Here is a 72,089-nt window from a genome sequence, read left to right as displayed (position 1 = left end):
GTATCCCGGGCAGAGGGCTTGAACGCCTCCCACACCGTCAAGGAGTCCGCAGTAAGCAGGGTCGTTTCCCAATATTCCGAGACCCCCTTAGTGCAAGCGCCCAGAACCGTAGGGTCAGACAGCCATTGAGCATTTAGAGGCCACAGCGGAGGGCTGGAGGCAGGCAGAATAGAGAGTTCCACCATCACTGGGGCATGATCCGAAATCCCACGAGGGAGGATGGATGCCCCAGCGATGAGCGGAAGGGTATGAGAGGGAGCAAAAATCAGGTAAATACGAGACATCATTTTAAAGGAATCAGAGTGACACGTATATTGTCTAGTGTCAGGGTGTTTCCAGCGCCACACGTCCACCAAACCATATACCTGAATCCAGTCCAGTAGGGACTGGAAAATACGCCCCTCCCCCCGCAAGTGGTCCATGGCAGGGTCAATGACTGCATTAAAGTCCCGCACATAGAGAACATGACCCATGGGGGAATCCAGAATGAAAGAGGTGACTTTGTGAAGAAGGTCTGCTGAAAATGGAGGAGGGACATATAAGTTAATTAAATTAAGGACAGAACGGCCAATCTGCAGGGACAACAGAACATATCTGCCCTCTGGGTCCCTCCTTACGTGAAGCACCTCTGCTGAGAGGGACCTAGCAACAAGGACAGAGACCCCCCTAGAGTAGGAAGTATGAAAGGCATGGTAAGAATGAGCAAGCCAGGCTCTTTTCAGGGCTAAATGTTTAGGGGCGTAAGATGAGTTTCCTGGAGACAGATAATATTAGTTTGTACTGTTTGAGAAAGGAGAAAACCAGGGACCGCTTGTGAGGAGAGTTCAAACCCCTGATGTTCCAAGAAATAATTTTCAAAGGATTAGACATATTGACTTTAACTTTCGTATGAACTTAGGTGTCCCCCAGCTGTTAAGCCGCAGACACCACCGAGGGGGGGTAGAAGCAACTACACAACAGGGGCGACACAAAGGGAGCACCAGCAAGCGAAAAGTGGCAAAAAAACCCAAACAGGGCAGATCAAAATCAAGAACAAACCCAACCCCCTACACCCCCGCTCTTCCATCCCAACCATAGAGAGCCTAGGATCCCAAATAACAGTTAGCAGTCAAAATCCTTATGATGCGAACATCAACCCAGGAAAGGAAAAAAAACGGGGAGAGCAGGACAAGAAAAAAAAAATCCTGCCACAGGAAAGGGGGAAAAATAAACACAAAGACATCTTCTGCATTGCTCTGTTGGTAGAAAAATAACTGTCATGCCGGCAAGTAGAGTCAACTCGGGTATCCAGAATCCAGCCAGGGGTTCCCCAGCAGCAAGCAGGATGGAAGACATTGATGATCCGTCAGGAGAGCAGTGCCCCAATACAGGAGGAGAACAAACAGGGCAAAGAGAACCCACATCAAGGATGGACCTGCAGAAGAGTTCCCTGAGGCACTTCCGGAAACTGGGGAACAAGGTGCATCGAGAGTCCAGAAACACATAAGAAGGAGAACACAATTAGTGATGCCGAGGTCGTTAAGACCCACCAAAGGTGTCAAACAGCCAGGTTGATGGTTCACCAGGAGTGTTCAAGAATATGGGCTTGTGAGCATGAATAACTTTAAGCTTGGCCGGAAACAGCATGGAATAGGGGATCTCTTGTTCATGGAGTCTAGCCTTGACCGTTGCGAATGTTTGTTATATTTTGTACATCATGTTTAAGCAAAGAAAAGTCAATATGGATAGTTTCAATCCTAGCAGTGAGGGAGGCCTTGCAATCCTGAATGGCTGACATAATTTGCCCCAGGGTAGGCTCAGCAGCAGGCTCACCTTGTACATCCAGCGGTGGGAAGGCATCAGCCTCACAGGCAGTAGAGGAAGGATGAAGATCAGGGAGACAGTGGAGCGTGGATGAGAAAAGATCGTCCTGTGAAGTTGCGACAGGCAGCGGGGCCTTGCAGGCTGAGGAGGAGCGCAGGTCACCGGCGCCATTTTGGCTGAGGAAGCGGTCCATCGTTCCAGCCAAAGTTGTGGCTTTTTGAGGGCCAATTTTTACCATAGCAGGGTGGCAGGGTGTTCCTGAGGTCCCGAGGAGTCGATCGAGGTATGTGCCAGGGCAATCGGTGCAGGATAGTAGGCAGGATGGAAAGAGGAAGCGAGGAGCTCAGAGTTTAGTGTGCTGCTCGGTCCGCCATCAAGTCACGCCCTCCTTCCGGTCTTATTGTGGTTAAATTGTGCAGTCTTCAGGTGGGTCATGTGACCTCATACAGGTCCTCTTGTCCCTGTGATGGTAACGAACAGTTTTTAGTGCCTAACGAAAAAAAAGTGAATTTTCTGGTTTAGCAGCATGTTTCTCGGACAGAATTATTTCACTGAGTGAATTTTATTGCTGCCCAAACTTGCCCACCATTGTCTAGATATGGAAAATCTGCAGGATCAGGAATGACCCGAGAAAAATTAGACGTTGGAGTAAGTGCTTTATCTGCAGAGTCATTGGATTATTACACAAGGATCTGTTGTATGTTACTAATTGCTGTGTGCGGGATCACACCCTGATTAACACTTGCAGGCGTGGTGTTTACATTGTGAAATGTATGGCTTCCAGTTACATTGGTTTGGCAGGAGAACTCTGCGTTGGTGGTAAAAGTGAAGACGTAGAGTTTACAGAAAAAACCCAGTTAAAACTTTTTATCTACCATCATTTAAGCGGGCTTTCCAGAGTACTTACAACTAGAGCTGTCACATGATTATGTGCCATGCAACCTCCTGGTCTGAGAACTACAGATGTCAATGCACAGGACCAGAAAATAATGGCAGCCGGCTCATACCCAGGGCCATTCATCAATGAGGATACCGGTAGGGGCATATGTTTAGTGAGTTGCAAAAGCTGAAGGTCAGGATCAAGAAACAGTTATTTATCTATTTATAAAAAATCCGCACAGCCCTTATGAATAATCGCTGTCAATCGTCTAATACTGGGTTTCTTAACTAGGGTTCCTCCAGAGGTTACTCGGGGTTCCTTGAGCAACGAGCAAATACTGCCTCTTAGATAAGTTCCCAGTGACACCATTGATTTTTTGGCTATCTGTAAGGGGGTAATTCTTCCCAATGACCACAAGTGTAAGGAGCATTCTTCCCACTGATCACCACACTAATGTATCATGAGTTATAAATATAGTAATTTTTAGCAGGGGTTCCCTGAGGCCTAAAGTTATTTCAGGGTTCCTCTGTGTTGAAAAGGTTGAGAAAGGCTGGTCTAATAGGTTTATTTTCTATAAATGTCAGTTCCATCTTGTGGACATAAAGTGGAACTTCACCCCCTTCAACTTTTGAACCTTTTTTTGGGGTGCGGAGGTGGAGCAGGTAAACAAGATAACAACAAGAGAAGGGCGCACCGACTTTGTGCATTACCACTTAAAAGTTTATTAAAATCAAAGAAGGGTAGCGTACAATATACTCACAAACGTAGCATATGAACAAGCATATAGGAAATGTGGCGATTTTGGCTCTGAGGAAGAGGGTCCTCCCTCGAAAAGCGTAAGCCACATCAGGTTTTGAGGACGCCATCACGCTATCCAGCAGTAGAGAAGTGTCCTGGAAGCGAGCAGTGCCCATTTCCTACATGCTTGTTCATATGCTACGTTTGTGAGTATATTGTACGCTACCCTTCTTTGATTTTAATAAACGTTTAAGTGGTAATGCACAAGGTCGGTGCGCCCTTCTCTTGTTGTTTTCTTGTAGTGCCTTTTGGATACCCTTGGTCCTGAGGGGGGCAGCAAGACCACTTCATTTGTGTCATAAAACCGCCTAGAAGATTCACCTTTCCGCATACCACTCGAGCGCAGGAGAGATATTGTTGTGAGGTGGAGCAGGTGCCTGGTTTTATCCGGTATCTGCACCCACTGCCTCCTAGGTGATCCAGGCAGAAGTTTGCCCCCCTTCTCTGCCCGCAGCCTCTTGGGACATGTCATAGGTCCCAGGAGGCTGCAGGACCATTAACAGGGGGGCAGCACAGCTCATTCATGCATAGTAGGGAGCCAGCTGTGAAGCCACAAGGAGTCACAGGCAGCTTCCCACCTTTAACATGCCGGCACCTGAGCCCGAAGATCAATAAAGAACCAGCCCGGGTGAGGACAGTGCTGGATCCCTGGACAGGTAAGTGTTCTTTTATTAAAAGTCATCAGCTACAGTATTTGCAGTGCTTTTTTATTTTTTATTTATGGGGGTGGGGGGAGGTGCTGAAGAACCTCCTATGTTTTGGTTGAGGTATTTCAGGAAAATATCCCATTATGACCACTAGCTGGCACTGACAATCATAGGAAGTAAATGCATCATGGTGGCCATACACTTTTCAACGGATGATCAGTTTCTTTTCTGACAATATCAATAATTAACCTATAGTCAACAACCATGTTTCAAGGATGTACCTTCTTCATCAGAGCCCCAGATGATGAAGAAGGTAGATCCTTCAAAACACGTCAAACAGTTAAGATCTTCCCGTGAGTGGTATGGACCACTTAGCTACGGACGAGTACCTCGATGAGCTGTTTTTATTGACATGTTTGTGAGTACAATTTACGTTGAATTTTATTTATTTTTTTAATAAAAAGTAGTTTTATTGAGAAAGTAAAACACAGAACAAAGAGACATTACAAATAAAGTATTGCCAAGACAGCTATACACAGATAACAGGCAGTCATAGATAGCTTTTTACGTATCCTTGAGTAAGCACAGTGCTAAGAAGAGTGGTAAACCACGTCTGCGTATATAACAAAACAATTACCACCTTGATAACCATTCCGGGTCATATCTTCTACCTTCAGCTTCCAGTGGAAAGCTTATGTTTATGTTCACAAGTTAGGGGAATCAGGCCTAGCCTATGAGCAGTCTGTCCATTACCAGTTCTAGTGGACATAAGCCAGGGATGTCCAACCAGGGACCCCATAAATTATCTATGTTGGTAGATATATTTCTCTAATCTGAGGGTTTCCCCCATATGTTGTAGCCATTCTTTGTGAAAGGGAGGGTCGGTAGATTTCCAGGCTTGGAAGTGTCACTTTCCAGGCTTGGAATAGAGCTCTGGCCACTGCCTCTCGAGTAAGAGCCCGGAAATGTAAGTCATCTAAATTGCCTAAGAGGCAGGGTTTAGGTTCAAGCGGTATGGAAGACTAAAACACCTTGTTAGTAGTGTTTGGCACTGCCACCAGTGCTGTATTTTGGATTAGGCCAACAAGGCCCAGGCCTAGGGCGGCACTTTGCAGGGGGGCAGCAAAATAGCCACTCTCGCCTCCATCTGAGACTCCATTAGCCACTGGTTTCTAGATCTGCCTGGTGTCTATCAATTAGTGATGTCACACCTTCTCCTACCCCCATCTCTCTCTCTCCTACCACCCCCCTCTCCCTCTTCCTCCCCCATCTCCACTCTCTCTCTTTCTCTCACCTCTCCCTCTCTATTCCCCCTCTCTCGCTCTTCCACTCCCTTTCTCTCTCAACCCAGCTCCTTCTCTCTGACCCCTCCATTCTCTCCCTCATCCCCTCCTCTCTCGCTCTCATCCCCCTCCTCTCTCTCTCAACCCCTCTCTCTCATCCCCCTCTCTCTCCCCCAACACCCCCCCTCTCTCTCTCCCCATCACCCTCTCTCTCCCCCAACACCCCCTGTCCCTCTCCCCATCACCCTCTCTCTCCCCCAAAACACCCCCCTCTCTCTCTCCCCATCACCCTTTCTCTCTCTTTCTCCCCCAACAACCCCCTCTCTCTCTCTTCCCAACACCCCTCACCCTCCCTTACCCACCCCCCTCTCTCCCACCCCCTCTCACCCCCCCCCCTCTCGTGAGATCTCATGGGTTCTTGCTGGGACTTGTAGTCCTTCAATTTTGGAGGGAGTCACATCCGTTAAACAGGAAGGGGTGGGGCAAATTTACATAGGAGGGGAAGGGGGGGGGCGCCCAATTTTAGTCTTGCCTAGGGCAGCTCAAAACCAAAATACACCACTGACTGCCACCCAAAAGAGATGTAATTTGGGACATCTCCAAGTTAAGTGGATCAGGTTCCCTTAAACACTTGCCACAAATAGGGAAGTCTAGATCGCCCATGATGTGTAATCTGACTGAGGTGAAATTCGCCTTTAAAAGTACAGTTGCATAAGCCTCTGTTTCACCTTCAGAGAACATTGGGGTACTGCCTGTAGTGCTTCTTCCCATTGGTCATCTATATGAAGGCCTTTATCTCTCTCCCACCTCTCGCCTACCCTCAGGGGAAACGCAGTTAAGAAGTCATTAAGCAACATTGGGTAACATCTAGATATGCATCCCTTTGAAGACACATTTTCAGCCAAGAGACTGCGGCCATTCCACTGCTGAACCCTGCGCCTCCACAGCGTGCTTGAGCTGGACATAATAAAAGAGCATGGAGCTAGGTAAATGAAAATTCATACTTAATTCCTCAAATGAGCATAGGGCTCAATTCTTAACAATATGGTTGAAGTTTTAAGTTGAATTTTAATAAATGTTGTGGGATCATGCACTATCCTGGAGCGCCCTCTTTTGTTTGTGTTTTGTAGTTGCTTTATGACATCCCCGGTTTTTAGAGGGCAGCAAGGCTTGAAACAATATCCCCGTGACGAGGAGTTTGCATCAGCACCAGTACCGGTCTATCACACTTATGCGCAGGAGGCAGGGCCGGTGCTAGACTATTTTGCGCCCTAGGCAAGACCCGCTACTTGCACCCCCCCCCCAAAAAAAAACTGTATGCATTGCCCCCCTTCCTGTACATAATGCCCCCCTCTCTAACCCTACACTCCCCTTCCTGTATGCACTGCCCTCTTTAATCCTACACCCCCTCCTGCACACACTGCCCCCCTTTAACGCTGCACCCCCTCCCTGCACACACTGCCCCCCTTTAACGCTACACCCCCTCCCTGCACACACTGCCCCCTTTAATCCTACACTCCCCTTCCTGTATACACTGCCCCCTTTAATCCTACACCCCCCTTCCTGTATACACTGCCCCCCTTAACGCTACACCCCCTTCCTGCACATAATGCCCCCTCTTTAACCCTACACTCCCCTTCCTGTATGCACTGCCCCCTTTAATCCTACACCCCCTCCCTGCACACACTGCCCCCCTTTAACGCTACACCCCCTCCCTGTACACACTGCCCCCCTTTAACTCTACAACCTCCTCCCTGCACACACTGCCCCCCTTTAATGCTACACCCCCTCCCTGTACACACTGCCCCCTTTAATCCTACACTCCCCTTCCTGTATACACTGCCCCCTTTAATCCTACACCCCCCTTCCTGTATACACTGCCCCCCTTAACGCTACACCCCCTTCCTGCACATAATGCCCCCTCTTTAACCCTACACTCCCCTTCCTGTATGCACTGCCCCCTTTAATCCTACACCCCCTCCCTGCACACACTGCCCCCCTTTAACGCTACACCCCCTCCCTGTACACACTGCCCCCCTTTAACACTACACCCCCTCCCTGCACACACTGCCCCCCTTTAATGCTACACCCCCTCCCTGTACACACTGCCCCCCTTCAACGCTACACCCCCTCCCTGCACACACTGCCCCCCTTTAACGCTACACTCCCTCCCTGTACACACTGCCCCCCTTTAACGCTGCACCCCCTCCCTGCACACACTGCCCCCCTTTAATGCTACACTCCCTCCCTGTACACACTGCCCCCCTTTAACGCTACACTCCCTCCCTGTACACACTGCCCCCCTTTAACGCTACACTCCCTCCCTGTATACACTGCCCCCTTTTACACTCCCTCCCTGTACACACTGCCCCCCTTTAACGCTACACCCCCTCCCTGTACACACTGCCCTCTTTTACCGCTACACCCCCTTCCTGCACAAACTGCCCTCCTTTAATGCTACACCCCCTTCCTGCACACACTGCCCCCCTTTAACCCTACAACCCCTTCCTATACACACTGCCCCCTTTAACCCTACACCCCCCTTCCTATACTTACTGCCCCCCTCCCTTTAACCCTACACCCCCTTCCTGCACATAATGCCCCCCTTTAACGCTACACTCCCCTTCCTGTATACACTGCCCCCCTCCCCCTCTCTAGAGGTGACACCTACCGGGGATGAGGAGGTGACAGGAGAGTAATATGGCACTGGCCATGGCTGCGCCCTAGGTGGCAATGCGCCCTAGGTGGCAATGCGCCCTAGGTGGCTGCCTAGGTCGCCTAGTGGTAGCACAGGCCCTGGCTGGAGGTTTTTTGTTTTAGGAGTAAAACCCTCCCTTACCTTATCCAAAATGAAAACAAAAAAGTTGTTGCTTTAGCTCTCATGCACACAGCCCTTTTGCCCCATAGTGTAGCAAAACGAGTGTGTTTGTTTACCTGCCTGGGTGGCACAGGTACAGAGTACAACCCACAGCCAACACTATCAAAATCAATGACAGGCTGAAATGCGGTCTTCACATCCAGGGCCATATGCCTTCGGGGACGCATGCCACCAATGCCCTGAACATTGGAACATGTACCACTAGGAAAATTGTACAGCATATTATATTACCCACTTGCCGACCAGCCGCTGTAGTTTTACTGCGGTAGGTCAGCTCTAGTACGCAAAATGATGTACCTGTATGTCGCTGTCAGGATCGTCGTGGCAGAGCCTGACGTGCAGAATGATTTCTCACCTGATAGAGAGCCCAGAATGCTACACGAAATTCCAGGAGAAGCACAGGATCTGGCAGAGGAGTTCTGTCCTCCTCTCTGCTGCTGATTGCTAAGAAAGAGGTAGTGGCAGAGACAAGCATCTCTGTGGCTGCACAGAGAAGCACAGGATCTGGCAGAGGAGTTCTGTCCTCCTCTCTGCTGTCGATTGCTGAAACAGGGGTAGTGGCAGAGACAAGCTTCTCCGTGTCTGCACAGAGAAGCACAGGATCTGGCGGAGGAGTTCTGTCCTCCTCTCTGCTGCCAATTGCTGAGATAAGGAGGTGGCAGAGATGAGGGGGGCACAGAAGAGGTGCGAGGGCTACATGAAATTACCTTGCGGGTCGAATTTGGCCTTGTGTTTCACACATGTGCTATAGGGGCAAGGTCTGACATCTAAAATGGCTTTAGTTTTCTTAACACTTTTAATCATTTTTGTCCTGTCATTGTGTCTGGCCAGTCATGCTGTGTGACCAGTCCTGGCAGGATCCTCATGGTACGGACATTAGTGTATAGTACAGATTATAACTTTGAACTATATGCTGAGTTTCAGGAATGTGTCAGTTACAGATTAACTTTCCTCATGCTAATGTCTGTATAGGCAGCTACATGCATCAATCAGCTGAAGGTAGAGCTGGCAACTCCAAAATCCATATGAAAATCCTCATTGCTACATGATAGTAAGTTAAAAAGAGCTAATGCGTTTCAGCACCTAGCCTTGATCACAGCTCAATGCAAAATGAAAGCCAGAACATACACACACTATATTGTCAAAAGTATTGGGACACCTGCCTTTACACGCACATGAACTTTAATGGCATCCCAGTCTAAGTCCGTAGGGTTCAATATTGAGTTGGCCCACCCTTTTCAGCTATAACAGCTTCAACTCTCCAGAAGCGCATTTGTGAGGTCATGCACTGATGTTGGATGAGAAGCCTGGCTCACAGTCTCCACTCTAATTTATCCCAAAGGTGTTCTATCAGGTTAAGGTCAGGACTCTGTGCAGGCCAGTCAAGTTCCTCTACCCCAAACTCGCTTATCCATGTCTTTATGGACCTTGCTTTGTGCACTGGTGTGCAGTCATGCTGAAACAGGAAGGGGCCATCCCCAAACTGTTCCCCAAAAGTTGGGAGCATGAAATTGTCCAAAATGTCTTGGTATGCTGACACCTTAAGAGTTCCCTTCACTGGAACTAAGGGGCCAAGCCCAACCCCTGAAAAACAGCCCCATAGCATAATCCCCCCTCCACCAAATGATTTGGACCAGTGCACAAAACAACATCTCTCAGCGCCATTTTAGGATCATTAAAGGGCCCCGGGCAATGCAGTGCACTGGGGCCCCGTCTACACAATCACCCACGAGAATAAAAATGCAAATTATCGATAAGGTGATATTTATTGGTACAGCAGTGCCAGGCTAATGACAGCTTCCAAGTTCGGTGGCTGGGTCCGGTGAACACACACACACAGACGGGAGTCAGACCCGACTTTCCTGTGTGTGCCTGTTCCCATGGAGGTGGACAGGCATTCCTGCAGTTGTGGGCTCCCCCTCCACGACCCAAGAGGCCTGACAGCAGCGCAGGGCCGACAGGAGCTTGCCACCTGCTACGTTCGGCGGCAGGATGCACACGGGAATCAGGACTAATGCTTGGCTGGGTCGCTGGGCAGGTGGGGCCCCCCTGGGAAGTGGCCTTGACATCTCTGCCTCCACCTTATATCAACAGTTGGCAGCAGGGAGGAGGACAGAACTCGTCCGCCAGATCCTGTGCTTCTCTTTGCAGCCACAGAGAAGCTTGTCTCTGCTAGTACCCCTGTCTCAGCAATCAGCAGCAGAGTGGAGGACAGAACTCTTCCTACAGATCCTGTGCTTCTCTTTGCAGCCACAGAGAAGCTTGTCTCTGCTAGTACCCCTGTCTCAGCAATCAGCAGCAGAGTGGAAGACAGAACTCTTCCTACAGATCCTGTGCCTCTCTGTGAAGCCACAGCACCCCCCCCCCCCCCCACACACACACACACGCAGATTTATTTATCAACTCAGTTTCATCTTTTAGATTTAGCAGGAATTCTGTGAGATATGTTGTGTTTGTTTCTGATAATAATGATTTTATTGTATTTTTTATCAAAATATAGCTTTAATATTTTCTTGGGGGGGGCCCTGTCAGGTAGTCTGTATGGGGCCCCGCAATTTCTATCAGCAGCCCTGGGTATGGGCAAACTCCAGTTGGACCCTTACACCGCTACAGCCTATGCTACCACTTTATGACACCATGGCAGCCCATATAAGGGATCTGTCACCATAGCAACCAGCTGTAACTTCAAACTGGGGACAGGGAAGCCCCAACTTATTGTCGCATTTTTTTTTTTTGGGGGGGGGGGGGGGTGCAAGTAGCTGGCCTTGCCTAGGGTGAAAAATATTCTAGCACCCGCCCTGTAAAGGCCAGATCACCTGGGGAAAACAGAGGGAGGAAAAGTCAAATCAAAGAAAACTAATGCAGTCACCTCATCTAATGATTGGTAAGCTGCAGTATATTACAGTTTTGAGTTTATTACCGCTTTAAATCGGCTGCTGAAAGTGATTAAAAAAAGGTTATGACTTTAATGTTACATTGCTATGATGTTACAATGTTACAATGCTATGATGTTACATTGCTATGATGTTACAACGTCACATTGCTATGCTGTTACAATGCTATGCTGTTACAATGTTAGGATGTTACAATGCTATGAAGTTACAATGCTATGATGTTGCAACAATGTAAGAATGTTACAATGCTATGCTGTTACAATGTTAGGATGTTACAATGCTATGCTGTTACAATGTTACAATGCTATGCTGTTACAATGTTAGGATGTTACAATGCTATGCTGTTACAATGTTACAATGCTATGCTGTTACAATGTTAGGATGTTACAATGTTAGGATGTTACAATTCTATGAAGTTACAATGCTATGCTGTTACAATGCTATGCTGTTACAATGCTATGATGTTACAATGTTAGGATGTTACAATGCTATGATGTTACAATGTTAGGATGTTACAATGTTAGGATGTTACAATGCTATGATGTTACAATGTTAGGATGTTACAATGTTAGGATGTTACAATGCTATGATGTTACAATGTTACAATGCTATGATGTTACAATGTTAGGATGTTATAATGCTATGATGTTACAATGCTATGCTGTTACAATGTTAGGATGTTACAATGCTATGAAGTTACAATGCTATGAAGTTACAATGTTAGGATGTTACAATGTTAGGATGTTACAATGTTACAATGCTAGGAAGTTACAATGCTATGAAGTTACAATGTTAGGATGTTACAATGTTAGGATGTTACAATGTTACAATGCTATGCTGTTACAATGTTACAATGTTGCAATGCTATGCTGTTACAATGTTATGGTTACAATGCTATGAAGTTACAATGTTAGGATGTTACAATGTTACAATGCTATGCTGTTACAATGCTATGCTGTTACAATGTTATGCTGTTACAATGCTATGAAGTTACAATGTTAGGATGTTACAATGTTACAATGCTATGCTGTTACAATGCTATGCTGTTACAATGCTAGGATGTTACAATGCTATGAAGTTACAATGTTAGGATGTTACAATGCTATGCTGTTACAATGCTATGAAGTTACAATGCTATGATGTTACAATGTTAGGATGTTACAATGTTATGAAGTTACAATGCTATGCTGTTACAATGTTATGCTGTTACAATGCTATGATGTTACAATGCTATGAAGTTACAATGTTAGGATGTTACAATGTTACAATGCTATGCTGTTACAATGCTATGCTGTTACAATGCTAGGATGTTACAATGCTATGAAGTTACAATGTTAGGATGTTACAATGCTATGCTGTTACAATGCTATGAAGTTACAATGCTATGCTGTTACAATGTTAGGATGTTACAATGTTATGAAGTTACAATGCTATGCTGTTACAATGCTATGAAGTTACAATGCTATGATGTTACAATGTTAGGATGTTACAATGCTATGAAGTTACAATGCTATGATGTTACAACAATGTAAGAATGTTACCCTGCTACGATGTTACATTATGTTGCAAACTCTACAGCGCCAAGGTAGATGAGCGCACACTCTCTATTGGTCAATCCTAGCTCCGGCCTCCGGCCTCACCCAATAGCGTCTCAGCAGAGGCGGAGTCATCGAATGGGAAGTTGTCCTGTAGTCTTGGTATAAAGTGGCAGCCGCCTCCCGTGCCGTGCAGCCCGGAGCAAAGCAGACATGGCCAAACCTCTGAGCGATCAGGAGAAGAGGAAGCAGATCAGTATCCGGGGGATTGTCGGGGTGGAGAATGTCACTGAGCTGAAGAAAGGCTTCAACCGGCACCTGCACTTCACCCTGGTCAAAGACCGCAATGTCGCCACCACCCGGGACTACTACTTCGCCCTGGCACACACCGTGCGCGACCACCTGGTGGGCAGATGGATCCGGACACAGCAGTACTACTATGAGAAGGACCCCAAGGTACCCTGCTGGGGGGATGGGGGGGATCGGTCACCCCTCCTGTGCACAATGGTCTGATCATGTCATGGTGCGCACATTGCCCGGTGCTGGCTCTGTGCACAGCTGTCCGCTAATAAAGGCATTGTGCATGGGTGGGTGGGGGGAGGATTCTGCAAGGAAAAGTTGTGCACTGATCATGGCTTCCTCCTGGAGCTGTCAGACTTGTCATTTAAAGGGACAGGAAGTGTTCAGTAGAAGGTGGTTTGTAGGCAGCATGAGATCTACACAGGAGGATGGATGATCACTGGAGAGAAAAATGGGGGGGGGGGGGGGGGGGATCGTGATCTTTATTCTAAGCAAAAAAATAGTGTGGTCATTCTATCCCTCTGGAAGATTTAACCCTCTTCCTGACCAGGCCATTTATTGCTATACGGCACTGCATTACTTTAATTGACAATTGCGTGGTTGTTCAGCGCTGTACCCAAATAAAATTTGTCATTTGTCCCCCCCCCCCCCACAGATTGAACTTACTTTTGGTAGTATTTGATTACCATTCCCTTCCGCCATTTTTTTCTGCTATAAAATCTTTGATGTCCATCTCAGGCAGTAGAGGTGTGGGGGGGGGGGGGGGGGTGCAAGCCACAATCTGTGTCTTATGGACACACAGAGCAAGGCTCAGGAGCGAGCATGCACAAGTTTCCCCCATAGTGAGCAGCAAAATACAGGGCAAACCCATTGCTGTGAGCACCAACATTTCTGAGCTATTAGCAGGTGTAAAATAACCTGTATGCACACTGCCACCAGCCCCCCCCCCCCCCTCCTTTTTTTTTTTTTTTTTTTTTTTTTATTAGTGTGGGGTTTTTTTTTTTTTATTTATTAGTGTGGGTATTTAATTGCTTTTACACTTTTTTTTTTTTTTTTTTTTTTTTTTTTTTCTCTTCAGTGGCCCATTATCCCAGCTAGTCCTGTATTTATTTTTTGCAGTCAGACTTTTTATTCTTTATTTTATGTTACATCCTTTTACTACTACATCAAGCTGTCCTGTGTAGACCGTATGCTGGAGATCCAGACCACTGCAAGGTGCAGTTTCTGGATCCCTAGCAGTCCCGGCACACCCACCCAGCACAGTGCTCCAATCTACCACACTACTCTACTCTAAAAGCATGAGCTTTCCTGATTGGAGCACTGCACAGGGGGCGTGTCGACCTCTGCTCTTTTTCAGGACTCCACATTTGGAAATCCAGGGGATCAACATGCCCCCTGTGCAGTGTTCCAATTGGCAAAGTTCCTGCTTATCAGGTAGCATTGTTGATTGAAGCAATGTGTAGGGGGGGGGGGGTCTGACTGCTGGAGTTCAGGAGAGCAGCGGCCCCCATCTCCAGGATGCCGCCAGTACAGGACAGCATGATGTAGTAGTAAACCACATTCAAGTTTAAAGGAGAAGTACAGCCAAATTAACTTTGGGTGTGTTTCTCCTTTAAGCTTGAATAATTATTATTATTATTTATTACTATTATTGATTTCTATAGTGCCAGCAGTTTACGCAGTGCTTTACAATATTGGAGGGAGACAGTACATGTACAATACAAGAGGATTAAGAGGGCCCTGCTCAGAAGAGCTTACAATCTAATCTTGAATGTGATTTACTGTGGATCACAGGAGTGCAGTTCGTTCTGCACGCCTGTTGCCCGTTTTCAGCTGAAGCCTGCTATCGGTTGACCTCACAGTCCAGGCTGGGGGAAAGATCTTGACCATATGGTCTGTATCTGCCCAGAAGCCTGGACTGGCAGCTGGCTCAGCCTCTCAGCGACCGACTGAGAGCCTGAGCCAGCAGCTCCCACCCCCTGCACAGCCCAGCGCTCCAGTGAGTGCATAGGTGTTCGCAGCCTAATGCATTAAGAGTGTGCACACCAAAGCTCAAACACACACTACCGATCACTCACAATGTTCATTCAGAAAGGGAGGGGGCCGGCGATTTATATATTTACTGGCCCCGTTCCCCACTCATCCTAAAACATCCCCACAGCAGCAGACAGCTGGAGAGGAGGGAAGCCGGAGGAGCTGTGGGGGTAATGGGAGGGGAGCCAGGGCAGTAGGGGGAATCTGTGCTGCACAGGGTGATTAGGGTGTGCCTGGGCACAACTGGCACACCTATGAGTGAGTGCTGGAGTGCCAGAGCAGAGAGCCAGTGACTGACAGTCACCGGCTCTCTGCTCACAGAGCACTGAGCGATCAACTGTTTTTGATTGCTTAGTCTTGGAGCCAGTGGGGGACAGATTCAGTGTTGCAATGATGCTGCATCCACCTAGATAAGTATGATTTCTAAAAAAGAAAAAAAAAAAAACCCCATACTACTTTTATTAAAATAAAGGAAGTAACACTTTCATGTCATGCAGCCTGGCTGCAGATCTATGATAAAATGCACCCCTTCAATTGGTGTCATCTGACCTTCATGGCCAGGATCAGCTGTCAGCCAGGCAACTGTCATTTTCAGAAGGAGCCTCTCTGGAGCAGTCTGTCTGTTGATCAGCCAGTGATCACATTTCACTGAGCAGACAATGCATGGTAACACATTTTTGCCTGAGGTTCCACCTCCCCGTCAGTAAAGTACGTGAGTCAGTCCACATCAACAACCCCTCCCATGTCCATCCCCATCCATCCCCATTCCTCCGTCCTAACCTGGATACTAAACTGTCTTTTCTAAAGTATTTCCCTTTTCAGAATGTTCCAAAGATTCTGTCAACAGAATTCCGGTTCAGTGTTACAATAACGCTGTGTTCTGTCTGGACCTTGGAGCGGTTGTGCAACATTAACCCTTTCCTCTGTGTGCTCTGTCTCGCCTGGCAGGCCGATGTGCGCAGTCACCCCATCACCCAGTGCTGCCTCCAGGGCTGTGTGCATTGTCCTAGGCCTGCAGAGGAAGAAAAGACGATTATCTTTAGTTGGCTCATTACTCTGAGCTGCTCTTGGCAAGCTTTTTCTAACTGTTTATTTTGGGCGCGGTTTTTTATTTTTTTGGAACGCACATTGAAAGTGTTCATGTGTAGCCCAAAATAGGCTGTGGTCTAGGGTGGCAGGGATGCTGAAGGCAGCACGCAGATTTTGGGGTATTAAATATAAAGCAGTGTCACTTTCACCAAGCGTGTGGGTTTTTTTTTTTTTGTCAAATCAATCGCTGTCTGGAAGCTTCACCTGCCTTGAATGTTGGATTAACTGCTTTGTAGTTCAGCAGCCTGCACTACATGCGTGAACCGCAGTCTGTTGAATTTTAATAGGCTGCCCAATGCAGCACGCCTCAACGCAACGCCTTTGTAGCATTACCCACACCTAAACATTTGCCTGATTTTCTAAATCTATTCCATCGGTTCTAGGTGTAGGGACTTGATATTCAATTGGCATTTTGGGTCATGTGAGCGTATTTGCGCGCATCAGGCGTAAATTACTGACCAAAAATGCAGATTTTTCTATTTGTTCTTACTGAAGAAAACGCGGCGCTCATTTACGCGGCTGTGTGCATAGGCACATTAAGAATGAATGGGCTCTATTTTAGCTCAGAAAAAAAAAAAAAGCTGTACTGAGCATTTTTTAAGCTGCAGTGTGCAAGAGGCCTTAGAGTAACGCAGTGCCGTATCGCAAAAAACGGCCTGGTCATGAAGGAGGTAAGGTACAAAGTAGATATCTGGCCATGGTGTTGAAATACATAGGCTGCCATCAGGGTCTTCTCTGGGAAATGCTACCCGCCTTGCTCTCATGCTGAGCCATAGTACATTGCTTCATTGAGCTGCAACATTTTTAAACACTGGTCACTTCTTCCTGTGCATTTGTATTTTCAGGTCCTTTGATTTTTTATTTTTAGCAAGACCTAGTTTACACTTGCAGTACAAACAGGTGGGGAACTGCCATAGGTGTGCGCAACCTATTGCATTAGGGTGTGCACCCCAAAGCTCAAACACACATGCCTTTCTCTGCTGCCTCAGCTGCATGGAAAAAAGAATGAATGGGAAGTGCTGTGCTAAGCGGCTTCCTGTTCATTCACAAACTGAAGCATAGTAAACAGTTTACCATGCTTCAGTTATGAATGAACACATTTCGTTTAGAAAAGGAAGGGGCCGGTAAATTGCATATTTACTAGACCTTTTCCCCACTCTCCAAGCCAGGGGGAGAGAAGGGAAGTCGAGCGCAATATGGGGAACCGGCACAGCCCTTAGTAATTAGGGTATTTTTAGGTGTAACTAGGCACACCCCTATACAAGCTTCTTTTTTTTTTTTTTGGCCCAACTTTACAACTACTTTAAAAATGGTTTAAAGAAAGTAACAACACTGCAAGTGAACCTTCAGAATGCTTTTAGGCCCCTTTGATGATCGTGTGACTTGTCCTGCGACTTAGGACAGCAAAATCGCAGTTATACTCCATGATTTCCAAGGAGAAACATTCATATCTGTGCGACTTCAAAGTGGACCCTGCACTACTTTGGTCCGACTTTGCTGTGACTTAAGGTCCATAGACCTCAAAATTACACAGGCATTGCTTCAACTTGGGTGACTTTCAGGTCGTAAAAGGGGCCTTGCCTGTATTTTAAGGAGTTGGTGACAGGGTCTCTTTAAATTAGGTCAGGTCAAATTCAAACATCCGGAGGTCCCTGCAGAGGCTTTGGATGGCTTCCAGAGCTCACCGGGGAGTCCCGAATCCTGGGGTGCTCTTAAACAGATAGAGTTTGGCAAATAAAGATCCATAACGGATGATGGTCTTCTTTAACCACTTTACCGCTGCTCACTGAGCTGCTACTGCGGCAAAGTGGTTCGATAACGTCTGACGACGTAGACCTTTGTCACCAGACATTCCCCTCTCTCGGAGGCTCGCTCCCCCTGTATTCAGTCACAGCGGGAGTCGGGCCAGAGGAGGAGCGGTGGTGATCGCCACCGCTCTTCCCCGATCGTCGGGGAATCGAGTGTGGAGATCCGCCCACTTGTGTAAACAGAGCGGGCGGATCTCCTAAGTGACAGGCAGTGTCAGATTGCAGGGTTCAGCATAGCTGAACCTGCGATCTGTCCCTGTGTCACTCAGTCACCTCCCCCCACACACGTCAGTAAGCACCAGGCATATATTAACCCCTCCCTCTCCAATAAAAATTAACCCCTTCCCTGCTAGTGTCATTTTTACAGTAACAGTGCATATGTATAGCACTGATTACTGTAGTAATGTCAGTGGTACCCCCAAAAGTGTCAAATGTCAGTCAAGGGTCCGCTCTGTCCGCCGCAATGTCACAGTCCTGCAAAAAAAAATCGCAGATCGCCGCCATTACTCGTTAAAAAAAAAAAAAAAAAAAAAAAATGACAAATCTTTCCCTTAGTAAACACAATAACTTTTGCGCAAACCAATCAAAATACGCTTATTGCAATTTTTTTTTACCAAAAATATGCAGCAGAAAACAAATTGGCCTAAAATGATAAATTTTGATTTTTACATTTTTTTTATTTTTTTTGGGGTAATTTCATATATATTATTGTTTTTTCAAAATTGTCGCTTTTTTTTTTTTTTTTTTTTTGTTTATAGCGCAAAAAGTAAAAATCGCACAGGTGATCAAATACCACCAAAAGAAAGCTCTTGTTTGTGGGGAAAAAAAGGACGTAAATTTAGTTTGGGTTCGGCATTGCACAACCACGCAATTGTCAGTTAAATTCGCACAGTGCCGAATCGCAAAAAGTGGCCTGGACGTAAGACAGCAAAAGCCTCCGGTGGTAAAGTGGTTAAGTTCACTAAAACTATTCATCATAGTTGTGGCCATACAAGACTAAAACCATGGAGGACATTTAGTCCAAGCCCTCCACCAGGAGCTGAAGTCCTCATTTGCATAATGGAGCACAATGAGTTTCGGGGCTCCATGGAAGCCATCTAAAGGTTGGTCCCTACATTTCTAGGTTGTTCTCCTTCCTGATATAGACTTGCATGGTGCAAGTGAAGAAAAGGTACACTTTAAACACTGGGCTGGTTATTTGTATTCTGAGCTGCAGCCTCCGTGTCTTTGGGCTTTGTAATCCTGGTCTGTAAAGGGTTAAACCCGCGTCACAAAGAAACCTGTGCCAACTTGCCCGTGTTGTGCTGCGTACTACTAAAAGGCCACCTTGGTGACACAGTAGGTGAGGATTTTGAAATCGCAGCTTTGGCCTTCACAGAGAAACATTGCAACATTGAGTCTGCAGGTTCACTTTTTTCTGTAGGGGAGGGAAGGGTGGAATGTTCTACAAAATGACATGGAAGAGTGAGGAGGGGGAAAGCTGAACATTATTTTTATGTTTAAATGTTTGGTCTCCTGAGCCTAGATCAGCCTTCATCAACCTTTAAAAGAAAGAGGAACCCTTAAAAATGACTCAATGAGTAAAAAATCGAAAAATTAATAATAAATAAATAAATGTTGTGGCACACTGCGTGAATGACACCGCCTCTAAATGACAATTCTTTTCCGTATTGATAATTTAAAACTCATTTGGCTGTACTTCTCCTATGGATCACTGGAGACGGCGGGCTGAGGGTTTGTCACAGATCTGGTCTAGGCTGGGGAAAGATTTGGCACTTTTCCACTGCAATTACCGGCTCTGCTCTACTCGGCCCTGCTTGGCCCGGTTTGCTTTTCCACTGCTGGTACTGCATGGTACGGTGTTGGTACGGTATGGTTTGCTTTTCCACTATAGTACTAAAGTTAAGTGGGTGGGATAACAACGATTCTCTGACCAATCAGTGGCTAGTAGTGACTGCATGCAAAGGATTGTGGGATATGGTACCGGAATGGTACCTCTTTGAACCACAATCGAGGTGGTACTGTTTTTGAGAGCCGTACCGTTCGGTTCCATGCAGTGGAAAAGTGCCAATTTGTGACCATGTGGTCAGGATCCACCTGACAGCTGGGACCGGTGAGCCGCGGAGACCCTAAAGGCCCGTACACACAAGTAGAAATTCGCCCGGGAAGTTTTGTCCGACGACCGATCTGCCGATTTTCGGCTTGTTAGTATGGTGCTTCCGACAACCGACTCCGACTTTTCGGCCGAAAAAATCCTAGTGTGCAGGCTATATAATTTTTGTCGACTGTCAAATCGCCTTCCGATTTTCGTCTCGTTAGTACAGATTTCGATGGGGAAAAATCTTATGCGCAAGACTAAGCATGCTCAGAGATGAAAGAAAGCAATCCAACACATGACATCACTTCTGAAGTAGAATTCTGTCGTGCGGTAAAATTCGTGTGCAGTCTAGGCACATTCCAACCAAGAAACACCACTCTGGACAAAAGACGGACGACCAATCGGCAGAATTTCTTTGTGTGTGTACGAGGCTTAAGTCATCGGTTTTTGATCCCTCAGTTCTCAGTCTTAGAGCCGGCAGGGGCCAGAGGCTGCATCCACCTAGGTGAGTGTCTCTCCTAGGTGGATGCTCACACAAATTAAAATATCATAGCTCTCTTGATATCGAAGGCCGGGAAAAAGTGTAAATTGTAGGGTTCCCTTACATTGGTGGTCAAAAAAATGCCTTATACTATTAGATTGTAAGCTCACGGAAGCAGGGCCCTCCTAACCCACTTGTATCGAATTATATTGTTGCTGTATTTTGTCCCTTTTTTATATTGTAAAGCACTGCGCAAACTGTTGGCGCTATATAAATCCTGTATAATAATTCTTACACAGGCTGTCAGTGAAATGTTTCTTTACCTTGGAAGTCAGTGGAGAAGGGCCCCTTGAGTTTGATGGTCGCTGAGAGTACTTCTACCTTACACTAGAAGTCAAGGGCCCCAATACACATTGAAAAAGATTGTTGCTGTTTGCTGTCAGTGGTTACATACCGGAGTATCATTGTTCATTGCTTAAGAAACCTCTAACAACCCTTAGAGGAACGCTGGTTGAGGAAGGATGGCCTAGATCTGTGATCTCCAAACTGCGGCCTGGGGGCCACATGTGGCCCTTTGCTTTCTTTTATCTGGCTCTTGAGCCACTATTTTATCCACTGATCCCAACAATGGGACATAATTCCTCCCCCACTGACGCCAATCAAGAGACAGTATTCCTCCCATTGACGCCAACAATGGAGCCCAAGGACACCAATGATGGGGCACAATTCCTTCCACTGATACCAATGATGGGGCACAATTCCTTCCACTGATACCAATGATGGGGCACTATTCCTCCCACTGATACCAATGATGGAGCACTATTCCTCCCACTGATGGGGCACTATTCCTCCCACTGATACCAATGATGGGGCACTATTCCTCCCACTGATGCCAATGATGGGGCACTATTCCTCCCACTGATACCAATGATGGGGCACTATTCCTCCCACTGATGCCAATGATGGGGCACTATTCCTCCCACTGATACCAATGATGGGGCACTATTCCTCCCACTGATGCCAATGATGGGGCACTATGCTTCCCACTGACACCAATGATGGGGCACTATGCTTCCCACTGACACCAATGATGGGGCACTATGCTTCCCACTGACACCAATGATGGGGCACTATGCCTCCCACTGACACCAATGATGGGGCACTATGCCTCCCACTGACACCAATGATGGGGCACTATGCCTCCCAATGATGGGGCACTATTCCTTCCACTGATACCAATGATGGGGCACTATTCCTCCTACCGATGATGGGACGTTTTCTACACCAATGGCCACAGTCCGGCTCCCCTTAACTCTAAAGGACCGTAAACTGGTGCTTTGTTTCGAAAAGTTGGAGACCCCTGGCCTAGATGATGCATTTGATACATTTTTTAAAATCTGCTCCAAATTAATGTAAATTTTCTAGGCACCACATCCCTGGTAATTTTTAGTTCTTTCAACCATGGAGGCTCAGCATCACATGTGGGGGTTACCTAGGGCTGACTGCATGCAAATTCTGCATAGGAACACCCACCTCTGCAGACTGACATCCACCCATCAAGGCCCATTACTATCATCATTGCTGAGTGTTCTGTAGAGAAGTACTGAGGCAAGGTGCTCTGATGCTTTCAAGAAGCCCATGTACAGCATCCTGCTGGCTCCTCCCACCTATTGTCTGCATAGCATAGAGAAGCACAGAGACTCTCTAGGTCATTGGAACTAAAATAAGGTATGTAATGCAAACAGAAAGATGTCATTGGCATGAGAGGGGGAGGAAGGAACCAGAGAAGTCAAAATTAATTAAAAGTGGATTAAACCAACTTTAACTGCTTGCTCCTTTCAGTGAGAACTGAAAGTATAAAGGGTTGTGTGGGGGTGTTTTTTTTTTTTTCTGGAACGAATTACTCCTATATATCACAATACAGGCTGCCTTTAAATACCTAGAAACTTTAAAGCTGAACTATTTGTTCAATAACAGATGTGCCTACTGGGAGCGCTATAGTATTTGTCTATAGTCGCAGCCACATAAAGTTAACAGCGCTGTGTTCTGGCAGCAGAGCGGGGACTTCCGGCCTCGCAGCAAAACTGAGTTGGGCTGAGTTCTGCTCATCCATTCACATGAAGCTTTGCATTCTGGGAGTACAAGGCTTCCCCTGATTGGCTGAGGTGGGCGGATGTCCCAATCTCCACTTTGTCCAGTCGGAGAAACCCTCACAGTGCACGCATCTTTTAGTAAAGGTAACAGTTCATTTTGGACAGCTTGGTCCACACAAACTATTTTAAAGTAACAGAAAGCTAGAGTTGGGCTTGAATGAGATGCAGACAAATGGATGCTGCATCTGACAGTTTTGTTGTCCTAACAGTGTTCATCTTACTTTACAGAGGACATACTACCTATCCCTGGAGTTCTACATTGGCCGCACCCTAACGAACACCATGATCAATCTGGGGCTGCAAAATGCTTGTGATGAAGCCATCTATCAGGTAAGAACCCTTTTCTGTAGACCCAATTCATAGTGAGCTTTACCAGATTTCTCCAAGCAGTCAACGTGTAAAAGTTCAACAACCCATTGCCGGGGAGATCTCGCCATTGGAGTGCTATAAGCTATGGGCTGACCCTGCCCACCAGGCTCCATCTAACTAAAATATATTTTGTGCTTGTATGTAATGGCTTTCACAAGATGAGAAATTCACACAAAATATTCCTTACTGCATTAGGGCAAATGCCAATCAGTAATAGCTATTGGATTGACTCTGGCGGGATGAATGACCTCTTGTAAGACCTTTATTCCCCCCCCCCCCCCCCTGTAATGTAATTTGATGAAGATTTTGCACAGAAATCGTCCCCCCCCCCCCATTTATTGTCTTTTTCTCAAAAATTCTTTCCAGTGCCACCGAGGACACTAATTTGGTTGATGGCACTATCTTTGGCTTTGTAGTGGCGGTTGGTTGAAATTCTGCTGATGCCAGTTATCGTAGGGTGGAGATAACCGTTCATATACTCAATGTCTGTTATCTAGCTTGCCAACTGACATGCCCTGTCCTGAATGCATATTGAGCTATAAAAGTTCAGATCATTCCATGTATAGTGGAGAAGTTGGCAGGTGTTGGGGAGTTGCTGACTTTGTTCATTCAATGTCATGTTCTGGTTGTGACTTGCCGGGCCTCGCCTTTATGTAAAATGGATTTTTGCATGATTAGAGTTCTACCTGGCACACAAAGGATGTGGTTGGTACTTTCAGCTCTTTTGGCAAGAATCCAGTAGGTCAATATGTAAAAAGGTTAATTAAGGCATCGCCAAGAGTAATGAAGTATAGTGGACGCCTCCAGCCAAATGCTCTTGGTCCACTGGACTGGATGAACACCAATGTTGGTTGGATTCATAGCGTGTAACTGTACTTCGCACATAGACTTAAAGTAGACCTGTGCCCAGCTGGTATCTTAAGCCCTACTGGCTTTGGGGCTGCTAATGTTGGTCACCTTTAGGCTCCATGTAGGTGTTGATGGCCACTGTGTTCTCTCTTCTCCTTGGGCGAGGCCGTGCCATCAAGTGCTTCACCAGAGGAAGTCAATCAGTTGCTCCACCTAAAATTGCCACCGTTAAGATGACCAGAAGGGAGCCTGCAGCAGTTGACCCACCACTATTTCAGCATACACCCCCAACTGGTGGTTTGTGGTTGGTTGTGGTGTGTGTGTGTGTTTTGTAACTGAGCCAGTGGCCTGAAGCAAAAAATCTTTAAGTCAATATCTGATTCTGTTATCAGTTTATTCACAAGGGAGTAACCCAACAACTGAAATACTTGCCTTCTGATAATGGGGAAGGCTAGCTATACACCCATATAATATTATTATTATTTTTTTTTGGAACGTTTGTATGGAAATGTAAAAAAAATAAAAAAAATGTTCTTCCGAGCATTTGATGTTGGATGATGAGTCAAGTAATTTTGTTCAAATCCCTTTAAAATGTTGTCCAGATATATTAAACAAAATGCTTTACAATATTTGTTTGAGAAGAACTTTCCATCCTGCTCCTTCAAATTTTCTTGACCCTATGGTCGGAAATTAAGAGTGTGTGTGTGTGTGTGTTTTTTTTTTTTTTTTTTTTTTTTTTTTTTTTTACGCTCCCAAATTTAAAAATTTCAGCCATAGTCTGAAGTTAGTAAATAACAATGTGGCAAGTGATTTGTGCCTTAAATGAACAAGGTGAATAGCTGCCCCTTTATAAAGTGATAGATTATTATTACATTTCAAATCTGAAATTTAAGAGTCAATTCACACTGCCGTGACTTGTGTGCCCTCAAGTCGCCCCAAGTCGCTTGACATAACAAAAGCAATGTTAATCAATGAGTGCCGTCTTAATTGGCACTACTGAAGTCGCTCCGACTTCTGAAAAGGGTCCTGTACTACTTTGTGGCGACCTGTATCTGACTTGTCCCATAGACTTCAATGGAAGTCGCCTCCTTATCTTATTTGAAGTGACTTGTGATCCGACTTTCCATTAAAATGGTCCTGAACCAGAAAAAAAGATTTTTCTTAGAATTTTTAGTAGCACAGGCATAGGGCTCCTCTCCACCTGGGCGTTTTTTGTTGCAGGCATTTTTAGAGGCAGGCATGACTTTTTTGGGATATAGTGTCTGGGTGGTCTAAAAAGTGTACCTGTGAAGTATAGTTTGCAGGCATGCCTCCAAAGCCCAAAAAATGCCCGATAAATGCCTGCAATAAAAACGCCCAGGTGGAGAGGAGCCCTATACCTGTGCTACTAAAAATTCTAAGAAAAATTATCTTTTTTTTCTGGTTCTGGACATGCTACAGAGCTGAAACGTCACAGGTACACTTTTTAGACCCCCCCCTGACACTAATCCAAAGAAATCTCATTTTATTTATTTTTTTCAATAATTGGCTCTCTATCAAAAACGACAATTTTTAAGAACTTTTTTTTGTGATTGAGCATGACCCAGAACCATCATATTCTGATTGGCCAAATACAAAGTTGTCTATCATACAAGTTGCGCTGAATACGTGCAAAGTCGTGCTGAAGTCGCGCTAACAAGTCGCCCCTTATGAGGTGACTTGGAGGTTGCGGCAGTGTGAACCGGCTCTAAAGGCGTTGGTGCTTCACCGTGTTTACTAATATATGAACATGCAAGTCTCTAGAGGGCCATCTGAGAGCACATGCACCATAAGGCTACGTTCACATGTTAGCGTAGCGGACCGCGGGCAGAATCACCGCGATTCTGCACGCGATCCAGAAATCATTGCAAATCGCAGGACGCCTGTGCGTTTCCGTTGATTTGCAATGGCACCCCAAACGCTGTGCGATGTTGCCGCGATTTCCGCCTGCCGAATCGCGGTAACATCGCGCAAACAAAATCGCGGGTCGCATGACGCCCAAAAAAGGTACAAGAGCTTCTTTGGGGCGTCATGCGACCCGCGATTTTGTTTGCGCGATGTTGCCGCAATTCGGAAGGCGGAAATCGCGGCAACACCGCACAGCGTTTGGGGTGCCATTGCAAATCAACGGCAACGCACAGGCGTCCCACGATTTGCAATGATTTCCGGATCGCGGTCAGAACCTCGGTGATTCTGCCCACGGTCCGCTACGCTAACTTGAACGTAGCCTAAAAGTGAAAAGGTGTATCATATAAATAATGCAAAAGTAATTACACAAATTGAAAAAAATCCAATGTGACCTGTGCCCAACACCAAAAATAAAGTGCTTCTGGACGTATGTCTTCTGATTGCTTCACCACGGTTGCTCGGAAGGTAGATGGTAACTCTCCAGAGATGTTTGACCCCCCCTTCCCCCCCCCTTTTTTTTTTTTTTTTTTTTTTTATTACAGAAGGTCAAAATGCACTTTTTTGAAAACTAGATTGGTTTCTACTCTCACACATTTCCTCTCCTATGATCCCTTTTGATTGTAGCTAAAAGATAAGCGACACAAAGAAGGTCCTTTTATAGTGTAGTAAGTTTATAGATGTTAAAAGGCTTAAAAGCTAAAGATTACACTCGCATGTAACCGTGCCTGAGCCTGGCACTGGGGATCTACAGCATGTGTGGATGTGGCTGGTCAGTTTAGTGCCAGCGTGCGCGCCATGCCTTGTTCTCAGCACAGGGCCTTGGTAGAATGTGAAACGTACGTCGGAGTGGGGATTTGTCACTTCCGAATTCCCATGTGACTTTCTACCAAGGCCCAACCCAAGGGATTATTGGAGTGGAATGGTGTGAGCTTGGAAACCAATCTGTTTTTCAAAGTGCATTTTGACTCTGTAAAAAGGGGTCAAACATCTGAGTTACCATCTACCTTCTGAGCACCTGTGGTGAAGCAATCAGAAGACCGATTCATCCAGAAGCACTTTATTATTGGGGTTTGGCACAGTCACATTGGCTTTTTTTCAATTTGTGTTATTACCTTTTTGCATCATTTATGATGCACCTTTTCACTTTTATGGTACATGTGGTCTCAGATGGCCCTCTACAGCAGGGATCCTCAAACTACGACCCTCCAGCTGTGGCAGAACTACACATCCCATGAGGCATTGTAAAACTGACATTCACAGACATGACTAGGCATGATGGGAATTGTAGTTCCTGAACAACTGGAGGGCCATAGTTTGAAGACCCCTGCTCTAGAGACTTGTATGCTCATTTATGAGTATGCACGGTTAAGCGCCAACACCTTTCATTTATTTTGCTTCCAAATTCTAATGGCGTATGGCTAGCTTCATGCCCTCAACACCTGGCCATTGGTGGTCATTAGGTCTCTTCTGAAGGTGCCAGCCAGTCATCAACTATGCTTGAACAATGAACACTAATGTGGAAGATCAATGTAACCTAGGCCATTGTGGCTAAAGGGGGGGGAGAAAAGTAGAATGTGGTTTATTTATTTTCTTTGTACTTTATCCATCCCCTGTGAGGCTGTATTTTGGTATCCATGTGCAATAAGCCCCCTAATTTTCAGTGTTAAATTGAGGAAATGACTGGCATTGCCCAATGTCTGGGCAGACAGTCAGAGTAAACAAGCCTGGCCTGAAGTCTCCAGAGAAAAGACTAGGACAAAACTTGCTGGAGGGGAAAAGAGTTGTGATTTTCCATTTTGATTTTTGTAAATGTAACAAGTCCTAATATTCTTAATGACATACTGACCCCTATTGGTGCTTTTATATAATTTGCTTGTATGTGTGTGTATGTATGTATGTATGTGTGTGTATGTATGTATGTATGTATGTATGTGTATGTATATATATATATATATATATATATATATATATATATATATATATATATATATATATATATATATATATATATATATATATATATATATATATATATATATATATATATATATATATATATATATATATATATATATATATATATATATATATATATATATATATAATTTTTTTTCCAATAAAAAAAAAAAAAATCAAGTCTTATGCAGTCATCTTCGGTTATATAATATGGTTGGCAAGAATAAGGGAATATTTAAAACCATATTTTCCAATCTAGGAAAAGGACCGTATATGTAACCTAGTATTCAACTTTGTTATAACTTGATAGCTGTGAGCTTCATTATTTTAGTGGTTGTAAACCTCAGACCTGAAATATGAAGAAAGCATATCCCTGTAAAATAGGGTTGTGAAGCCTAAAAGTGTACAACTCCACTACTATAAAGCAAAAAATAAAGGACTTTAGTGCGCATTTCAATTCTTCATATAGTCCAATACAAAGTGTATGTGCTATAAGTGAACTTCTGTGAAGTTCTATGTACGTTGAAATAAAGTCCATGCTCAAAACGTGATAATATCAACCACCTTATCAGCAGATGATCTCCATGTGAATCCTAATTAAAACTGTGTGATCTTCCACCTCTATGCACAGTCCCCGAGCTCTCAGAACTCTCGCCTTATGTAAAATAAAGACAAGCCTTTGAATAGTACACTGAACCCATATAATGCTCCACCGCTCGCCACCTCCAGTTGGTTCAATTCCCAGGGTGCTGCAGTACTGGTCCCTTTAGGACACCCACGGTCTTTGTCTCCAGGGTTTCTGCTCAAACACATGTTAGGACAAAATAAACATACCTCCCATAGTGTAGAATGTTAAACCACAACCCTTTATTAAACAAACTAAGAAATCCTCTTGCATAAAATATATGGTATAAAAAACGCATGTAATCTGGTGTATACACAGCATTGCATGCAAGGCTGGCCCAAGACATTGTGCTGCCTGGGTCCAAGAATGAAATGCTGCGGCCCCCCCCCCCCCAAAAAAAAAAATCACGCCCAACAAAAGGCCCCCACATCCATTACTTTATATAAATCTAAAATTTAGCAGGGGGGGGGGGGGGAATTTATTTATTTATATATATATATATATATATATATATATATATATATATATATATATATATATATATATATATATATATATATATATATATATATATATATATATATATATATAATATATATGTGTATGTTCTTCCATAACTCCCCACTGGATTGGTCCAACACCCCCTGTCTGTCCTCAGTCCTCCTGTGTCTACTGCGCCCACTGCCCAAGAAGATCCAGTCTGCCCTGCGTGAGATGGAGTGCCCTGACGTCATTGCGCACACCACAATCACATGAGGGGATGTTCCCCCGAGGAGACACTCCGCCTCCTCATACTCATCAGTTTGCACTACGGGCGGCAGTATGAGATGGGGAAATGCAGTCCGTAATGCTTCACAAATTGATGACGCACACCTGCGGTGAAAAGAATATTGGGAGTCACTTTCCACCTTTCCAAGTTCTGCCTGGGTCCAATGGACCCAGCAGGACCCATGGTAGGGCCGGCCCTGATTGCATGGTATCTCGCATAATTTCCAGTTTACCAGCCCTACGCGTTGCGTCACGCCCATGTGACTTCATCATATCCCTGTATAGTGTGCACTTTTCTCAATTAATTAAAAGCACCGTTGCTCCATTCCTTGATCAGCATGAATCACTTCTGACAAGTTTTCCTGACACAAAGAGAAATGCGAGACCTCTAAGTGTAACTTCAGCACAGAAAAAGGTCTCTTGCCCTGCCAGACCAGCTGGTTCTGTATAGCAGAGCTGTGTAAATCTCAGGACGCAATGGACAAAAGTATGAATTCCCTGACATGTAAACTTTACGCCCATTTTTATTTCATCTGTAATTGGCAGTTTGCCTGGGGTTCAGCTTTAATACAAATGATATACTGCACTGTTGGCATAAGTGTGCTCTTTGCCTAATTGTATTTTATTGCCGGTATTTTCTATTTGTTCTGTAGCTTGGACTGGACATTGAGGAGCTGGAAGAAATGGAAGAAGATGCGGGGCTTGGAAACGGAGGCCTGGGACGTCTTGCTGGTTAGTATTACTTCCTGTGGGTTTTTTTTTTTCTCTTGAAGGTCCTTCACTGCACATGATTGACACCCTGAGGCTGACTACATTTGGCACCTTTTTGGGGGGGGGGGGGGTACCGGTTTTTAACAGGTACCTGCTCCCCCTTTCGAGTAATCTCGCTGCAGTGAGATTACCTGGAAGTTTGCCTCCCGACAATGGGACAATATGCCCACTGTCCATTTGATGGCTATGTCCCAATGTTGGGTCGATGCAGTGTGGGGCATGGAGATCGGATGGATATTTGTTATAAGATCTCGCTGCCCGACCCGTTGCCGCGCATGCGCACTAGGATGTGTGCCCAACCTGTTGCGATCTTATCAAATTTCCCTACCTATTGCACGCATGCGCACTAGGACATGTGACGCGGCTACAGCTGATGCATGACGAATCCACAGCTGATGTGAAATGATGAGGGTATGTATTTCTGATGGGGTAGGGTTTTCTGATAGAACACCAGGCCAATCACAAAGTGCAGCTGTCTGTTTCCCTTACAAGCAATGGCAGGTGTAGCACCCGACAGCCAATAGAAAAATTGGCTGGGGTGCTGACATTGTGGGAACCCTGGACAGGTAAGTGTCCTAATTTTTAAAGTCTACAGCTACAGTATTTGTAGCTGCTGACTTTTTTTTTTTTTAAGTAAATCTGAACTCCTTGTTTTAGATTTGCCCACTGAAGAATGATCCATGTTGGATCGCTCTTCAGAGAGCATTTAACAGTTGGTTAGGAGGTGTTATCGCTTCCTCATGGCCTATTTTAAACCCTGCACCAGCGGGGCTCTCCTATTCAGTTGAATAGGTCTTGTTTGTCAGGCAGTGCTGCCCACCAATCACAGCAGGTGGTGGGGGCTGCATGTGTAAACTAAGCCTTAGTAAAGGCCCGTACACACGTACCGATCGTCGGCGAACGATCGGCCGTCTTTTGTCCCTGTCGGTGTCTGTTGAAAAGTGCAAAGACAGCACAAGAATTTTGTCCGCCGACTACAGCCGACTGCAGAAGTGATGTCATGTAATGGTTAACTTTCCCTGTGTTTTTTCTTTTCTGAGCATGCCCAGTCTTGCAAATCTGCGGTCTGTCGGCCGAATTCTGTACTGACTGGCGAACAATCGGCCGTTCTGGTGTCGGCATACAAAAATTTTAATGCTTGCAAGACAGATTCTTGTCGGCAGAATGTGCGCTGACGGCTGTCGGAGGCATCATACTAACAAGCGTACAATCGGCAGATCTTTCGTCCGCCGACGCTTGTCTGCCAACGATCGGTACGTGTGTACGGGCCTTAAGTCGGCTTCCCTGTATCCGTATAATCACAAGTAAGGTTGATCTGTCTGGTTTAACTGCCATTCACGTTCCACCTGGTTAAAGGAAACACAGGCAGTTCACATTTCAGGCACTGATGGGGCCTGCTGAGTAAAGAATATTCATGGGTTTACTGCTGAAAGCGGATTCCATTCCAGGCAATAGACATGTTTGGGTGATCAAATGTTGTACTGGAGAGAATCTTTCTAGCCTCAAGTTCTGATTCAGATTTGTTAAAAACAGACTTTGTGTAAATAAGCCGAGGCCGGGCGACCGAGAGGATGATTACTAATTACTGAAGTATTTTCTGTTTCTGGAGGCGCTCAGTTACTTGGCTCTGTGCACAGAAAGTTCTGAGCGTTGCGTTTTTTGTAGGACTGTAAATTTGTTGTCTAGGAATACAAAATAAAGGTTCTTCCATAAAAGTTCCACTCATCGGCAACTACTTTGTATTTTAAAGTTGACCTAGCATGTGATCCAGTAAACTATATGGTCAGTAGTGATGATCCAGTAACCTATATGGTCAGTAGTGGTGATCCAGTAACCTATATGGTCAGTAGTGATGGTCCAAACACCCCCCTCCCCGGTTTGGCTCACAACAGAACTCCCGAACATGGGAAAATGTTCAGCCCTGAGCCACGAACTCTAGTCTATGGGACCCGAACTTTAAAAATCAAAGTCCCCATTTTGAAGGCTTATATGCAAGTTATTGGCCATAAAAGGTATGGGGGCCCTGTGTTTCTCCCCTGCAGGAGGGAAAGGTGGAGAAGCCCGCTTTCAGCTGTTGCAGGGAGAGGCACTGCCTGGTTGTTTTCAGTTATTGCATCCACCACAATCTTTAGATTTTGCACTGTTTTGCTTGATAAACTATTATTTTATTAGAGCAGATTACTGACCATAATTCTCACATCCTTTTTATCTAAACTCAGTACTCTTAAGCTGGATACACACTATGTGTGGTCAGATTTCCTTCAGATTTACCTTTTTCTATGTAGTGCAAGGGCCTGCCAGATTGCATACAAATTGAAAGTGTTTAGGCTTGACCTCATATTATATGGTTTATGGTAAGTCTAAAGGAGAAAGTCTTCAGAAAATCGTATAGTGTGTATGGCCCATTACTCTTGGACCTCTCTGCTGCCTTTGAGTTTTTTGAGAAGGAGGGGGTGGTCAACAGTATCAGTTTGCTTGGTCTCTGTGACTGTGCTCTCCACTGGTTTGAATCTTGCCTATCTCACCGCACCTTCAGTGCCACTTAAAATTCCACTTACTCCCCTGCAACTCTTCTTACCGTTGGGGTCCCCCATGGTTCTCTCCTTGGACCGCTACTATTCTCAATCTATACCTCCTCCCTGGGTCAGCTAATAGCCTCCCATGGCTTCCACTACCATTTCTATGCTGATGACACCCAAATCTACCTCTCTACCCCTCAGCTCACCCCATCGGTCTCCTCCCGCATCACTGATCTACTAACAGACATATCAGCCTGGATGTCTCACCACTTCCTCAAACTGAATCTATCTAAAACCGAGCTCATAATATTTCTCCCCCACGTGCCCCTTCCCCGGAATTCTTTGTCAAGATCAATGGAACAACTATCAGTACTTCCACACATGCCAGGGTGCTAGGGGTAACCCTGGACTCTGCACTGTCCTTTCAGGCTCACATCCAATCCCTGTCCAAATCATGCCGCCTTAACCTCCAACATCGCTAGAATACGGCCCTTTTTAACCAATGACACCACCAAGCTTTTGATTCACGCCCTGGTTATCTCTCGCCTCGACTACTGCAACTCCCTCCTCATTGGATTACCTTTACATAGATTATCCCCTTCAATCCATAATGAATGCTGCCGCAAGACTTATCCACCTTACCAACCGTTCAGTGTCCTCCAACCCTCTCTGCCAATTCCTTCACTGGCTTCCACTCACCCAACAAATAAAATTCAAAGTGCTAACAATAGTTTACAATGCCATCCACAACTCTGCCCCCAGCTACATCACCAACCTGATCTCAAAATATCAACCAAGCCGCTCTCTTCGGTCCTCCCAAGACCTCCTGCTCCCTTTTCGCCTCTTGCCATGCTCACCTCCAGGATTTCTACAGAGCTTCTCCCATTCTTTGGAACTCTCTACCCCAATCTGTCCGACTGTCCCCTAATCTATCCATCTTTAGACGATCTCTGAAAACCCTTCTCTTTAAAGAAGAATATCCAGCTACTAACTGTTTCAATTTCTCAATCAGCTAATCCCCCACAGCTATTACCTTTTGTATCAATGACCCTCCCTTTTTAGATTGTAAGCTCTTAACGTGCAGTTCCAAATTGTATTGTAACTGTAATGTCTGCCTTACTTTTGTTAATAGCTGCACAAACTGTTGGCGCTATAGAAGTCCAGTATAATAATAATCTGACGTTTCTTTATTGCATAGCTTGTTTCCTGGACTCCATGGCTACTCTAGGACTGGCAGCCTACGGGTACGGCATCAGATATGAGTATGGAATATTCAATCAGAAGATAAAAGATGGATGGCAGGTAGTGTGCTTGTGAGATTTTTCAGCATCAACCTCACCCATTGACTTTATCACACAGATTCTACCACCAACCTCTTTAGGCTACATTCACATGGCTGTAAAAAATTGTACCGATCATTTAGGCAAGGAATATTATTGTGTAAATAGATTAATTTATAATGCATACATTCTTCCCCCCCTATGCTGACCTATTTAGATTGCAGGAAATGTTTGACCAATACGCATGGTGAAAGCCTGGGCTGTGTATACTAAACACTAAAATTACTCAAAGTGTTGGTTTCCTGTCACTCTATCTCATCCCTGTGCACATTTCCTGCGCCCTGTCCCCTCACTGCTGTTATCTTGCAATATTATGTAATGGATGGATATAATGCAATGAGCTAATACAGTTACACAGTATCTGAAGATGATGCAAAATAGGCATTCAGAAGTTCCTTGATCCAGTTTCCTGTGGCTATAATAAAATTATTATAATAACCTACCTCATGATGGTTATATAAATGGGTTCCTGATTGACGTTTTGATGATGGCATGATGCAAAGAAAAGTTTATGTAGCAAAACTGGCATTTGAATCTTGACATGGGAGACTGGTACAGATTTTCTTGGTTGCTGTTGGCTGACAGTACCACTCTGTTCTACACAACGGACCTCTTGGGCCTGAACCATATATTGCCCTTAGAAACATTGGGAGCTTCCGCTATATACTGCAGTCAGTTATTCGAATGCCCGTGCCATAAATTACATTAATACGTTCATTATCTGTGCAACACAAGCTAGGTATAATGCAAAAGTGCTGTAGGGTTAGTGTGAAATGCTTAGAAATTCCTAGTGACTGGGATTTGAGGCTTTGGTTTCTGGTGGGCTCGGTTGGGAAACTCTTCATTTAGTGATGTACCGCTACATTTTTATCCCCAGGTTGAGGAAGCAGATGATTGGTTGAGACATGGAAACCCCTGGGAAAAGGCTCGTCCGGAGTACATGCTGCCGGTTCATTTCTACGGTAGGGTGGAGCACACCAAGACTGGCGTACGGTGGGTGGATACCCAGGTGAGTGGCAGATGACCGCTGTGTGATTGCCTGTTGGAGATGCAAGCATAGAGCCAGTGTAAAGGGACTCTCTATCCTAATAAAGTTTATAAAATCCAGCTTTGGAAAATGTATGTATAATATTCCCCATCAGGGGCGTAACTACAGGGGTTGTAATTGCAACCGGGCCCCATGCTCCAGGGGGCCTGTGTGGCTCCCCTGTACATCTGGATAGGAGGGGGGGGGGGCAGCATGTAGAGAAATCACTGCCCTCTTTTCCTCCTGTAGCTGCAGGAGGAAAATGGAGGAGATCGGTTCCTCTGTATGCTGCCCCCACCGCCCCTCCTATCCAGGTGTACAGGGGAGCTACACAGGCCCCCTGGAGCATGGGGCCCGGTTGCAATTTGCAACCCCAACATCCTACTATCCAGTTCACTTTTGTGTTCTGCTGTCTCTGGGCCCCTGTGTACTCCCCTGGTCCTTCCCTCTCCTGCCGGCTGCTGCAGGGGATGTGTCACAATAGAGAACCAGGAAGGGGTCGGTAAATGTGTAATTTACCAGCTCCTTCCTTTTCTGAATAAAATGATAAAAATACAATTAAAATACCAAAAAATAGAAACTGACACCAGTGGGTGAACTTTCAGGATCGCCAAGGTCACACTTGCGACAGGACCCTGGCATTCCACCACCGTGGGGAGGCCCCAAGATGGCAGAAAGGGGGCCCACTGCAGAACTTGTGAAAGGGTCCTGCAACGAGAGTAGAGGGCCCCAGGCTTGAAGGGAAGGGCCCCGGGGGGGCCTCTGCTCTCGATTATCACCGGAATTGCCTCCAGCTTTCAATTTCTTGCAAAGCTTACAGGCATTGTTGGAATCTTCAGCATCCCAACATTTCTAGGTGAGCAAAATGCCTGTGCCCTACCACTGCCTGCTATGCTCCCTATACCCTTCCTGGCAGCTACATAACCATTATTACCCTGCAGCTATCAAGGAAAACTCTTGTGACAAACTGGCTGGTAATGGCAGCAGGGGGAATGCAGGCATGGGACACACCCGGAAGTTTAGGATACTGATGTCTCTAATGAAGGCTCTAGAAGTGCAGGAGAGCAAAGGATGGATGTGACACTGGTGCCCAGTGGTAAGGTATACGTGTATTTTCTAAAGCTGCTGTTAAACGTTTACATATGAGGGGACCACTCTAAAAGTCAAAATTTCAAGACTGTAGAACTCTCAGGTTTGGACTCCTGTAAGGAGAAGGATACTAGTGTCGGGCCGAGCCTTCAACTTCAAGTGAGTCCAGGATCGGCTCTCACTTTTTCTGACCAATGCATATGAACAATTCTTCTTAGCTGCTCATGGCTATGTTAATATGCATAGTAATGAGGAGAAATAACTTTCTAGATTAATTTGTGCTCCTGCTGTCCATTCTGCTAAGCAAGGATTATCTAAAGAGGTCAGATTGCGGCATAAAACAATAGTGGCTCAATCTTCTCTTCACTCTGCTATAAAAAAGTGTGTATTTTATATTCATCTCTCAGGTTAACTCAGGTAAAATTTATTACTGAAGGAGCTACTGACCCGAAACTTTCACCACAGTCGGTAACAACCCATGCAATCCATACATAACAAAGAAACCAAAACAAAAAAGTTCGGAAATTTATATGGCATGACACAGGGAAAAAGTATTGATCGCATGAAGGGAGGTGCAAAAGGCATGGAAAGCCAAGACACCAGCTGAAATCAATCAGTAATTGGAAAGCAACCCTGACCCTTGTCAGTGTAAATTAATATCTGCTGGTTTAGTCTCAACTAATGGCCTATAAAAAGGTGTCTCATTAGCAAGCTGTCAGAAGAAACCTCTTATAATGGGTAAAATCAAAGAGCTCTTAAGACCTTTGCAAACATATTGTTGCAAAACATACTGATGGAATTGGTTACAGAAGGATTTCTGAATGTTCCAGTGAGCACTGTTGGGGCCATATCCAGAAGTGGAAAGAACCTAATTTCACCATAAACTGGCCATGACCAAGATTTCTGACAGAGAAGTGAAAGGAATTATCAGAGTTGTCCAAGAGCCAAGGACCACTTGTGCAGAGCTTCAGAAAGACCTGGAACTAGCAGGTACAATTGTTTCAAAGAAAACCATAAGTAATGCACTCGCCCACCATGGCCTGCATGCATGCTCGCCACGCAAGACTACATTGTTGAAGAAGAAATAGCATGTTGAAGCTCATTAAAGTTTGTTGCACAACATTTGACAAGCCTGTGAAATACTGGGAGAATATAGTCTGATCAAATGAGACCCAAATTGAACTCTTTGAATGCCATAATACACACCATGTTTGGAGATGAAATGGCATTGCACATCACCTCATTACAAACAGTGAAGTTTGGCGGTGGGAACATCATGGTGTGGGGCTGCTTTTCAGCATACGGTACCGGCAAACTTCATATCCTTGAAGGATCGATCAATGGAAAAAATCTACCAGACGTTCTTGGAAAAAAATCTGCTGCCATCTACCAGGATGATGAAGATGATACGAAGGTGGACATTTCAGCAAGACAATGATCCCAAACACAAAGCCAAGGAAACTCTCAATTGGCTGCAAAGAAAGAAAGAGAAAATAAAGCTGCTAGGATAGTCCAGCCAATCACCTGACTTGAATCCAATAGAAATCTTTGGAAAGCACTAAAGATCAGAGTCCATAGAAGAGGCCCATGGAACCTTCCAAGATTTGAAGACTGTATGGAAGAATGGGCCAAAATCACACCTGAGGAACGCATGCGACTAGTTTCTCCATACAGGAGGCATCTTGAAGCTGTCATTACCAACTAAGGATTTTCTATGAAGTATTACATTTTGGTAGTGTTCAATCATTTTTTTCCCCGGAGTCCTTCAATTTTATTACATTATGGTTTCTTTGTATGTATGGGTTGTGGTGACCATTTCATGTCAATAGCACCTTTTTAGAAATTGTATATTTACCTTGAAAAAAATGGTGGTGTTATTATTATTATTATTATTATTATTATTATTATTATTATTATTATTATTATTAATACATATATAATATAATATAATTTTTTTTTTTTTTTTTTTTTTTTGGAAATGCTTACATTTTTTCATTTTTAACATAGAGTAAGGGAGAAATTTAGAACTATTTTACATTAAATCTATTTTATTTTGCACCTTGGGTCCTGTTTATACATTTATGTAGATGGTGGCAATGGATAAGGAGTCTGTAATTTTTGTTTGATTACAAGGTGTGATTATTCTTTAATGCTATGCTTGTTTTTCCATATTCTAGGTAGTTCTAGCCATGCCGTATGATACTCCAGTTCCTGGATACATGAATAATACAGTGAACACAATGAGACTCTGGTCTGCTCGGGCACCTAATGACTTCAACCTCCAGGACTGTAAGTCGGACTCTACAGCGTTTTGTGTAAACTGTACAGAGACAAAGGAATTCCATACGTGAGGATTTTGTGGGGAAACATTTTGGCTTTTATTTTTTATGAATTTTTTTTCTTTAGGTGGCAGTGGGCATGCTTTTCTATTAGTTTCATTTGTTAAGCAAGGAGTCATACCGTCTTTCTCATTTAGAAGTTGAAAGTGGAAAAATGGCGCTGACTCCAGGGCCGTCTTCATAACCTCATGGGCCCCTGGGCAAAGTAATACACTGGGGCCCCTTGCCCCAATTTTACGCACCTACTGTCAAGAATAAAGTTAGAGTTTTAGGAATAACTTAGCTTTAATCTGTGAAGTGCAGGTGCAGACCGGCACTGAACCCACTCACACCCTTGTAGCAGATGCAGGTCTGAAAAGGAGGGTCGCACATCACTGGTATTATCCACAAGAAACTTTAAGGCTGCTCCTGATTCTGCTCCGGTGTTCTGTCTGAGCAGTCTCCAATACATAGAAAAAAGTTCCTGTGGATGATTCCAGCAGGCTGGCATAGAATTATATTTTCTCCTAATAATTTATAAGCAAATATCCAGAGCTCCCCCCTACATCAGATGTCAAGTCCCCCACTCTCCGTGCACAATCACCGTGCACCCACTCTCCGTGCACCCCCCCCCCCCCTTAACTTGTGTTGCTGCCAGTGTTCTATAATTTTCCTTGACCCATAAGAGTTCTGGACTGTCACTTCTGGTGCGGCCGAGTCACTTCCGTGGAGGTGCTTTTAAATTTACCGCTCATACCCATTCTTCTGGGTCGAGGAAAATTGTAGAACACTGCTTCAGGTCGTGCATTCCACCACCACCGCAAATGGCATCACGTGCCGCTGAGCAGGGAAATGCGCGCCTGCGCAGACCTTGACCTCTCCTCGTCCCACTGTTGCTATGGGCTACAGAGGATTCCGGCAGCTTAGAGGTGGATTTTACTGTCATTTTGCTGGTAATGCACAGAATTGTTAAGGCGAAGTAAACTAGGCCGATCGTTAAAGTGAAAGTTTAGAAACTAGAGAGGGCGAGAACCATTGTGGTGGTGGGTGCACGACCTGAAGCAGCTTTCTATAATTGTCCTCGACCCATAAGAATACACGTGTGCAGTGAATGTAAAATACCTCCCCGGAAGTAACTCAACCGCACTGGAAGTGACGTGGTCCAGAATTCTTTTGGGTCGAAGAAAATTATAGAACCCCAAGAAGAAGTCGGAGGCAGAGCTAGGAAGTAGAAAGTGCAGGGTCTGAAGGAGGACTGGAGTCAGTTTTCAGAGTCTTAAGTGCTGAGACCAGGGGAAGCGGAAACAAGGGGGTGCTGCGGCCGCACAGAGGCGTAGGATCTATGGGAGTTCTGATGTCCTCCTTGCTGCCAACTGCTGAGACAGGGGGCAAAAATGAGCCTTAGTGGCTGCATGGAGAAGCACAGGATCTGTAGAAGGAGTTCTGTCCACCTCTCTGCTGCCGAGAGAAGGTGAGGGCGGAGTCTAGGGGCGGTTCTGCAGCTGTACAGGAGGTGCAAGGGCCACATGAAATGGCCTGGCAAGCCTTGTGTTTGACACACGTGCTGTATGCATTCGGAAACCCGCACTTGCCCCCTCGGAACACGTCATAGGTCCCAGAAGGCTGCCGGGCCTTTCCCAAAGAGCATGCGTAGTGGAAAGCCGGCTGTGAAGCTGCAAGGAGTTGCAGCCGGCTTAACCCCTCCCCCAGTAAACATGAGTCCCAACTCCTTGCTTGCTCCTTTTTAAATCTTCAGAATTTATTGGTTCTCTTAAAGACACCATATCAAATAGCAAATGTAAATGGGTTTTTCAGCAGTGCCAGGGCAAGGTCACCTAGAGCACAGGGCGAACATGAGAAACTGGACCCCCCCCCCCCCCCCCCCCCCCAGATATAGGAGCATTGTCAGCAAAAATCCCCCCCCACAACAAAAAAGTGGGCACTAATCTGCATGATTACCCCCAAAGAGTAAATTCTCCCTCCCAGTACAAATCAGCCACCCTCTGCAACTCCCCCCCCCCCCCCCAGCTCAAATCTCTGCCCCCTTCACTTCTCAAATGCCTCCCTAGCAAAAGTCTTCCACCCCTCTCAAATTTCCCATCAGTATACATTCTTCCCCACTCCAAATCCCCCTCCTAGCACAAATCCCCACCCCCCTCATGAAATCAGTGCCCAGCCGCCCTGCGTTTCAGCCTTGTGGGCCTTGTTCACTAGGTAGTGAGATCATTCTTGATTGGCATTGCAGCTGTACGATCGCCTTTCCCCACTCAGCCGCTCTAAAAATTCCCTCCTCTTATTGGGTAGTAGCACCCTACCTCTGCTTTCTTATGGACCCCAGTAAACATGCCAGCACCAGGGACCTGAAGATCGGCCCAGGTGAGGACAGCACTGGATCCCTGGATAGGTAAGTGTTCTTTTTATTAAGTCAGCAGCTACAGTATGGTAAACAGGCTGAAGATCCTCTTTGAGCTCTAAATGGGGGTTAATTTGTGGTTTGTATATTGTAAAGCCTTCTATTTTGCAGAAATACCCATATCTAACAATTTTTGAGGTTTACCAAGCTGTATTGTACAGAGGTCGGAGGAACTGATTTTGTAAGATGCTTGTTTGCAAAAACTGCATTACAACAGTTTCCTCTAAGCCTGTTCTGTCCTTTTTGATGAAAGCTGACCATAAAAATCCGCTCTGAATAATACCGTTGCAGAAGTGACACATTCCTTCCTCATAGATGCCAACATTCCCTGAAAAGTCGTTTTTAGGGACATTTTATTTATTTTTTCCTTTCTGTAGGTGGAGTATTTTTAATTAGGGGCGGGGTATTCATTTGTAGGCATGGTCTAATGGGGTTTAAAAAAAAAAAAGCACACTGCAGTGAAAAATGGCCGTGGTTTCACTTACACTAAAGGGGTGTGGTTAAATAGTCTTGAGATGACTTGCATAGTGGAGAATGTGGTAATATGTAATGTAATATATATAAAAAGAAAAAGAGGGAGGGTGCGAGAAGGCGAGAGAGTGGGAAAGCAAGAGGGATGGAGGGAGAGGGAAGAAAAGACAGGGGGATGGAGGGAAAGAGTAAAAGAGAGAGGGAAGGAGGGAGACAAAGAAAAAGGGGGATGGAGGGGGGAAGAGGGAAATCAAGAGGGATGGAGGAAGAGGGAAAGCAAGAAGGATGGTGGGGGGAGGGGGAAAGCAAGAGGGATGGAGTGGGGGGGGAGGGGGAAAGCAAGAGGGATGGAGTGGGGGGGGAGGGGGAAAGCAAGAGGGATGGAGTGGGGGGGGGGGAGGGGGAAAGCAAGAGGGATGGAGGGGGGGGGGGAGAGAGGAAAAGCAAGAGGGATGGAGGGGGGGAGAGGAGGAAAAGCAAGAGGGATGGAGGGGGGGAGAGAGGGAAAGCAAGAGGGATGGAGGGGGGAGAGGGAAAGCAAGAAGGGTGGAGGGGGGGGGGGAGAAAGGAAAGCAAGAAGGGTGGAGGGGGGGGGGGGAGAGAGGAAAAGCATGAGGGATGGAGGGGGGAGAGGGAAAGCAAGAAGGGTGGAGGGGGGGGAGAAAGGGAAAGCAAGAAGGGTGGAGGGGGGGGGGAGAAAGGGAAAGCAAGAAGGGTAAGGGGGGGGGGGAGAAAGGGAAAGCAAGAAGGGTAAGGGGGGGGGGGGGAGAAAGGGAAAGCAAGAAGGGTAAGGGGGGGGGGGGGGGAGAAAGGGAAAGCAAGAAGGGTAAGGGGGGGGGGGGGGAGAAAGGGAAAGCAAGAAGGGTAAGGGGGGGGGGGGAGAAAGGGAAAGCAAGAAGGGTAAGGGGGGGGGGGGAGAAAGGGAAAGCAAGAAGGGTAAGGGGGGGGGGGAGAAAGGGAAAGCAAGAAGGGTAAGGGGGGGGGGGGAGAAAGGGAAAGCAAGAAGGGTGGAGGGGGGGGGGAGAGAAAGGGAAAGCAAGAAGGGTGGAGGGGGGGGGGGGGAGAAAGGGAAAGCAGATTCCCCTTCCAGTATGTTGCAGAGGGAGAGACTGCAGCTACACTTTGTTCTTTACAGATTTATAGTACTGTTCATAGCATTGTTCTAATTCACCTCAATCCGTAGTGCTGCTCCATACACACGGCCGATAATGGTGCCAGCGCACCCATTGGCTGGGATAGGAAGCCTGAAAGGTGGACCCATTGGCTGGGAAGCGCTGCAGCCCGCCTTCTGCTACCTCCTCAGCCAGTAGCTGACTCAGGTTGTCTGCTGCATCCCTCCATCACCCAGTCCCAGCTACCAGCTCACCCAGCTTGCTATGTGTGGTGCGACTTTCCTTTACGGGTGATCAGACGCCCTGGCCCAGCCCTCCCCTGCCCGGAATAAAACCTGTTTCTTGGGATTTTCTGGCCAAAATGGGACTGTTGGCAACTATGGTTCCATCTCACAGCCCGCGAATAATAGAACTTAAAGCTGGACGGAGTTGTACATTAATGTGCAGATGGTCCATAGACTCCATACACTTCTTGTAGGATCCTGTATTGGCTGCCATTGAAGAAATAGTTGTATTACATTGCATAGACTATAATGGGCAGCTTCTTGACTCTTGGATTTCTGTTCTAGTTAATGTTGGTGATTACATCGAGGCTGTATTGGACCGTAACCTGGCAGAGAACATCTCTCGAGTGCTCTATCCAAATGATAATGTAAGAGGCCTACTATTAAAGTTATATTAAACCGTAAATTATTTCTATAGCAAACCGTAAATTATTTCTATAGCTTAACACTTTGAGCACACTAATAGTAACCATTCCCCAGTAAACTATGAAAATCCTTGCCTCAGGCACTTGGTAATATACAACTTTCAATGCTGCTGGCACCTGCTCTGTGCTGCTTCCCTGAACTTCTGGTGTAGTACAGCCAAAGCTGGTTTGACTGTACTTCTCCTATGGTGATGGGAAGTTCGGCTCTTTTGGCTCAGCTCCCAAAGATCGGCTCTTTCGACTCCTGAAAGGCTCTTAATTTAGGATTTTTTGTAGGCCTTTATTTTACCATAGCTTTTGCAAAAATTAATGGCTTGTGTGTTGAAAACCCTTTCATGTGCAGTGTTTTTATGAGAATCCTTATAATTGCCTAATTTTGTGCATTCATTTTGTTACAAAACCATTCTTTTGTTAAATATTTTAATCTTTTATTGCACAAATTAACAACAAAACAGCAAATAAATCCACAGAACAGAAACCAAACTCAAGCAAACAGTATTAATGTCCTCAGTGAAGATTGGCATTCAAAAAAAATCAGATGCCTCAGCTTTGATGGACTGATCCTATTTCTTCTTTCTGTGATTATATTCCTGGTTTTTAAGATTCTCTCTGAAGGAACCGATGTTGCCACAATACACACAGGGCTGTGTTTATTATTGATTGGACCTTGGGCAAATATTTTCTTGGGCCCTCCAAAATCCACTTAGTATCTACTTGCAGGCAGCGCGGGTTCAAGGGGCTGCTGCTTTGGGCCCCACAACAATGACTGGGCCCAGGGCAGCTGCCCCTTTTGCCCTGTGTTAAAGATGGCCCTGAATACGGTCTCCCCTCAATCGCCTTCACCAGGCGTGGAAAGACTGAGGCCTTGGCCTGCCACCAGCTCAGTGGGTCTTCTGCTCCTTGGATGATGGACTCCTCAAGATAAGACCTCACCTCCATTATAGCATCAGCTGTAGGATTTCTTCTTGTATCATCTCCTGTAGCTCTTTCATCAAAAAGCCACCAAAAAACAACTCGCACACTCTCCTCACCACTATCTGACAGACAGAGTCATTATTAATGTTACGACTCTTTAACTTGCAGTGGAGTGCCGCTTCACTTCATCCCCCTCTCTGTTATTACATAATGGTATGATCCCATATCCTCACATCTGATTGGCCGCAATGCGATTGCTGACCAATCAAAACAAAGTTCTGCCTTGAGGTAAGCAGCAAAAGGGGAAAAAACTGGGAGCCTCTCAGCATGCTGCTCCCAACCCCCTCCACAGCCCAAACACTCCAGTGAGCATGGGGGGGGGGGAGAGAGAGCTGGTGACTTAGTCACCAGCTCTCTGCTTTGGGAGCTCTAAGAACCAAGCTATCAGCGGTGTTTGATCGCTCCATACTCAGTGTTAAAGCCAGTGGGAGACAGATGCAGCATCCACCTAGGTAAGCATGATTTAAAAAAAAAAAAAAAAAAGCCCATCCTTCTTTTAACCACTTGCCGACCGCCAGCAGTACATATACTGCGGCAAGTCGGCTCTATTGTGCAAAATGACGTACCTGTACGTCATTTCGTGCAATAGCCAGTGGGGGTGCATGCACTGATTGGTCAGAGGGGGAGAGAATCAGCCAGTTCGGCGGATGCAATTTCCCCCGGCCACCAGCGATCGCTCCCCAGAAAGACAGAACGGTGGTCTGCTGATGTAAACAAGGCAGACCTCCGTTCTGTCAGAGATGAACACAGGGATCTTTTGTCCCTGCTATTTAGGAACAGGGATATCTGTGTTCATCTATTGAGTCCATCCCCCACAGTTAGAAGGCACCACCTAGGGACACAATTTACCCTTGGTTTGCCCCCTGGTGTTGAACCCTTCCCTGCCAGTGTCAGTACAGTAACAGTGCATATTTTTACTGTAGTAATGTCACTGGTTTCCTCAAAACTGTCAGTTGGGTGTCCGATCTGTCTGCCGCAATATCGCAGTCCTGCTAATTATTGCTGATTGCAGCCATTACTAATAAAATTTAAAATGCCATAAATCTATCCCCTAGTTTTGTAAACCCTAACTTTGTTCCAAACCAATCTATATGGGGGGAGAGATAGAGCTGGGGGGAGAGATAGAGATGGGGGGGAGAGATAGAGATGGGGGGGAGAGATGGAGATGGGGGGAGATATATATTATGTGTAATATAGCGCAAAAAATAAAAACCGCAAACGTGATCAAATGCCACCCAAAAGAAAGCTCTATTTGTGGGGGTAACCTCAATTGTATTTGGGTACAGCGCTGCCCGATTGTCGCGCAATTGTCAGTTAAAGTAACGCAGTGCCGTATCGCAAAAAAAATGGCCTGGTCATTAAGGGGATAAAACCCTCTGGTCCAGAAGTGGTTAATAGTGACCAGTGCAGTCTCCACCAAGTCTCTTAGCTTGGAGAGGAGGAAGGAGCAGGGGAGCTCCCTGCCATCCTGGGCTATAAGACTGTGTTTTTCTATTGATGCACACAGTGTAGGGGGACATCACTATAGTCCCTGCATGTGTGACTTCATAGGATGTTGCAAGAGAAACAAGCCACCCTGAAAAGAAACACGTGGCAGCTGTCATGGCCCTAGCTTAAAATGATACTAAAGTTGTAATTTACAAATAAATCCCACGAGAAACCAGACTGCAGTTAATTACTGTAAGCACTCCACTATCTCATAAGTGCATTCACAATATATCCAAAAAAAATGCTGTGCAATAAATGAAACAACCAATAAAAAATATATAAATAAATGTACATGTATATTGTATTTATTTTCATTGGTTGTTTCATTAATTGCGCTGCATTTTTTTTTTTTTTTGTTAAAATTTAACAAACTGGTTATACTTACCTGCTCTGTGAATTAAGTTTTGCACACAGCAGCCCAGATCCTCCTATTCTCTGGTCCCTCTTCGGTAATTTCTGGCTTCTCCCTTCTGTTGAGTGCCCCCAAATCAAGCCGCTTGCTATGGGGGCACCCGAGCTGAACCATTCAGACAGGGAGCCACAGTCTGGCCCTGCCCCCTTTCTCTCCTCATTGGCTGGCTGACTGACTTTAAATGACTATTCAAATGAACTGGTTAATTGCAGTACCTTATGCATAATGATCACCGCCAAAAAATGAATAGGAACCTATTGGACTTGTACCAGAAAATGAAAGTGACAACAGTATAGACAAAGATACATTTTATTACAAATTCATAAACATAAAAAAGATGCTCGGTTTGGCCAATACAGATATATGCTAGAGCTGTTTTTATTAACTTAATTTCGCCAACCTTGCCTCTTTGGGACCTTTGAGTCTTTGAAGCAAAAAGCCATTGGCTTATATGCCTATACCAGAGCCCAGTTCTTGATGGTGATATAGTATTAGGGTGGAATTCCGTAATTGGTCGCTGAATGTTAATTAACGGTCATATCCTATGGTTCAGTTTTTTTTTTTTTATTTGCAGTTTCCCAGAAAAACATCAAGAATCAAGGAGCGAGAGACCCAATCTTTTGTCAGATCTAGATTCCCACTGTATATAAACAGCAGCGTATGATAAAGCCAGATGGTGATACACGGCTGCTGTGAGTTTGAGGATGGCTCCCAGTTATGGGTATGGGCAGCGTGCATTGTGGATGGGTTTTTCTGTACCATCTGACGTGTTTTTTTTTTTTTTTTTTTTGTACCATCTGATTTACATCATATCTATTATTGTAGGCTGCTGTCCATTGTATACAGTGGGAATCTAGATCTTACAACAGATTGTGTCTCTCTCTCCTTGATGATTCTTAATGTTTTTCTGGTAAACCGAAAATAAAAATAACTTTGAACCCTAGGGTATGACAGTTAATTAACATTCAGCAACCAATTACAGAATTCCACCCTAAAAGGTCCTGAGGAGGCAATGTTGGCGAAACGCGTCAACATCTAGAACTGGGCTCTGGTACAGGCATATAGCCCAATGCTTTTTGCTGCGAAGACTAAGAGGTCCTGCAGAAGCAATGTTGGCGAAAGTATTGACTTCTAGCAATTAAAGCGGAGTTCCACCCTGGATTTTTTTTTTTTTTTTTAATACCCCTGGTACAGTCAGGGCTAGTGCATTCCACAATGGCTAGCCTCTGATCTGTCCCGGGTTGCACTTACCTGTTAGGACAAATACTTACCTTGCAAACGTCTTGTCCAGCGCTGCCATCTCAGATGTGGGCAGCTTGAAGCCAGCGAGATCCCCTTCGGCATCTTCTTCCGCCTTCTTTGGTCCCACGATGCTCTGCGCCGGCCCCGACGTCACTTCCGGGTCGCGCGCGTCATCCCTCTACAGCTTCTGGGCATGCCCAGAAGCTGTTTAGAAGGGGATGACGCGCGCGACCCGGAACTGACGGGGCCGGTGCAGGCGCATTGATTCCTGGGAGCGATGACGTTCAGCTCCCAGGAATCATTGCAGAGCCAGGAAGTGAAGACGGGCCGCGGCCGAGGAAGGAGGAAGAAGGAAGTAAGGTAAGTATTTTTTCTTCGCTACGAGGTAAGTAAAAAAAAAAAAATAAAATATGCGATTATCCATTTCTTTTTCACCTGACCCGGAGCGAGAAGATGGAGGTAAGTATAAAAATAGGGTGGAACTCCACTTTAAGTTATTTTGTTAATGGGGGGGGTTTACCAATTGGGCTTGGCAGCATTGCTCATGTGCAGACAGGAGAACACAGAAGGATAGCTCTGTCAGTGTTCTGCTGCTCATTCTTCGTCCAATCAATAGGATGGGGGTGTGTTCCTGCCCTGCTGCAGTGACTATTCAGGATCAGCCACTTGTCTGCTAGAAGTGCGTTGTCCCAAGACTGTGCAAATGGGGCTCAAGCGGAGCTCCAGAATTCTTTGTATTGCATACTTTTTTGCTTTGCACAGGTGAAGTGCATTACTCGTACCTGATGGATCTCTGTGGAAGCTGCAAATCACTGTAGTAGTCAGTAGTGCACAATCTTTTGGGTCTTCTGCGAGCGGCTTCCCCTCTGCACAGTGACCACAGGGGGGGGTCGCTCATTTGGCACCTCCACAATTTATAGTGTGTGTGTTCCAAGTGAGTGACCCCCCCCCCCCCACTGTGGTCATGTACACAGGGGAAGCCACTCACCACAGGACCCAGAAGATTGTGGCTATCACTGTAGTAGTGCTGACTACTACACTGATTTCCAGCTTCCTCAGAATGCCCCTAATGTGTGAGATATGCATACTTGTGCCAAGCTGGACCACTGTAAAAATGCAGTAGAAATCATCCCATCTGGATTTTACCTTTTTTAAATGTTTTTGCAGGTAATACCATTCACATCTGTGTATTTAGCTGGAATTTTAGCTTTGAAAAACTCCTCCAATGGTCATCTTGTGCTGTAAGAGACCCTGTATAGTTCATATTCCCAGAGTTGTATAAAGTACTCGAAACCCATACTTGAGTAGAAGTGGAAGTGCTCAATCAAAAAGTGACTTAAGTAAAAAAAATGTTGAATACTTTAGCACTTCCACTTAAGTATTGCAAGTAGTTTTTTAAAAATTTTGCTACTCAAGTACTGAAAGTAAAAGTACCAGTAGTTTTGAAAAAAAAATTGCTACTGAAGTACTGAAAGTAAAAGTACAAGTACTGTGTTATGTAGTTAATAAAGAAGTCAAAAGTTTGAACATCATATTTTTTTATTATTTCAAATGCAGCTTTTATTTATACATATAGTAGCTTTTATTTTCATATGCGCTGATGATACGCATGTTTTGAGCTTCATGAAACCTGCCATCTATTGTTCTGGCAGTGGTAATTTTTATAATTGTAACGAGTAACTATGCAGCACAAAAAAAATATATCGAGTAGAAGTATTGAAATCATCGAAAAAATGTAGTGAAGTAAAAGTGGAAGTAGTAGAAAAAAATTCTACTCTAGGAAAGTACAGATACCGCCTTTCGGTACTTAAGTACAGTAGTGAAGTAGTTCTACTTAGTTACTATACATCTCTGCATATTCCTATCGCACACCTTCCTGGGTTGTAGGCTCCTGTGTACTGGGTGCTGAAGCGATCACCAGTTGGCATCTGGATTAGTTACAAGTAAATACATATTCGCCAGCACACCAAGGATCTTGCAAAAGCAGTCCAAAAAGCTTTGTTCAAGATACGATCACATCAAAAAATAGTGCAACGTTTCGGAGCCTAACAGGACCGTTTCGTCAGGCTCAGGCGTGTGACATCACATGCCTGACGAAGGGGTCCTGTGCGGCTCCGAAACGTTGCACTATTTTTTGATGTGATCGTATCTTGAATAAAGCTTGCTGTAAGAGACCCGGTGTCTTCCTTCATAAGTTCAATTTATTTTTACCAAAGTAGAAAGTAATGATTGGGAAGAATAAGGTAATCCTGATAATCAATTTTATTATCAGTTAATGTTTTTTTTTTTTTTTTTTAGTTTTTTGAAGGAAAGGAGCTGCGTCTGAAGCAGGAGTACTTTGTGGTTGCTGCCACTCTGCAGGACATCATACGCCGATTCAAAGCGGCCAGATTCGGATCCCGGGACACAATCCGGTCCGGGTTTGATTCTTTTCCAGACAAGGTACGATGAGCTCCCATGAAATGCATTTAGCGTGGTCTCTGACATTGCATTATATATTCATCTGCAGTACGGCTGTCTTTCAGGTGGCCATTCAACTTAATGACACTCACCCGGCGCTGGGAATCCCAGAACTGATGAGAGTATTCCTGGATATAGAGAAACTTCCATGGGAAAAGGTAAGTCACCCATAAATGTGCGGGAAACAAGGTAAACTGCATATTGTAGCTGCGCATTATGTATGAAAGAGTTTGTGGACCACAGAAAATGGAGAGGGAGGGGCGCTGGGGTGAGGGCTTCACTCTCAAAAAAAAAAAAAAAACGCAATGCACTTTAAAGGTAAATTGCTATATTAAATAAAATTAATTTTCTTTCGTTCATTGACGGACACAGCTCTTCATCTTCCTGACCGTAGGGCTATGCTGCCCCCTACAGGAGTAGGACACTAGACAGAGAGAAAGCTTGAACACGCCTATGGGGCAGTCCCAGGGGGGTATACTCCCACTTCCTGCTATATAGATATTCCGTTTTTTTTTTTTTTTTTTTTTCCTGCCTAGTCAGGAGTAAGGACTTAGTTCCTTGCTGGGATCTCTGATCCTGGCATTTTTTTCTTTTTTAGATGGAATTTGTTTCATTTTTTTTTTTTTTATTATCATTTTTGTTCCTGTGTGAGCTACAATCAAGTGCTGGACTGGGCAACACACTGGATAATCTAGATCCTTGGGGGGGGGGGGGGGGGGGCGGGGCGCCAGTGAGCATGTGCAGACCACAGGACGGTCGCGACATAGCCCCACTGTACGGGGGCTGGCCTCTGAGTTAAACGCCTCACGAATGCATACGAACTGGCTTCAGCCAGAGTCGCAGCATTTCCTCCTGGCCGACAGCACCCACATTACAATGGAGCGGTGTCCAGTCTGGAGCAGTGCCCACCCTGTTCCTGGTGTGGTAAGTAGCTGTCCCCCTTTCCCCCCCCCCCTACCCCTGTAGGGTCTTGGGGTGAATGTAGGCCCCTCCCTGGGATGTTCGGACTCCTAGGTTCCCAGCCCCTCTAAAATTTCGGTCACAAGGGCTACAGTTTGTCTGTGACGCCTCCTTTGGATGCCGCTCCCCTGCTTGCTAAATTGTCTGTCTCAGCCTTATATGGCTGAAATGCTGGTCTGCGAACCAGGCTTTCAAGAAGGCCTTGTTTGATCTTCAATTCAAGGGGGATCGCCTGTTTGGAGCTTCACAGGGAGAAAGTACTCTTCTTCCTCCAGACTTCCAGGGGTAAAGAGTCCAGTCGCAGAAGGGGACCCTCCTTTTCGGCCCAGAAGCGGCTTTCGTCCCTCAGGGTCTCAAGACAAGGGATCCAAGCCCTTTTGGCCCTCCGCTGAGGGTTGCAAAAAGTCTTGGTCGGGCAAACCATGAGCAGGTGCTGCCAGACTTGCGGACAAAAATTCCTCTACATAAAGGGGGGCCCTCATTCATATGTGGGGGGGAGTCTTTCCTGCTTTCTGGATCTGTGGACCTCCCTGATCCAGGACAAGTGGGTCCACAAAGTCATTCGCTCCTGCTACAGGATTGAGTTTCGATCATATCCTTAGGAAAGGTTCTTCCTTTCCAACCTGCACTTAATACCCAGATCACCTAAAGCAGTGGTCATCAACCCTGGTCCTCAAGGCCCACTAACAGGCCAGGTTTGCAAGATAACTGAAATACATCCCAGTTGATATAATTTGCTGCTCAGTGATTGCAGTACTCTAGTCTGCATCTCCCCCAAGGTAATACTTAAAATCTGGCCTGTTAGTGGGCCCTGAGGACCGGAGTTGAGGACCACTGACCTAAAGGATCTCTATGGGGCGGTGCAAGATTTGTTACTTCAAGGGGTGATTGTTCTGGCTCCAAAGTCGGAAAGTTTTTCAAGGTTTTTACTCAAACCTGTTAAAGTTCCCAGGAAGGAGGGCATGGTGCGCCCAATATCGGACCTTTAATATCGGACCTTAAGGCGCTAAACCGCTTTGTGCGGGTACAGAAGGTCCACATGGAGTCCATGCGTACATCAGGGGGATTTCCTCGCCTCCATCGACAACAAGAATGCCTACCTTCACATCCCAATATGTGTTGCCTATCGGGGCTTCCTCCGCTTTGCCGTGGGCAAGGAACATTATCAATTTGTGGCGTTACCCTTTAGTCTCGCTTCCTCTTCTTGGGTCTTCATGAAAGTGTTGGGCCCAGTTCTAGCATTACTGCATCAGCGGGGGATCGCGGTATTGAATTGGGTCTGGTTGATGCTCCCTTTCAGCAGATATCGCAGACCAGATTTTCCAACCCGGATGTAATATAATTTGGTGGTTTTGAAAATATTTTTGGGTTGGGCAGGGCTCTGTTATTGCCCTATTTTTCACATGTTGCTTTTGAGTGTTTCTGTAGGGTGGGGGGGGGGGGATTTGTTGGGCAGATTTAAAAACGCAAATTGCAGTAAAAACGCACTACATGCTTTTCTGCAGCTTCTGCATTGAAGTCTATTGAACCAAAAAATGCAAAAAATGCAGAGGCACAAAAATGCATTGATGTGAACATGCTCCATAGGAACCCATTTTGTAAAAACTAATGTCCTGCATTTCAGCAAAAAGCATGCAAAAACACATTGGTGTGTGAATAGAACCTAAGAGCTAGCCATTTGCATTTCTCATTTTGTTTATTATCTCTGCCCTCTTAGGCCTGGGAAATCACCACGAAGACCTTTGCCTACACTAACCACACAGTGTTGCCCGAGGCTCTAGAGCGATGGCCGGTGGACCTGTTGGAGAAGCTCCTTCCCCGACACCTGCAGATCATCTATGAAATAAACCAGAGGCATCTGGATGTAAGGCTTTTTCCTCCCCAAGATCCAAATCCTCACTTATGACTTACTTTCATTTAAATGTCACCTGTCGGAAGCAAGGAGGCAGCAATAACTGGCTTCCGTTTAATAAAAAAAAATGCAGATTGCCTGGCTATCTTGAGTTTTTTTTTTTATATTTAAATCCATGCATGCAGCAAAGGAAAGTCAGAAAAAGTCAGATTGGCATGCACTTGTACTGTCTTTTGCCTCAGTGTTTGCCTCAGTGTATTGAAGCCGAATAAATATGACAGTCGGCTTTGCTTTGCATGGCTGTAGTCAGAAGTGGCAGCCAATATGTTTGTTGTGACAGGTTTCCTTTTAATCGAAACTAGTGCTGTTTGTAGCGGCTCCATCCTGCTTATCTGCCTGACAATCTTGATATTTAAAATGAGCAAAGTATTGAATATAGACATGATCTTTTTCTGGTAAATTTCAGAGGGTTACCGCCAACTATCCCGGAGACATAGGCCGTCTCAGACGTATGTCGCTGATCGAAGAGGATGGCATAAAGAGGATCAACATGGCTCACCTGTGCATTGTCGGCTCTCATGCTGTCAATGGGGTGGCCAAAATCCACTCAAAAATTGTGAAAACTCAAGTGTAAGTTCACAGGAAACCGTCACAGATAGATGGATAGAAAAAAAAAAATAAATATATATATATATATATTCTAAAATTATTATTATTATTATTATTATTAATATTTTAAAATTATAATTATAATATTATTTTTTAAAATTATAATATTATAATCTAAAATTATAATTATAATATTATAATCTAAAATTATAATTATAATATTATAATCTAAAATTATAATTATAATATTATAATTATAATATTATAATCTAAAATTATAATTATTTTAAATATTTTATTATATTTAATTTTTATTTAATTTTATTATATCAAATATATAAAAACATTTTTTCCTTTTAATCTATCAAACCACATTGCTGTCCTGCTTTCTGAAACGTAATCGGGTCCTCATTAGGTCCTTTATTTTTAGATTTCAAGCCAGTGGGTGGTGATCCTGGCTGCTCTTAACATGTTTACCAGATTTAGCCTCAACTGCTTTGCTGAAAGCCTTAATTATTTGTAGCCCATGCCAAACTCGGAACAGTAACTTTCTTTCTCCCACCATTTGGATGGCTCCGTACAGGCTTTCATGGAGTCAGAAAGTGAACAGCCTTTTTGTTCTCTTTAGAACTCATGATGATCTGGGAATTCTGTGCTCCCTTTACTAAAGGTGTATATTAATGGTAATAAGGAGGTAAAAATGCCAGTTTGAAAAAATGTAACCATAAATGAAGGCAGCATTCTATATTTCATCTGTGTAGGGGGAAAGATGGCTGCCATACTACTCATGCCCACTAGGTGGCTGCCTCTAGACCTCTAGATAGAAGGAAATGTATATGCTGTTTAGATTTTTTTTTTTTTTTTTTTTTTTACTATTTTTTTTTATGGGCTTTTTTATTTTTAGATTTAAAGATTTCAGTGACCTGGACCCAGATAAGTTCCAAAACAAGACCAACGGAATCACACCTCGCCGATGGTTGCTGCTGTGCAATCCGGGTCTTGCAGAACTTATAGCGGAGGTAATTATTCCATCTTGTATTGCCCTTTCCTCTGGCAATGCTGATTTAATTAATTTGGGCTATAAATGAAACTGACTGATTTTTTTTTTTTTTTTTTTTTTTTTTTTTTTTGTGTTTCAGAAAATCGGGGAGGATTATATCAAAGATTTGAACCAGCTGACCAAGCTGAAAAAGTTTGTTGATGACAATGAGTTCATCAGAGACGTGTCCAAGGTGAAAGAGGTAAGTGGGATGGATTTATTGGGAGGGCCAGAGATGTGACCAGACTTACTCCATAATGGGAAATGGTCCGGCACCTTGTCTAATGGAGGAGGCCTACAAATGTCTAACATGACCGGCCTTATCCGGGAGGAAAGGGGATATCTACTAGAGCTTTGGTTTCTGCTTCCAGGAAAACAAAGTGAAGTTTATTCAGTACCTGGAGAAGGAATACAAGATGAAGTTGAATCCAGCTTCCATGTTTGATGTGCAAGTGAAGAGGATTCATGAGTACAAGAGACAGTTACTCAACTGCCTCTATATTGTCACCATGTACAACCGTGAGTTGCCTCTCTACAATATTAATCTTTACGGCTCATGTACCTTTGCACTCATCGTTGACGCACTCGGCTGCACCCTACACAAAGATTTTCCAGCTTGCGGGACCACAATCAAGGTGCCAGCAGCCTGAGAGCGATTGTTAAATAACACTTTAGCTACCACTAACGCCTTTTAAGAGGCAGAAACTCTAACTTGGCAATACCAATTATGATTTTAGAATAAACATCTGTAACGCATACTTGTCAAAGACCGGTATGTTCAGCGATTTTATTGTGTACCGCAGTGCTCTTCAAGAGACCGGGATTAGTTTAGCTTGCATTATAGGCCTTAAAGACAGTTTTACCACTCCAAAATAAGGGTTAATAATGAAAAAGTCAACTTGGCGCAAATAAAATAATTACAGAGAAAAGGGTGTTGCAAAGAAATAATACAGCAACAGAGAAATAAAACTGAGCTGTGAGGGAAGAATAGTTGCAGTGGCCTTGGGTTTATCTGAGTTCAGTTGATGAGCCAGGTATTATCAGTTCTCAAACTTGACAAATGTTCCTGATTTGATGGTGCATGAGAACTGTCAAACTGTCCTGGCATCTCCCTTTTCTTTGGGATCAAAGGGGTGTTGACCGAGACAATCTGACCAATCATCTGGTCTAAGGGGTGGTTGCTGAGAGGTCACTATGTTTAGGACTATGTCTTGGATACAATTTTGGATAAGTATTCATATCTCTGAATGTCTTAGTTTGCTAACCAGCAGATTATTGATCAGCGTGAAATTTACTTCAAAATATAAATGGGACCCGTTTCAGATGTCTACTTTACCTAGGAGTGATAAGGGGTGCCAGTGGTTCCCCATGTGGTCTGACATAGGGGTGTCTGACCTTGAAACTTTACAAATTAACTGAGGAAAGTAAATATGTCCCATATTTTGGCTGTGCTATTATTTCATGAGTTATAAAACCTGCTGAGTTATAACTAATAACCCTTTTTACAGATATGTATTGCCCGTCCCATTCAACAAAGCTAGTTATTTGTTCTCTGAATTGCCCAGCTTGCAAGAGTGACTTTTTTTTTTTCCTTATTAGGGTTTCCAGACCAGGGAATGTGGATTGGTTAATGGAAAGGGTGTGTCCGATCAATGGATTGATAAGGCCATGGAATCGGTTAACAGTTTGTGTATTGTATAACTGAAAGAAAAAGGTGGGAGGCAAGGTCACCGTGGTTATCCCCGTCACATGACCGGCTGAGATTAGCCGAGACATGAACAAAATGGGTGCTACACACAGCTAGTTGTGGGCCCAATACGCACAACTATTACAGGCTCCTCACTGCCTTATTTAACCCTTAAAGGGCATTCGTGCCCCCTGCCCGGAAGTGCAGGATCACGTATATATTAGGACAGTTGGTAAGTGGTTAAATTCCTTTTTGTTTATAGGATTATTTCCAACTATTCAGCCCACATAACCCGAGCAATTTCAGCAAAAAAAAAAACACCTGTTTTGAAAAGCAATTTGCTGTTAAGGGGTCTCTGAATGTAGACTATATATAATTGGCGGATTTGGGCCACTTCATGTCATAGCTGAGCAGGTTCATACCAGACCTCTATTTAATGATCTACAATATCCATTACATGGCTAATTAAACCGTCTTGCATTCTCTAATAAATGACAGCCGAGGATGGATCTGGCAGTAGTTGGTTATCTCTCAGACACCGCTGTGTGCTGCACAGTCCAACTTTTTGTCTTTTTTTTTTTTCCCAGGTATTAAAGAAAACCCCAAAAAGGAATTTGTTCCAAGGACCGTTATAATTGGTGGAAAGGTAACCAAATGCTTATTGTGAATTTAGTATTAGATGATTCGGATCCATTCCACATTTTAGGTTGAATATGTAGCATAATCGGAGCAATGGATCATCTTCACCGGTGACCTGCATTGGGATAAATTGTCAAAATGATCCATGTCTGCATTGTTCCATTTGAATATAGTGGCTGATAATTTAATACTAGAAGAAACAATCCAATCCTAAATCTAGAAAACTTGGAGGTGATTTACAAAAACTGGAGAGTTGAAAATCGGGTGCGGCTGTGCATGGTAGCCAAGATTCTAACTTCACATTGTTCAATTAAGCTGTAACAATTGGGCCCGGTTCACACAGGTGTGACATACGTGTATAAATCAATGATTCCCTTTTTGAGAGCTGTCCTAACTGGTCCGAGTTTGAAAAAAGGTTCCTGCACTACTTTGGTCGATTGAATATCCTTGAAGTCGGATCATCATCTGAACTGATCCAACTTGTTGAATGCGACTTGTGCTGCGGATCTTAAAGGGTAACCCTACGCCAAAATTAAAAAAAAAAAAAAAACTGTTATGGGGCTTTTCCACTGCATGGAACCGAATGGTTCGGCTCGCTTTTGTGCTTTTCCACTGCTGGTACCGCATGGTATGGTGTTGGTACGGTACGGATTCTCCCCCCTCCCAAGACCATACCAGACCCTTTTCTAAACATGCAACCTGGCAAGTGAAAGTGGAGCCGACCGTAGCGCCCCCCACCCCCCCACTCCAAAGCACCTTGCCAGTGGTTGTGGGGGTCTGCGGGCAGGGGGCTTATCAGAATCTAGAAGCCCCCAGATCTGGCCCCCCCATTCACCCAAAAAGTGTGAAGATTTTAAAACCGTACACAGGTTTTTGACATTCCTTTTTATTAAAGTAGCTCCAACGTGTCGTCTTTTTCCCAATGCTAGCTCCCGCTGTTGTTGGCTCCAGTGTGTGCCTTTTTATTATATAGCCATGGGGCTCAGCCAGCTGGTGACATCTTGAGACCCCCGTTCCCTTGTGACATCACCATCCCATCATGCTCCAGAATGTGATGTCGAGAGAGAGAGACTTTTTAGCTAACCAGCAAAGATGCCTAACTAAACTACTCTATCCGAAACTAATTTTGGATCCTGTCTAAAATTGGCCCTAGTATGATGCTCTCTACTGAGCACACCCAAGATGGCTGCCCCAATAGCAGGTAAAATGCTTTTAAAGGATAGGTTCACATTTTTTAGGAGCAGATTTCATGTTGCACCCATATTGGGGGTTAGGTTTATGTAGGTTGTAACATGCTTCTATGCACCCGACTCCCACTCCCAGAACTTCCTGGTCTATAACTGCAGGGGGGGGGGTTGTCTTTTACCCGCTGTCCCTTGAAAAACACGCGGCTGTGTGGGCAGAGCTGAGTTCTGTGAATAAAGAACAAGTACCGCCTTCCACCACAGCAGACAGACTTGTAGTTTGAAGGGGCTGCGAGCACGCTGAGTCCATTCATTCTTCTTCTAACTTTGTAACGGAAAGTCCATATGGGGATATGGGCACAAGGCTGTGTAGGAGCCTGATATTGCACCCGTAATCTGCCGATCGTGGGTGCAATGCTCTGTATACTTGAGTAAACAACAATAGCTTATCACCTCTGGGTTGAGTAGAGCAGTGGTCCTCAACTCCGGTCCTCAGGGCCCACTAACAGGCAAGATTTTAAGTATTACCTTGGGGAGATACAGACTAGAGTACTGCAATCACTGAGCAGCAAATGATATCACCTGGGATGTATTTCAGTTATCTTGCAAACCTGGCCTGTTAGTGGGCCCTGTAGGCCAGGGTTGAGGACCACTGGAGTAGAGGACTCACCTGTTGCTGTATCATATACTACAGTTTCCTGGCCTGGCACAGTTCAAGCCCTATTAGATGTGGCAACAAGGGATCCTTAGACGGGTTCCCTGAATTGCATTGGCTCTAGCTTTAGCTGCCTATGGAATGAGTTGCTGGTCTCATGGCTGAAAAGGAAATGTAAAATTATGCACATTATCTGCATTGCTATTCCAATGATCACTTTTCTGTGATTTCAGGCTGCTCCAGGGTATTACATGGCCAAGTTGATCATAAAACTCATCACCGCTGTCGGGGAGATTGTGAACAATGATCCTGGAGTGGGGAACAAGCTGAAAGTCATTTACCTGGAGAATTACAGAGTCTCTCTGGCAGAAAAAGGTTTGTCCTAGAGTTACTGGGAAGGTGGGATCTTCTGTAGGATCGTCACACAGGAAGTCACCGGAGCACAGTCAAATCTTTCCTTAACCACTTCAATACCAGGCACTTTTCCCCCTTCCCGCCCAGGCCAATTTATAGCTTTTAGCGTTGTTGCATTTTGAATGACAATTGCACGGTCATGCAACACTGTACCTAAACCAAATTATGTAATTTTTCCCACTAATAGAGCTTTCTTTTGGTAGTATTTGATCACCGCAAGGTTGTTTCTTTTTTTGCTAAACAAATAAGACTGAAAAGTTTGGAAAAAAAAAAGTTTTTTTTGTTTTGTTATAAAATTTTGTAAATGGATAGGTTTTTTTTTTTCCTGCACTTAGATTTACTAAAACTGGAGCGCACAGAATCTGGTGCAGCTGTGCAAGTTTGATGTTGATTGGTTCAGTGCTGTATTTTGGCCTAGGCCAACAAGGCCCAGGCCTAGGGCGGCACATTGCAGGGGGGCAGCAAAAAAGCTGCCCCCCCTCCACCTGAGACTTTATTGGCCACTGGTTGCTAGAGCCGCCTCTCTCACCCCCCTCTCTCTCTCTCATCCCCTCTCTCTCTCTCATCCCCCCTCTCTTTCATCCCCCTCTCTCACCCCCCTCTCTCTCTCATCCCCCCTCTCTCTCTAACTCTTTGATTCCCCCCCCTCTCTCACCCCCCTCTCTATCACCCCCCCTCTCTCTCCCCCTCTCATCCCCTCTCTCTCCCAGCCCTCTCACCCCCCCCCCCCTCTTGTGAGATCTCAGGGGTTCATGCTGGGACTTGTAGTCCTTCAATTTTGGGGAAAACATACTTTAAAAAAAGGAGTGGGGCAAATTTACATGGGGGGGGGGGGGGGTGCCCAATTTTAGTCTTGCCTTGGGCAGCACAAAACCAAAATACACCACTGGATTGGTTTACTATGCACAGCCACACCAGATTCTTCACACTCCAGTTTTAGTAAATCTCCCCCTTGGAGTTTTAGCCGAGAAAGGCGTAAATAGTGGAACATTAGGGAAAAGTACACTGCTCAAATACATTAAAGAAACACTTTTTTAATCAGAGTATAGCATCAAGTTGGTTAAACTCCTGAGATATTGATCTAAGCAGTTCAGTAACAGAGGGGGTTGTAAATCAGTTTCAGCTGCCTTGGTTTTAATGAATTTATCAACAGGTGCACTAGATTGGCAACAATGAGATGACCTCCAAAACTGGAATGGGTTTTACAGGTGTCTGACTTTTTTTTTTTTTTTTTTTCCCCTACTCCTCTTTTCTGATGGTTTTTCACTAGTTTTGCATTTGGCTAGGGTCAGTGTCACTACTGGTAGCATGAGGCGATACCTGGGCCCTATAGACATGCACAGGCAGGCCAACTCCTCCAAGATGGCACATCAATACGTGCCATTGCCAGTCTCCACAGCATGTTGGAGATTCCAGGAGACGGGCATCTTAACCCATCAGCAGGACCGGTATCTGCTCCTTTGTGCATGGAGGAACAGGATGAGCACTGCCAGAGCCCTACAAAATGACCTCCAGCAGGCCACTGGTGTGAATGTCTCTGACCAAACAATTGGAAACTGACTTCATGAGGGTGGCCTGAGGGCCCGACGTCCTCTAGTGGGCCCTGTGCTCACTGCCCGGCACCGTAGAGCTTGATTGGCATTTGCCATTGAACACCAGAATTGTCAGGTCTGTCACTGGAGCCCTTTGCTTTTCACAGATGAGAGCAGGTTCACCCTTGGCTCATGTGACAGACGTGAAAGGGTCTGGAGAAGCCATGGAGAACATTATGCTGCCTGTAACATCATTCGGCATGACCGGTTTGGTGATGGTCATATCCATGGAGGGACACACAGACCTCTACAGGCTAGACAATGGCACCCTAACTGCCATTCGGTATCTGGATGAAATCCTTGGACCCATTGTCAGACCCTACACTGGCCCAGTGGGTCCTGGGTCCCTCCTGGTGCATGACATTGCCCGGAATCATGTGGCGAGAGTATGCAGCAAGTTCCTGAAGGATGAAGGAATTTATACCACTGAATGGCCCCCACGCTTACCTGACCTAAATCCTATAGAACGCCTCTGGGGACATTGTTTTGGTCCATCCAACGCCGCCAGGTTGCACCTCCAGTCTGTTCAGGAGCTCGGTGATGCCCTGGTTCAGATCTGGGAGGAAATACTGCAGGACACAATCTGTCGTCTCATTAGGAGCATGCCCTGACGTTGTCAGGCATGTGGGCGCCATACACACTACCAAGTACCTGGTTGGTTTTTTTTTTTGTTTTTTTGCAATTGCTGCAATGAAATTTCAGCATAATGGACTAGCCTGCTGCATCGTTTTTTCACTTTGATTTTTGGGCTGTCTTTGCATTTAGCCCTCTGATTTTCATTTCTATCAAACTGTGGCATTCTTTCATTCCTAACACAGTCCATATCAGTATAGACATCCAGCATTTTCATTTTTCTCCATTGAGCTCTGATGTGTTTTCAAAGTGTTCCTTTAATTTTTTTGAGCAGTGTACATTTTTATAATATATTCTAGGGAGAATGTGCTATTGGCCCCCTTTTTTTTTTAATTATTTTTTTTTAATATTTTTAACCGGAGCTTAAAACAAACCCATCCATTATACACATGGGGGACACACAGCCTTACCTGTAGAGGCCTTCTGTGAACCTTTCCAGTAGTTGGTAATACTACTAGTCAGCAGTTCTTCAGACTGGGGTTAGAGGTTACCTAACCAGATTGTCAGCACAGCATTATGGGTGACCGTTTTATTTAAAGCCCAGCTCCAGTAACATTTTTCTTGGTATTAGATAGGGAGGAAGTGTTAAATAATTTGGTCGAGCTTTTCTTGCCATCTGTCTCTCTATTTGAGAGATTCTGCTTCTAGTCAGCACAGAAAATGATGGAAAGTCTCTGTAATGTAGAGAGGAGATGCATAAAAACATTTTAGTAAAGCGGAGAATGGTTGGAACTTCTGATAATGGTTTTATATAGCGGTTTGTGCCTTCTTGACATGGTCACAATCCCTCCCCCTTCATGTTTGCATGGTTTGTCACAGGGGCAGAGGAAGTTAGGCTAAATTTCCTTTTAATGGAGCTGGGCAAAAGAGAATTTGACTTTTTTTTTATTTTTTTTCTGCTTTACTTATGCCAGAAATGGCTGTAATTTTAAGTTTTTCACACAAAAAAAAAAAAAAAAAAAAAAGTGAGACTCCTCCTGAGGGGTGTTTTTCATGATGATCCAGACTTGGCGATATTGCAGAGATCTAATCTCTTGTGTTGCATTGACAGTGATCCCAGCCACAGACTTGTCAGAACAGATCTCCACAGCGGGCACTGAGGCCTCCGGCACTGGGAACATGAAGTTCATGTTGAATGGAGCGCTGACTATTGGTACCATGGATGGTGCCAATGTGGAAATGGCAGAGGAGGCCGGAGAGGAGAACCTGTTCATCTTTGGAATGCGAATTGAGGAAGTGGAGGAGATGGACAAAAAGGGGTATGTTCTAAATGTTTCCAAAGTGTTATGTTTACACCACTCATCATATGCCCCTTATCTGAGGCAGAGCCTGTCCTAGGATTTAGAGATAAAAATCTAATTTCAAAAGAATAATAAAATCACAATCTTGGCTGTTTGACAACACCTATGCAGACCTAGATCCGTGTATGAAAGTACATGCCATAGACTTTGGTTGACCTTTTTTGTCTTGCTCTCAACACATGGGTAGAGAGGTGCTCTTATCGACACAGTGGCCTCTTTATGGAAGTATGAAGAAAGTGATGTGCATGCTGAGACAGCCAAAATATTAGAGTGTACCAGCTACAATGGGCCATTTCTTAAGCTGGAAAGATGGTACACAGTTGCCTAACTTTAGGAGGCACTGGCCTGAAAATTGCAGTAGTCCTCTGATGGCCTGGTTTACACTTTTTTAGTTGTCACTGCCTCCCCTCTGAAAAGCAATTACCGTTTACCACTTTTCAGAGGCAAATGACGGGCAGCTCCGAGGCCATATGTTGCCTCCTAAATGCCTGTACTTCTCACCAATTGCAACCTGCGGTGTAGTTTTTGCTGCACAGTGGCAGTGAGTACTAACGTGGGGTTGCTGGGGTGGTCTGTGTCCCCCCCCCCCCCCCCCCAACGCTGTGCCTGCTTGTATGCCATCCCTGCAGCGTACACAGCCTGAGCACCGGCAACGAGACCGCCTTCCCACACAGCACACACTGTAGATGAAATCTGATTTTCCTTACACACTGTAGATCTGATTTTCTTTACACACTGTGGATTAAATCTGATTTTCCTTACTAACAGCTACGATCCACATACTGTGTAGCTGGTTACTGCAGCTGCGCTTCTATTGCTCCGGCTGTGTACACTGCAGAGATGGGAGAAAAAGCTCTGCCCAGTGCCCTGCCATTGGTGACCCCTGTCTTCTGCCCTTACTGACTCCAGTACGGTGCCCTGCTATTCCTGTACACTGCCCTACAAATTTTATCACCTGTACGCTGACATATAAACCTGTCCTCTGCCCTGAGAACCCCCTGTACACTGTCCTGCTGACCTCCCCATTCTCTGCCCACCTAACCTTTTTTACTGCGCCCCCATATCTGACAAGGTAGACCTGGCCCTGCCTGCCACCCATGTAAAGGAGTCCTATGAATTTTAGATTTACCCCCCAGCCTGAACATTAGAGCAAAGGTTCAAAGCAAGTAGTAGGTATGGGTTGTAAGTTGGGTGCATTGTGGTGTGTAGTGTTGTGTTTTTTTTTTTTTTTTTTTAACTGATATCTCCTCTTTTCAGGTACAATGCACGAGAATACTACGAAAAACTTCCAGAGCTCAAGAAAGTTATGGACCAGATTCAAAGCGGCTTTTTCTCTCCCACAAAGCCCGACCTTTTCAAAGACATAGTCAACATGCTTTTCAACAATGATAGGTGAGTAACTAGTTGGCCTGCGCTTTAGCAAAATGCAAAGCATTGTGGCACATGTATACAAAGGATTCCTCTGTTAGACAGAAAGTGATTCTGTACCGCACAACTTATTGTGAGATAATCCATTGTGTGCAAGTCCACTGCTGAAATAACCAACTGTTTCCACTAATGTTACTTTCTGCATTTCTTCTTCAGGTTTAAAGTATTTGCTGACTATGAAGCTTATGTGAAGTGCCAGGACAGGGTCAGCGCCCTGTACAAGGTCAGTACAAAGGACATGCACATGGTGCAGCTGTGACAGGCTCCAATGTATTACTGCTTCTTCCCCGGATCAACATACTGTTTGCTTATATTACATTCAGCATAGCATAAAGGGTTTCTCAACTGGGGTTCCACAGGAGGTCACCAGGGAGTCTTCCACTGACCATCATTGCAGCCATTTCCTGTGCACCAACTGATGGCTTCAGTTATCCCCGCCCAGGGGCATCTCTATGGGGGTGCGGACTGCACCTGGGTGACACCCAGGGCTGGATTGCCTCCACCACTGTCGCTTAACCAGAAGATCGCACAAAGCCAAACACTTCTAGCGGGAGGCACAGCAGTGCTAAAGGGGGTGGGAGCTGCCGGGAAAATTTCATTTTGGTGGGGGAGGGGATTTGGTGTGACACCATGTTTTACCGCACCAGGTGACACCAACCCCAGTGTCGCCACTGTCCCCGATGCAGGGGATTCATGCCCACTGTGCAGTGCATTCAATTGTTATAACTAATGTGGTAACGAAGAAGTAATTGGAGTACCATTGGGTGGATTGAAGTCTCCAAGGAGCATCGGCGACCAGCCGTACCAGATCGGCGTACCAAGACAGGTGATGCCAGTCTGGAGCCGCTAGAATGACCGGAATCCCTTCTGCCTCGATCCTTTGCAGGAGTCTTGGTAGAAGTTTGAGAGGGGGGCATAAATCAGTTGATACTGGCTCTAAGGAGTCTGTGGCGTCGGCTAGAGGATCCCAAGACCGTGCCACAAACCTCTGTACCTTGAGATGAGGCCAACAGGTCCACCTCAGGAGTACCTCACCAGAGGTATAACTGATGAAACGCCTCTGGATGAAGCGACCACTCCCCCTGGTCCAAGGGCTGTCGACTGAGATAATCTGCCATTTTCCCCACCCCTGGAATGTGTACAGCAGAGGGCTGGAACGAATCGTTTTGCCCACCTTAGAATACCGGCTGCCCCCTAAGCCGCCAGGGCACTTCTTGTGCCCCCTTGGTGATTGACATAGGCCACGACTGTAGCATTGTCCGATTGAATGCGTACCGGACACCTCTGAAGGCGAACTGTCCAATGAGCCAGACAAAGTCTGATCATTCGGAGTTCTAGTACATTGATTGGCAGTCTGGACTTTGGAAGAGTCCAGACCCCTTGAGAATGATCTGTGTTGAGAACACCCCTCCATCCGGACAAGCTGACATCCGTGGTGATAACCATCCAGTACAGGGGGGAGTGCCTGTTGAAGTGCCAGAGAACAAAGCCATCAGATTAGGGACCCTCTCTCACCCTGGCTCAACAGGATCAGATTGTCTAGAGACTGAGGATTCTTCCATTTCGCCAGGATCTCCTTTCAGAGATCTCGTGTGGAACTGTGCAAACGGACCCGCCTCAAAAGTAGATCCCAGCACCCGCATACAAGCACGGAGGGATGACCATCTGCAGGAGCCAATCCAGCTTCTGTTGTCTAGCAATTTCTTGAGTTCTTCCAGAGGAAGAAACACTCTGGCTGAGGCCAAGTCCAGAGTCAGACCCAGATAGTCCAGTCTCGTGGACGGAACCAGAGCAGACTTCCGAAGGCTCAGAATCCAACCGAACTCCCTCAGAGTTCGCAGAGTAATCTCCAAGTTGTCCATCAGAGCAGATGGAGACTCCGCTCGCAGAAGATCGTCCAGGTACCCCAGTACTGTGATTCCCCTGCTGACGCAGCAATGCTAGTACCAGGGCCAACACTTTTGTGAAGACCCGAGGAGCGGAGGCAAAACAAATATTTAACGCCACAAACTGATAATGCTCCTCACCCACGGCAAAGTGGAGGAAGCGCTGGTGACCAGCACATATTGGAATGTGAAGGTAGGCATCTTTGATGTCGCTGGAAGTGAGAAAATCCCCCTGATGTAGGGACGCCACTACCGTGCGACTGGACTCCATTCGGAACTTCTGAACCCGCAGAAAGGATACACAAACATGGCCGCCGATCCACAGCACAAAAGGCCCCAAGATAACGGTGGCCACGCGGCTCCCGGGGGGCCCAGGGAGGACCCCAAGAGGATCGAACTCAATCCCAGCAGGGCAGGACAACCCCCCCCCCCCGCGGTGCCACCATTTTGTTGTAGCCTGTGTCTATACAAGGTGGCCATGTTTGTGTAGTCCGGCGGTCATTTTGTGGTGCTTTGCCATTGGAAATGGCGGTGGCCCTGACAGTGAAGCCCTGTGGGTGGGGATTTCTGCAATGGGAGCCCCTCATCCCCTAGTGCTGACTCCTGGATCTTTTCACTTCCTGATGGCCACACGTGAAGTGCAGGTGCCTGTTTCTGGGGGGGTCTCCCTCTCTGCTGAGGATCAGGTGGTGGTTTTAAACTTTTGTGGGGGTCCCCCTGGTGACTCATGGAGTCTTTTGAAACGCGTCTCCCCACCTGATCCCCTCTCTGAGGCTGCGGGGCCCTCCAACCATCCATCGATGCACCGACTGTCCTGGAGTCCTTTGTGTCCCGGGTGGAGGTGGTCTTCGGGCGATGGGCTAGCAAAAACCGCCCCCTGCCTTCCCTGGTCTCCTCAGATCCTGAATCTCAGTGGTCCTCGGGGCCCACAAACAGGCTAGATTTAAGTATTGCCTTGGGGAGATGCAGACTAGAATACTGCATTCACTGAGCAGCAAATGAGATCACCTGTGGTGTAATTTAGTTATCTTGCAAACCTGGCCGGTTAGTGGGCCCGAGGCCCGGAGTTGAGGACCACTGCTGAATCCGATTTGGCTGCTGCGGATGTGGGTCACCCTGCTGGGTCTACAAACCAGTATCCTCTGATCGTGAGGATGATTCCTCCACGTCTGCAACCAAGCACAAAATGGTGCTGGTGGAAGCACTGATCGTATCAGTGCGTGAGACCTTGAAGATGGAGGATGCAGCTGCGATGGATGCGCAGGTTCACTTTGGCACTCACAAGCCATCTAGAGTGGCAAAGGTGTTTCCTTTCCCTGCATATTTTGACAGAATTGTCGCTAAAGAGTGGGGGACGACTAAAGCATCCCTGTGGGGTCCCTAAGCTCTTTAATAGGTGTTACCCCTATGAGGAGTCCCTTCTTAAGAAGTGGGACTGTTCCACCGGTGGTGTACCCTCCGGTTTCCAGATTCAACAAGACAACCATGATTCCGGTTGAAGAGTCCCCAACCTTTAAGGATCCGGCTCACGGGAAGGCGGAGGCTGTGGCCTGCAATATGTACACTCTGGCTGGTTCGGCATTGAGGCCGGTGTTCACCATTGCCCTGGTGTCGCAAGCTGAGTGGACCAAGCTTTTACGCCATGACCTGCAGGAAGAACAGCTCCCCCCCCCCCCCTCCCCCCTGCCTTTGCTGAGCAGGCGGACCAGCTGGTCCAGGGGCTGCAGTTCATCTGTGATGCCTCTTTAGATGCGGCTCGGCTCTGTTTTGCAGTGGTCCTTCGGGGTGTCTTTTGGCTCAAATGCTGGTCTGCGGACCAGACTTCTAAAAAGGCCTTGACTGATCTTCCCTTTCAAGGAAATCGCCTGCTTGGAGCTACCCTGGATGACCTCATTAAAGGTCTCACAGGGGGGAAAGAGTACCTTTTTTTTTTTTTTTTTTTTTTTTTACAGGTTTAAAAATTAAATGCTGCTTTGTCCCAAAAAAAAAGGCAAGTAGAATGCATAAGAAGTCTCTACAGGATTGCCTGTGGTCTCCCTGCAGTTGATCTCGTCATTTATATATGCCTTGTTCTGCATGGTGTCGCTGTGTGAAGGTGGTCTTATGGACAGCAAAAGAAAGCCGCGCTCAATCCGGATTTTAAAAGTGGTTTCGGTGCTTGGGCTTTTGAATGTCTTCTAGTCACTCGTGCAATAGTAATAATTTAAAATGGGCAGCCAGCGATCCCAACCATCCAAATGTAGTAATCTTTATTTGCTACAGGGTAGGTACAGGATAAAACGGCTTGCGTGTTTTGATCCTAATTCCTTAGTCGTAGCTCTACTTTTTTTTTTTTTTTTTTTTTTTTATCCTGTACCTGCTCTGTAGTAAATAAAAATGGATGCGTTTGGATGTTTCGGGTCCCCCTTTTATAGAGGGAGGGCTTTGCTTCCTCATGTCAGAGCCTTCAGCAAGGAAAACAGTGGTTGCATCACTAATTGTCACTTCAAACCTCCTGAGATCAGCAGTCACAGGCAAAAGTGCCTTAGAGTATCCCACTTCAGATATAAAGCTATGAGACCTGTAGGCTCAGGAATGTCTAGGCACCCTTACATACCAGGAAGTGCACTGCTATTTTTGCCAGGCAAAGGTAGACCCTTAAGCCCCGTACACACGTACCGATCGTCGGCATACAAACGTTCGTCTTTTCTCCCCGGGATGTCGGTGTCTGTTGAAAAGTGCAAAGACTGCCCAAGAATTTTGTCCGCCGACTACAGCCGACTGCAGAAGTGATGTCATGTAATGGTTAACTTTCCCTGTGTTTTTTCTTTTCTGAGCATGCCCAGTCTTGCAAATCTGCGGTCTGTCGGCAGAATTCTGTACTGACAGGCGAACAATCGTCCGTTCTGGTGTCGGCATACAAAAATTTTCATGTTTGCAAGAAAGACTCTTGTCCGCAGAATGTGCGCAGACAGCTGTCGGAGGCACCATACTAACAAGCGTACAATCGGCAGATCTTTCGTCCGCCGACGTTTGTATGACGACGATCGGTACGTGTGTACGGGGCTTTAGAGTACTGCTCTGGCACAATTGCCATTTTTAGGTGTTGCTTATTTTTTTTTTTTTTTTGGTCTGTTTTTAAGCTACCCTTTTTCCGTTAAATCGGCACTGTATTTATGGTTATGCTTGCTTTTTTCTATGCTCCTAGAATCCAAAAGAATGGACCAAAGTTGTCATCAAGAACATTGCAGCGTCTGGAAAGTTCTCTAGTGATAGAACCATCAAGGAATATGCCCGGGACATCTGGGGGGTAGAGCCCTCTGACCTGAAGATCCCACCACCCAACGAACCCAGAGATACTGTTGATGATGCCAAAGCTGCTGCCCCTGCTGTAAAAAAACCATGATGTCTTGGGTCACTGGCAAGACCGGCATGAAGTTCCAGAGCACCTGTTGTAATATATTACCATAGTGTATTTAAAGAGGTAGCAGAGTGCAGGAACTCATGGCAGCCATTCTGGTTCAAATAAACTAGATGTAGCAATATACAAATGCTTACCATGGGCTACTGGACTCTGCACATTGCTCTTTGCCTGCAAAGCTCTTGCTTTCAGATTTAGGTTCTTAAGTGGGAAAAATTTGCTTATGTACCCTTTTTGCTGAACAAATCTTTTTTGCACTGTATGTGTGCCAAGTAGATGGTTTATACAGATTTTATGCATCAAAGCCATTTTTTTTTTTTATTTTTTTCCTTCAGATTAATGGTTACCTGTATTTCTGCCAACCAATGCAGCTCATGTATTTCAGCATGTAGCTCCTTTGAACAAAATGTCTTTACATCTATTCTGTGCACATATCTGGAAAGCATTTACTAATCTGCCACGAACATTAAAGAGAAAAGGTTTATATGTATTTATGGTGTATGGTATAAATTATTGAATGTGTGACAATATAGCTTAACCACTTTCATACCAGGTCTGTTCTGGCATTCCCCCTTCTACATGTAAAAATCTGTGTTTTTTTTTTTTGCTAGCGCAATTCTCAGAACCCCCTAAACGTGTATGTATGTGTATACAGTGGGTACGGAAAGTATTCAGACCCCCTTAAATTTTTCACTCTTTGTTATATTGCAGCCATTTGCTAAAATCATTTAAGTTCATTCTTCTTCCTCATGAATGTACACATAGCACCCCATACTGACAGAAAAACACAGAATTGTTGACATTGTTGCAGATTTATTAAAAAAGAAAAACTGAAATATCACATGGTCCTAAGTATTCAGACCCTTTGCTGTGACACTCATATATTTAACTCGGGTGCTTTCCATTTCTTCTGATCATCCTTGAGATGGTTCTACACCTTCATTTGAGTCCAGCTGTGTTTGATTATACTGATTGGACTTGATTAGGAAAGCCACACACCTGTCTATATAAGACCTTCCAGATCACAATGCATGTCAGAGCAAATGAGAATCATGAGGTCAAAGGAACTGCCTGAAGAGCTCAGAGACAGAATTGTGGCAAGGCACAGATCTGACCAAGGTTACAAAAAGATTTATGCTGCACTTAAGGTTCCTAAGAGCACAGTGGCCTCCATAATCCTCAAATGGAAGACGTTTGGGATGACCAGAACCCTTCCTAGAGCTGGCCGTCCGGCCAAACTGAGCTATCGGGGGAGAAGAGCCTTGGTGAGAGAGGTAAAGAAGAACCCAAAGATCACTGTGGCTGAGCTCCAGAGATGCAGTCAGGAGATGGGAGAAAGTTGTAGAAAGTCAACCATCACTGCAGCCCTCCACCAGTCGGGGCTTTATGGCAGAGTGGCCCGACGGAAGCCTCCCCTCAGTGTAAGACACATGAAAGCCCGCATGGAGTTTGCTAAAAAACACCTGAAGGACTCCAAGATGGTGAGAAATAAGATTCTCTGGTCTGAGACCAAAATAGAACTTTTTGGCCTTAATTCTAAGCGGTATGTGTGGAGAAAACCAGGCACTGCTCATCACCTATCCAATACAGTCCCAACAGTGAAGCATGGTGGTGGCAGCATCATGCTGTGGGGGTGTTTTTCAGCTGCAGGGACAGGACGACTGGTTGCAATCAAGGGAAAGATGAATGCGGCCAAGTACAGGGATATCCTGGACAAAAACCTTCTCCAGAGTGCTCTGGACCTCAGACTGGGCCGAAGGTTTACCTTCCAACAAGACAATGACCCTAAGCACACAGCTAAAATAATGGAGTGGCTTCACAACAACTCCGTGACTGTTCTTGAATGGCCCAGCCAGAGCCCTGACTTAAACCCAATTGAGCATCTCTGGAGAGACCTAAAAATGGCTGTCCACCAACGTTTACCATCCAACCTGACAGAACTGGAGAGGATCTGCAAGGAGGAATGGCAGAGGATCCCCAAATCCAGGTGTGAAAGACTTCTTGCATCTTTCCCAAAAAGACTCCTGGCTGTATTAGATCAAAAGGGGGCTTCTACTAAATACTGAGCAAAGGGTCTGAATACTTAGGACCATGTGATATTTCAATTTTTCTTTTTTAATAAATCTGCAACAATGTCAACAATTCTGAGTTTTTCTGTCAGTATGGGGTGCTATGTGTACATTCATGAGGAAGAAGAATGAACTTAAAGGATTTTAGCAAATGGCTGCAATATAACAAAGAGTGAAAAATTTAAGGGGGTCTGAATACTTTCCGTACCCACTGTATATGTATGTGTATATATGTATGTGTGTATATGTGTATATATGTGTATGTGTGTGTGTATATATATATGTATGTATATATATATGTATATATGTATGTATGTATGTATGTATGTATGTATGTATGTATGTATGTATGTGTGTGTGTGTATGTGTGTATGTGTGTGTGTGTGTGTGTGTGTGTATATGTATGTGTGTATATATATATATATATATAATATTGTGTGTGTGTGTATAACCAAAACGTTAGGGGGGAAAATGGTGGTCGTTGCAACTTTTTATGTCAGAAGGTATTTGCGCAGAAATTTTTCAAGCCTGTTTCTTAAAAATGCTTCATGAATTTAAACTTAAACCCCCCCCCCCCCCAAAAGTTAGCGCTATTTTACTTATTTTTTATTTATTTTTTTTATTTTATGTGATGTTTTCAGACGGAACTAGGTGGAACTCAGTTACACCACCTCTGGCCCTCTGCTCCGCGCTCACCACTATCACTTGTACATACAGAAGTCCGGCTCCTGTGTTTACAAGGTACAGCTCGCCCCCCAACGGCTCCCACGGAGTACCGGATGGGGACAAGGGAAATGCAGGTGACCGGGGTGCAGTACAGATCCCAACACCCCCACTGGATGATCTTCCTGCAGATGAGATAGGCTGAGCCACCTACAGTGTGTGGTGAGGTACTAGAGCCTGCTGGGTACTCCAGCTTATTACAGCAACACAAGTAAGATATTTGGAAGATGGTGTAGCTTTTAAGGAGGGAGGGAGAAGATGGGGGGCAGTGGAGGGGGGGGGGGGGTTGCATGCAGAGGTCAGTGCTGAAGAGGGGTCTAAAGGGAGATGTGGATTGGGGATGCAGAGGTAAGCAGCTGTGGAGCAAGGCTGAACTCTGCAATCTGTGTGTAGTGCACTCCTGAACGCTGCAGTCTCTATGCAGCACACCCCTACTCTGTGCTTTGTAGGTAGCGAAACCCCAAACTCTGCATGTAGTGCACCACTGAACTCTATACT

At 45.3% G+C, this 72,089-nt stretch overlaps 1 protein-coding gene across 1 annotated transcript; it reads left to right on the top strand.

Moving 5' to 3' along the window:
* The first annotated feature begins 12,874 nt into the window (after positions 1-12,874).
* Positions 12,875-68,823, top strand: PYGL (glycogen phosphorylase L). Its single transcript, XM_082242651.1, has 20 exons — positions 12,875-13,174; positions 22,910-23,011; positions 29,828-29,906; positions 33,663-33,766; positions 34,682-34,813; positions 38,098-38,209; positions 42,804-42,886; positions 49,359-49,502; positions 49,586-49,678; positions 52,198-52,344; positions 52,799-52,962; positions 53,846-53,960; positions 54,081-54,182; positions 54,352-54,499; positions 56,255-56,313; positions 58,379-58,520; positions 61,836-62,043; positions 63,343-63,477; positions 63,670-63,736; positions 68,587-68,823. Exons 1-20 carry the CDS (start codon positions 12,932-12,934, stop codon positions 68,782-68,784), a joined length of 2,577 nt encoding a protein of 858 aa, XP_082098777.1. The 5' UTR covers positions 12,875-12,931; the 3' UTR covers positions 68,785-68,823.
* Positions 68,824-72,089: the final 3,266 nt, after the last annotated feature.

Source organism: Pelophylax lessonae, assembly GCF_965119305.1.
Source record: "Pelophylax lessonae genome assembly, chromosome: 13".
NCBI lineage: Eukaryota > Metazoa > Chordata > Amphibia > Anura > Ranidae > Pelophylax > Pelophylax lessonae.
Note: the sequence above shows the minus strand (reverse complement) of the source record. Positions and strands in the feature narration are given on the sequence as shown.

What these genes read in the sequence shown, in the direction of transcription:
- PYGL (XM_082242651.1), top strand. Translation starts at nt 12,932, where the DNA reads ATGGCCAAACCTCTGAGCGATCAGGAGAAGAGGAAGCAGATCAGTATC. An exon ending in GTGATGAAGCCATCTATCAG is followed by an intron (nt 23,012 to 29,827) that starts GTAAGAACCCTT and finishes TTTGTTCTGTAG; the next exon opens with CTTGGACTGGACATTGAGGA. An exon ending in AGTCTCTCTGGCAGAAAAAG is followed by an intron (nt 58,521 to 61,835) that starts GTTTGTCCTAGA and finishes TTGCATTGACAG; the next exon opens with TGATCCCAGCCACAGACTTG.